Source organism: Lactuca serriola, chromosome 7, assembly GCF_051521515.1.
Source record: "Lactuca serriola cultivar US96UC23 chromosome 7, Lser_US96UC23_V15, whole genome shotgun sequence".
NCBI classification, from domain to species: Eukaryota; Viridiplantae; Streptophyta; class Magnoliopsida; order Asterales; family Asteraceae; genus Lactuca; species Lactuca serriola.
In genome coordinates this window covers 2,335,557-2,396,504 of record NC_136414.1, presented here as the reverse complement: position 1 = coordinate 2,396,504, position 60,948 = coordinate 2,335,557, and the positions used below count along the sequence as shown (strand labels likewise).

Genomic DNA, 60,948 nt, shown 5'->3' with positions numbered 1-60,948 from the left:
TAGAAAACAAGAGTTATACTTTACAAAGTCGTAAGGTTTGAATAGTTGTTTTGCTATAATTAAGGGAGAGAATATTATGCTTCATTTCAAATCTAAAGGCTTAGGTTGTGGAATGTTAATAAATTTAGTCAAGGATACATAGTACGTTCTCAAATTTCAATTATGATTATGGAATCCTTCTTCATAATTATAATTGTGAGAATGTGACACGTAAAATATTATGGCAAAGGATTGATAAAGTATCGAATCTTTATGTAAGGCATTATGCATCGTGTCCCATACGCTTCGGGTATAGGATCGATTGCAAATGCTATAATATTTGATCATTCTAAAATTTTTCCAAATGTCTAGCGCATTTAGAGGGAAAAAGGACTAGAATCGGTTTTAACTAAGATAATTAAACAACTATCAAAGGATAATCCAAAGTTTGCTGAGGATTAGTCGCTTGTGAGTGGTTGGAAGTATGATATTGGATGGACCATATCGACATTATTATGAATAGATAAGATTCGATTGAGAATAAGTTGTCATATGGTAAGTATGGAAAGGTTTTCATATTAGGAGTTGGATATTAAGAATCTATGTCTAGATTAGAAACTTTTATGCAAGAAGGATGTTCAAAGGAATGTACTTTGAGTGAGAGACATCACATCTACGGAATTGACTTGTAACAATTTCTGATAAAGAGCTTTGTAATTCATTGGCAATAGTCATTGTGACCTTAGTGCAGTGACATTACAAAAGAATCATTGCATAAAATGTTAGAATCTAACATATTCTATAAGTGGCAAGAATTTGATATTCTTATACTTATGATAAGGATTGGGAGTTGTGAAATGAGTATGATTGGAAATGTGTTCATTTGATCTATTTCGCAAAGCAAGAACTGTATGTAAACATTGTGTGCATGCTAAGAGAATGGGACAAGTGTGGTAAGTAATTTAAGTAAGAAGTTGATTATACGAAACGATAAATAATGAGTAATCGATATGGTGATAAATAAAAGGTGTTTTATTTATACTCAAAGGTTGAGGCCATATGGGATTAGTATTATTCTTGTGTTTCACTTTGCATGTTTTGACTTCCTGAATAATTTAATTGGTTAAGAACAGTCAAATTATTCGAACGGGCCACAGTCGTTCATATGTTGGAAGTAGATATGAATGAAGATTGTCGTGAATTGGTGTGTGGATTGTCTAAATAGCATTAGACATAAGCAAATGTTTGCTGCAACGCTCATGAGTGCTTATGAATATGATTTGAGCATTGGATCAAACCCACGCTCACTTGGATCACTTCATGAATTGTATCACGAGTGATTGGTGAGACGATAACATCTTATATTCTTGAAACCGAGATGTGTGAGTTGTATCTTGCGAGTCGATTGCATATTGATAATATGTAAACGCACCAGTAACTTGGTGTTATAAAACATATTGTTGTGTGTGATTTGGTAAGTGAGTGCAAGCGAGCATTAAGTCAAAGTTTATCCGTTCCTTTTATCCAAAGTAGGATAAAAGCGATATATGTGGACCCCTCGATGATTTAGTGATGGCACCTAAGCGCTTGGCCAAGCCGGGACTAAATTGATGTGTTCAGTTGTAGTCTGTAATCAGTCATCATAAATCTAAATTCGGGAAACAGCACATAGACAAAGAGAATGATTTAGATCCATGTCTCAGTCTATACAATATCTAGAATGGAGGAATATATGATCCCTTATCTAAAGGACACGCGTATCTGATAAGATCAGAGTTGACAGCGGCTTTAGAAAGCTACGATTGCAGATCAGGATCTGAAGTCGTATGCAAAATAGTTATTAGACTTATCCAAGTGGGAGACTGTTGGATTAGTGTCTAAGTCCATAATTATTTTGATATGTACTTGACCCGATGGTGCATGGTCCTTTTGGGTTGCCTTCACCAAAGCAACTTGATAGGATGAATTATGGAGAGAAAGGATTAAATATGATTTATTAATATATTATGAGAATAATATATTAAAGGAGAAATCATATTGTTTAATTAATGTTAGTCAAGAATTAATAAGAATTAAGTTTGTGACTAAAAGAGATTAATTAAACTTAAGGGACTGGAATTGTAATTATAAGATAATTGCAATTGGGCCATGGATTACCTTATATTATAAGGTTGGACGAATTCTATGGGGAAACCCATTAGAAATCGTCGAAAGCCTTTAAGAAAGGAGTTCATGGGTTGCTTAGGGCCTAAGCATCCAAATTAGGGTTTCCTTGTTAGATAACCCTAATAGCCTCACTATTTAAAGTACCCTTAAGCCCCAAAAACGTAAGGAACTTGTTCTCTAGGGTTTCCACACGTTTTGGGCAGCCTCCTTCTCTTCTCTTCTTCATCCTCTTGCTCTTGGTGTTTGTGAACCATTAGAGGAGTGACATTTGTGACTCTAAGCTTTCTAAAGTCGATACAAGGAGGATTTGAGATTGTTATTTCTACATAACAATCAAGGTATGATCTAAACCCTAATTCATATGTTATATTGATTATCATATATTAGATCTAGGGTTTATAGTCTTGGATGAATTGCATGTACAATAGAGAAACCTAGATCCAAGCATTAGGGTTTGTATGAGCACATAGGATGTTCTTATGGCTAAAACCCATCAACTTTGACCTAACCGGTCTTGGCTTCACAGGAGCATCTCTTGAACTAGACTTCTGGGCCAACATTCCCTTCTTGTTCTTGGGAGTTGGATGTTTGGCCTTGGGAGTTGGATGCTTGTCCTTGGGAGTTGAATTCTTGGCCTTCATGGCATTCCCGTCGGCATTGTCTGAACATGACCTTGAGGGGTTTCTTTTGAAAAATCACCCTCTTGGCGCGTTCTGCCAGCCTTGTGCATAGTAGGGAATGTATGCGCGATTAGGACAATTTCTGGCAATGTGTCCAGGTGTTCCACAGTGAAAACAAGTCTTTTTCTTCACTGTGAAGTTATTTCTTCCTGCCCCAGGTGGCGTATCCATGCCTTGTCTCTTATTGATCCCACATGCACACCTGCAACAAGCACTCTGTTGCACTGGAATTGGAGGCCTGTATTTCTCAACGACAGGTTTGTTAGGAGTAACAGAATTCGAAGCAACAGATTCTGAGTTCAAGGAGTCATTGGTTTGTTCAGTAGTGTTCTCCTTGTTCTCATCTTCTGCTACGTTACCTGCACATGAAGTAGAAACATTAGTATTTTCAACATTAATAACTCCTCCTGACACAAATCTAGCTCATTTGCTATATTGAAGATATGCCTCCCTGGCAATTTCTTCTTGTGTCATAGGAATGGATGCATAGTTACGATTGAAAGGTGGAGGAACACTATCATACCCTAGACCCTTGTTTTGATTATCTTTAAATTTTAATTGGGTTTCAAATAAGGACTCGACTGTCTGAGTTGACGCAGTATAATTTTTGAAACTAACATCTGTTTTTCCACACTTAATTTTCAAAATGTCAAGTTCTTCAGTTAAAGCAGCAAGTTGTCTCTTAATATAGTCATAATTTTCACACTTGTTGCTATACTCTTCCTGAAGCTTCCTAAAGTCTTTGGTTTTTGCTTCTAATTCAGCCTTCAGGGGTTTCTGTCCTTTCCTGAGTTGATATCCTTCATATCTCAGGTCTTCAACTTATCTTTTTAATAAATCAATTTGTTCCCGAAGAAATTTAATCGTAGTATCACAAACTGGAGTACATGTAACTTCAGTGACCGGAATGTTTTCAAAACTCATTGTTTTTCTGCACTTTAAAGCATCAAGTTCTTCAATTACATTAGCAAGACTAAGATGATTGAGATCTTTTGTCTTCTTGATGACAGCTACGTTCATATCCCACTATTTTGGAAGTGAATTCAATAGCTTTTTGTTTATCTCAGATTTGGACAAGAAGATCTCAGCTATATTCATCTCAGTAGTGAGTGTGGTAAATCGCTGCAACTGAGTTTCGAGGGTTTCTCCAGGGATATAATCGAAAATGTTGAAATTTTGTCTTAACATATCATGACGACTCTCTTTCATGTTTTCAACTCCCTCGTAGACCTTAAAATCAATTAAAAAGCACAACTAGAAGCCAAAATCAAACTTAAAAGTCAAACCCTTTGATTATAAACCTCAAAAGTCAACCTTAAAAGTCAAATTTAAAAAGTTAAACTCAAAATTCAAACTTAAAAGTCAAACTGAAAAGCTAAATTTGAAAATTTAAAAGTTAAACGAAAAAGTCAAAGTTTAAAGTTAAAGGTCAAACTTGGAAGTCAAAGTCAAAATTTAAGGTCAAAAGTTAAAATATAAAAGTCAAAAATTAAAATATAATTTTATTTATTAATTTTAATTTAATTAATTTTTTATATATTTATTATTATTATTTTTATTTTTTTATATATTTTTTTTAATTTTGGATGAGAAAAGAATTTAAAATTAAAAGGAATTGAATTTTGGGTTAAAAGTGTCAAATTTTGAAAGTTGAAACCGAAAATAACGGGTTATAGTTTGAATTTCGAAAGATTGTAACAAGTGATCAGGTAGCCGAGTTGGTAAGGCGCTAGTGTTCTTAATCTGGAGGTTGCGGGTTCGAAACCCGACACCTCCAAATGCGCTTCTAATTTTTTTAAGTGCGAAGCGAGGCGAGGAACTACCTGCTGCGAGGACCTAGTGCGAGATATTTAGATAACATTGTGGGGCTCTTCAATACCTTTCCATGCATATAAAGAACGCCAAAATCGGAGTTGAAACGAAGAAGTTATATCAGTTTGAATTTAGTGTTGGATGTGGTAGTACGGTGGGCGTACATGGACTTTCTTAAGTACGCAGGGCGTACGTGGTCAGGGGTCAAACCCTAATTTTTAGGGTTTGGACCCTATTTAAACATCCTTATCTCCCAATACTTCTTTCTTTCATCAACCTCCAGCCCCATTTCGACCCCTTTGCTAACCCTAATCCATCTGAGAGCATTTTGAGCCATTACTATGTGTTTTAGTGATCTTGAATGAGGAAGAAAGAAGAGAAACCATCTTTGAAGAGTGGAGCACTTTGGATCAAGAATCACATCATCATTTGACACTATTTGAAAGTAAAGAGCTCTAAACTTGATGAATTATTGATTAGATCTTGTTTAGCCATGGATTTGTGGTTTTTGGTCCCATAAGCTTGATATAATGAGTATGGGTTACTCTAATTCATATAAGTTGTCTTTCAGACGTTATGGGGTGTTTAGAAGCATAAAAATGTGATCTTAGTCATTAGTTTCTTTCCATGTATGAACTAGGACGTCTTAACGAGTTAAGAAGTTAGGGTTTTTGGTATTGAGCACTTAATAGCCATGCAAGGCCATAATGTTGGAAACTTTATGGTTAAGGACTTCATTTGAGGACTAGATATGGAATTTGGAAAAAAAGAGCTTAAGGATTAAGCTCTTGACAGAAGGAAAAGGTGACGAGTACGTATGTTGGGCGTACCAGGTCAACAACGCGTTTTTTTGGTCAAGGCTTGAGTACGCTAAGAGTACAAGCTGAGTACGTTGGGTGTACTCAGTTGAGTTGACTTGGTGGACTTTTTGACTTTTTTACTTTGACCTGTTTTTGACCAAGTTTGACTTAGGGGTATTTTAGGTATTTTGATTATCAGTTAAGTTGCCCATGTTCCAATGAATAGGTGACCGATAGAGCTGATATTCAGAGCAATGTCTTGTTCAACAATCTTTTCAGAATGAGAGGTGAATTTTCCTCACAGTTCTTACGGTTCGAAGGCACCAATGGTTAGGTCTTGCTTCTTAAAGCCTTTAAGGACTTAGGGTTTTGAGATCTTGACTTATTAGGAGGTCTTGATGAATAAAGTTGGAAACTTTATCAATTAATACATGGGGAAGGACCAGATATGGGCTTTGGAGCCCTTGGATTAGGAAGAAAATAACTTAAGCTCGATTAAGTTGTTTAGACTAGTTCCCACGATGTGGCCTTAGGCTGCCACGACGTGGCGACTGGGGAAGTAGCTGAATGTCTTGGCATTTAGTACCCACGATGTGGCCAAGGGAGGCCACGACATGGAGGCTTGTTGGAGCTATTTTATTGACTTTGAGGGTTGACTGTTGACTTGTTGACTTTTGGTCAAATTTCTAGCTTTGTTAGATAGACTAAGGGTTTATCTTATGTTGTGATCTAGGTGGCGTTTAGCACCTATTTCCTAGCTGTGTGATCTGTTGACTTTTGACTTCATTAGTGAGGTGAGTTTTCTCACTATACTGTGTGGGATGCTAGCTATCTTTGTGACTCTTGCATGTGTATGTTGGGTTGGACCCATTTGTTATATGTTGGGTTGGTCCTATTTGTTATATGTGGGTTGGGCCCATTCGTTATATGTTGGGATATGCTGATTTATATGTATGTTGGGTTGGGCTCATTTGCATGATTGGGGTGGGCCCATTTGAATGTACGTTAGGTTGGGCCCATTTGTATGTGATGTGGTATTTTGGGGAACTCACTAAGCTTTGTTCTTACAGTTTTTTGACTTCCAGTTCTAAAAGGAAGGGCCCGACTTGACTACACATCATACCCTTATGATTTCCACATTGATGATTATTTACTCTAATGATTTTGATACATTTGTACAATGATTGGTTTTGAAACAAACGAATTTGATGCTTTTAAAAATCAAAAATTTTATTAGTATTTTTGGAACGTTACAATAAGAAATCATGTTGTTTGATTGTACATCTGACTGAATGTGCTGACTGATGCAAAATGACAATTTTACCCAACTTCTCTATACAATGATGGATGAAAGGTGCTAAATAATTATAAAAACATACATATTATCATACTAGTATTTGTTATAATTTTTTTTTACCTCATACTCGTTCCAAACCACCATCCTAAAACATAAATATTCAACTAATTTAAATCATCATAAGGTATAAAGTTTTTCTGAAAGAGAAAAAAATTGTTTGAATCATCACAAATGTATAAAGTTATAAAACTTTTTTGAAACTAATTTATAACTTTATCTAAACTTTTATCAAGGTATATGTGAATTCAACAGATGATATCTTGGAAATAAAAGAAGAGAATGACAAGTTTCTATTTTAGTGATACATGGATATCTAGACCAAAACGTCACTTGTTTGAATTGCAATCTTGATGATATCTTGGGAATAAAAGAAGACTTGAGCCATAGCATCCATGATCGATTATCACACCACCATCTCTCACCCCTCATCTTCTTCACCCACCTAAACAACCACATTTACAACCACCCTTCTTCATTCCCACCACCATCTATGCCACTATTACAACATCATATTTTCACCCCACTTTAACCTCCATTATCACCCATATTGAACCTCCACCATAACCCCATCCATCTATAGAACCCCTTACCTCCACCGTTCCACCATTCATCCTCATTAACAACTGATAACCATTTCTCCTAATTCATAAAGCAAAATCAACAACAAAATCAAAATATCAGCAAAAATCAACAACAAAATAGTGTTGAAACAACGAACAATCAACAGCAATTCACTTGAAACAAATTAACATTCAAGAGAAAACTCATATATTATCTAAAAATCAAAACAACAAGGGTACAATTGGAAACCCTTACAGCAAAACCAGTGCCTAAATTGGAGGTTGGCTTGGTATTGCTTTTAAAATTATGATAAAGCAAGAAGAAAATGAAATCTACATTATTCCAATCATGAAATCGAGCCACATAACACCATCACCACTGGACTTTGTTGCTAGTAATAGCAGCAAAGCTGCTGCCCTCTTTTCCTTCCTCTCGTTGTTCTACACTTTTTGCTTGTTTATTATATTTCGTGGATAAACTTTATTCACAACATCCATTTATTTACTCATGTAAACTGATGATTTAAGAACCCTTCAATCAACCCGAGTCGTAGGAGCAAGAGAATATGTAACACCTTGACCCAGGTATTTCCCGTGTATACCCTTACAATGAAATTAAATTGCAAAATTGGTCCCTTGGATCATTAAGCGAGATCGCATGTTTTTGTCAGGTATGTTGGGCATACTCAGCATAAGCAGGGCGTACGTGGCTCGGGGTGAAATAGGGTTTGAACCCTATTTAAACATTATTATCTCTTCAAGACCTCTTCCCTCATCAGCCTCCACCTCCCAAATCGTCCCTTACCTATCCTAATCAATTGTGTGAGCACTTTGAGCTAGAAAATGTGCTTTTGGTGATCTTGAAGGAAGAAGAAAGAAATGGAATCAACTTGGAAGCTCAAGGAATCTTGGATCCAAAAGTATCTTGCCCTCAAGCATCATTTGAAGGTATAAAGCTTGGATCTTGATGTGTTATTTGCTTAGATATTGTTAGTCTAGAGTTTGTGTGTATTTTTGGTCCCATAGTTTGTTTTAGTGGAGTGTGAACTATTCCAGGTCCTTGAAATATAGTTTCTTGTAGTTTTGAGCTCATAGATTCATAACAATGAGAGCTTTGGCATTCTTTTTGAGCCATGCAAGAGTTTTGGTACTTTGGATGACTTTTGGACCAAGGGTTTGAGTTTTTACCCTCTTGTTGTTGGGTTTTGAACATTCTAACACTCCTATGGTGTACATGCAACCCTATAAACCTTGGATCTATGTTTTCTCTATTATACATGAAAATATTAACTATTCCAAGGTTTCATCCTAACTAGCATATTATGAAGCACCTATACTACAAAGTTCTAGTTAGATGACATACCTTTTGATGTAGCTTGATGTCTTCAAGCTTTAAGAGCTTAGCCCCAATAGTGTGGAAGCCTCAAATGGAATCACAAATCACCAAAACACACCTTGGAAGAACTTGAGAGAATATGTATGCACACTAAAATTGCCCACTCTTATTTTCACACACTTGTGCCAATTTTGTGAGCCAAGGACCCCTTTATATATTATGGAGGATTAGGGTTACATCAATGTAAACCCTAATACCCATGACCTTTCATTTACATAGGATCCATGGGTTAAAAGCTCCATGAACTATCCATAAAAGCTTAGCCCAACCTAAATGAACTTGGACCATTCCATATATATAAGAGTCCATATTTAATTAGTTACTTTTGATCACTTAATTAATTCTAAATTAATTCTTGATCAATACTAATTAAATAATATGATTCCATATTAATATTAGAACTTATAATATATTAATATTAATCATAAATATACTATTCTCAAAAGACTATCCATATAAATTGTGTCGGTGAAGTGCAACCCAAATGGACCATGCCGGGTTGGGTCAAGTACATACCACATATAGTTATGGACTTAGACATTAATCCAACACTTGTATGTATGCAAATGGATAAATTAAGAGACTTTATTCATTAAGACGTCCCTTTTTATGTGGATCTGAAGTTTGGTGCTTTGGCTTAACAAAATAAGAGCTTAATAGTGATTTAGATATTCAACTCTGGTACCTTGGGTGTACCTAGAGGTATCATGCGCGTATCAGGGATCGAACCCGTGTTTTGGAAGGGAACCCTCTACGTTGGGCGTACAGGGGAGTACACAGGGCGTACTCAGCCCAGATGGAATCTTTGACCTTTTTACCTTGACTTTGACCAGGATTTTGACCAAGTTTGACTTAGTGGTATTTTGGGTATTTGAACAATAGTTTGAGACTATGTCATTATTTAATGTATAAGTGAACTATAGAGTCAGTAGTATGAGTTGTGATCTGTTCAACTATCCTTTCAGACTGGAAGGCGAGTCTTCTTCACTGTACTTTGTGGGTTGAAGACACCAATGCCGACCCACTAGATTATGTATCCGGGTATATTGGATTGATACTATGCTGAGTATGTGTTAGATGGATAGATTTTTATGGTTACCTGTGTTCACCAAGTATGCGTTAGATTTGTAGATTTGTACTACCTGTGTTGCTGGTTATATTTTATATGTTGACATGTTATGGTTTGTTGGGTTGAGACGATCTTGCTTTGTGTTGAAGGTCAAGATACCCGTGGCGATCCAGATAGACTGAATGCCTGCGAGGCGGTCCAGTAAGGCCAGAAGAGTGGTCCAGATAGGCTATAGGCCTTGCGAGGCGGTCCAGTCAGGTTGAAAGCTTATATATGTATGTTATTATTTGTATTGATCGTGTGTGGTACTTTGGGGGGACTCACTAAGCTTTGACTTGCATTTTAAGTTTTATGTTTCAGGTACTTCAGACGATCGGGGGAAAACAAAGGCGTAATTGTGACATCCCCAATTTCACGGCCAAAAAAGACCGATTTGTTTATGCTTTGTTTTTAAAATCAGAGTAATCGTTTAAAAAAAACTGTTGCGGAAGTTGTTCCCAAAACAAAATATGATAAGAATTTATCAAAGCATTTCTTAAAGTAAAGTATTTTCATTATATAACAAAATCTCGGGATGTCATGTTCCGATACAGACACATAAGCATAAACAAAACTTACATTAATTACACTAAAGATTTTACATCTCCTTTAATCTCTCCGTGAAAAATACCTTCGTATTGATACCTGTGATACAAAGAAAACTAAGTGGGTCAGACTTGGGAGCCTAGTAAGCATATAGAGTTTTCAACCCACAATAATATAATTATTATATTTAATCAGCAAACAATCAACCCAATTACCCATCCCCATTATCTTTTTTATTTCTTAAGGTTTTACCCTAAGAACCAACTATCCTTTATTCATTTATTCCTAAGGATTTACCTAAGGAATTGGCACGAAGTCCATTGCTGCCAAAGTTTATTTATCAGGTACTAAATCCATAGCTATCAGGCGCTAACTCCATAGTCACCAAGGTTCACTTAACAAGCGCTAACTCCATAGTCGCCAAGGTTTACTCAACAAGCGCTAACTTCATAGTCGCCAAGGTTTACTCAACGTGCGCTAACTCCATAGTCGCCAAGGTTCATGAAATAGGCACGAAGTCACATCGTCGCCAAGGTTTATACAATAGGCGCTAACTCCATAGTCACCAACTATCCCATCTACCCATGTTCTACCAAACATTTTTCGTAGATATAAATACTTACACAGTTTAAATCATTTAACACCTGTATAAAACATCAATTCCACGTCCATCTCAAATAGACAAATAACATATAAACACATAGCACGTATTTCATAGCAAATACTTCATATTTATGTGTTAGAAGAAAGTAACTACACACTCACTTGATTAGACGATGCTCGGACAGCACTACGACTTGTAGAAGTAGTATTCTTCGGTAGATCTGGAAGATCTTCACAAAAACCGGGCTCCTCGCGGGCAGGGCTTCGACTTGGGAATAACGCTCCTTGGGATCTTCGACACTTCGGAACTTGCTTCAGGACTCAAGAATGATACCGGGGCTTCGGGATATAATTGGCACGCAAAACGATGCAAAACTTAGAGAGAAAGGAAGAATTAGCAAGGAAAATGGCTGATCTCGGGTTCTATTTATAGGTTGTTGGGTCTGGGATTACGTTGGGTGTACCAAGCCTTAAGCTGGATGTACTAAACGTCATTGCATGCGTCACTTGGTGGCACTCGAGTATTGGTCATGCAACTTGCACCCCTCTGAGTACGCTGGGCGTACTCAAATTACGCTCGGCGTAATTTGACTCGTCAAACTTCTAAATTGCGTAACTTTCTCATACGAGCTCCGTTTTCGATGTTCTTTATATCCACGCGTAGGTAAGACCATGCTCTACAACTTTTATTTAGACTCCATCGGCTAATTTTGACTTTATTTTTATTATTTATTTTTAGTAGGCCGGGACAGGAAAATTCCGTTATACATTCATAACTTCTTCATCTGACGTCCGTTTTCTCCTATCTTTTTATCGTTTTACTACTATTAACGAGATATTCGATTCTTGTTTAGATTGTTTCGGCTAAAAACCGCTTGATCTCAAATCGAGTATTCGGGCTGCTTACCGCTAAGTCGAAACTTAGAAAAATCATAAATTCTTCATACGAAGTCAGATTTGGACGTTCTTTTTATGCACGCTCACGGTTTAACGTATTCTATGACGTTCGTTTAGATTGCTAAGGCTAAATATCGCTCTAACGTAAATTCACTTTTTACGTTCGCGTTGTGTCGTGTCAGTTCTGTCGCGAAACTTCGACAAGTCATAACTTTTTCGTTATAGCTCGGATTTCGGCGTTTTTTATATGTACGGAATCCTTGTAACATATACTACAACTTAGTTAAGATTATTCATTCTAATAATCTTCCATCGGAAACTCATTTTTTTTACGCTTATCGTCTCTAAATTAACTAGCCCTGATCTACGGGCGTTACAATTATCTCCCCCTTAGGATGATTACGTCCGGAATCATCAACGAAACAGTCTTTACGTTAAATTTCCATCCTAATTAATAACCGTGATGCTCAATCTTTCATCTGCTTTTCATACTATGTTGGACTTTCAATCATAACCTTCAAGTTACAAAATAAATCCTTATTGTGGACTCCTTCTTCTTCTTAGGATAAATACATTCCTTTATCTATTGTAAAAGACTGATGAGTCGTGTCCCGATGACCTCTCATCATAGTCGGACTCAATTTGATATGACCACTAGGGTCGGAATAACCATCATCCTACTAGCCATTACCGAAACAAGGGTAATGACAAACTTGAATAAAACGAAATCAATTACTAGCTTCTTGGTAACCTTGTGACTTTCCCTGATCCAAGCGTGAGTCCTATGCTTCCGGTAGCATAGATCTCTACTACCATTCACACCTACTCATACTCGTCCCAAGTATTGTCTCGCAGTCAACCAAGTCACCATACATAAATCATATAATCATTCAACACATCAGATAACAAAACCAGGGTTTATATTATTTCTTGAAATGATTACACAAAGGTTCAAGTTTACCCTATACTATGCCTCTAACAGGCTACACTTCCTGATACAGACTTTATATATAGATACGAAGACTTCATCTTTTAATCCTCCCATCATTTTCTACTTCATTGAGGAGCATGTGGAATGCCCTTGGCTGTGGAGGTCTGTTTTTCTTTGGGCAGTCTTTAGAAATATGCCCTTCTTCGTTACATCTATAACACACCTTCTTGATAGGTGTGCACTTGTTGGCGTAGTGCCCTGTCTTCCCACATTTGTAGAAAGTCATATCCTCGCTACATTTCCTGAAGTGTTTCTTTTTACACTTCTCACACCACTTAGCTTCATCTCTTCCCCCAGATTTCAAGAATTTGCTTTCTTTGTCGATTATTGAAGATCCTTCACGTTTCATTTTCTCTCCAACTTCAGCTCTTTCCATACCCTTTTCTTTTATTTGGGTCTCAACATTCTTGGCTGCCCAGATGGCGGCCTTCAAAGTGGTTGCTTGCTTAACTATCAGACCAAAGTCCGCTAGTAATCCATTGGCAAACTTGTTGACCTTGGAAAGTTTAGTTGGAATTTGGTATGGAATAAGCTTCATCTTCTCCGTAAAGCTCGTAGCGTATTCAGTGACGCTCAATTTTCCTTCTTTAGATTCTGGAGCTCATTGTTGATTTCTAGAAGATCTTGCTTAGAGCAGTATTGCATTTTTAGTTGCACCACAAACTCTTCCCAAGACATCTTGCTAGCTTCCCCCTTGGGCATCGAACCAGCCAATAACTTCCACCAACTCAGTACTCCAAATTTTAACAGAGGAATTGCAAGAGCGGTCGTCTGTCTATTGCAACATTTGCAACTTTCAAACATTGTCTCTATTTTGGAGATCCAGTCCATGACTTGCACCGGTGTCGGGCTCCCAGAAAGACACGGTGGTTTGGATGCCATGAAATCCTTGTACTTGCACCCACGTCCGTCATTTCCTCCATCCTGGTTGTTTTGGCGAACTATTGGTGGGTTGGCTTGACCAATGGTTCCACTGTAGTTCCCCCCTTCCGAATGCCCTCCATTTACTTCGAGCTCTTCCACTTGAATTGACAGTTCTTCATGATTCTGTCGAAGCAACCGCCTGGTCTCCTCCATCTGACGATCCAACATTGTTTGAATCATCATTTGTACACCAGCCATTGTTATTGGCTCAGGTGCTACAGCCACAACAAGTATTTGCTTAATCACTGGTGGTTGATTCCTATTCTCGTTTGCATTTCCAACTCCGCTTCTTGTTCTTTCCATCTTGATCAATACACCGAATAAGGTGAAATTAGATCCTTATTTACGATAGATATTACGATCTTCCATATCCTTCTGAAACGTTTACATGCTAGTTCTAATATCGTAGATGTACGCTTAGAATCCTAAACACATAAGGCTTCCAGACCCGGTCGGCAACAGACCATCGATCCGAACAAATAATATCATATATGACAAACATATAACATTTAGCACTTAAAGGCATTTTAGGCATCTTTCCTAAAATAAACTATTGTCTGTGTCAATTTAGGTGTACTACCTAAAATATAATGGACACACTCAACTCACAATCATCTCTTAGCATTCTAAGTTTAAGTCTAGAAATAAATCCATATTCCTAGTTCGCTTAAACTAATGCTCTGATACCAACTGTGACATCCCCAATTTCACGGTCAGAAAATACCGATTTGTTTATGCTTTGTTTTTAAAATCAGAGTAATCGTATAAAGAAAACTGTTACAAAATTTGTTCCCAAAACAAAATATGATAAGAATTTATCAAAGCATTTCTTAAAGTAAAGTATTTTCATTATATAACAAAATCTCGGGATGTCATGTTCCGATACAGACACATAAGCATAAACAAAACTTACATTAATTACACTAAAGATTTTACATCTCCTTTAATCTCTCCATGAAATATACCTTCATATTGATACCTGTGATACAAAGAAAACTGAGTGGGTCAGGCTTGGGAGCCTGGTGAGCATATAAGGTTTTCAACCCACAATAATATAATTATTATATTTAATCAGCAAACAATCAATCCAATTACCCATCCTCATTATCTTCTTTATTTTTTAAGGTTTTACCCTAAGAACCAACTATCCTTCATTCATTTATTCCTAAGGATTTACCTAAGGAATTGGCACGAAGTCCATTGCTGCCAAAGTTTATTTATCAGGTACTAAATCCATAGCTATCAGGCGCTAACTCCATAGTCACCAAGGTTCACTTAACAAGCGCTAACTCCATAGTCGCCAAGGTTTACTCAACGTGCGCTAACTCCATAGTCGCCAAGGTTCATGAAATAGGCATGAAGTCACATCGTCGCCAAGGTTTATACAATAGGCGCTAACTCCATAGTCACCAACTATCCCATCCACCCATGTTCTACCAAACATTTTTCGTAGATATAAATACTTACACAATTTAAATCATTTAACACCTGTATAAAACATCAATTCCACGCCCATCTCAAATAGACAAATAACATATAAACACATAGCACGTATTTCATAGAAAATACTTCATATTTATATGTTAAAAGAAAGTAACTACACACTCACTTGATTAGACGATGCTCGGACAGCACTACGGCTTGTAGAAGTAGTATTCTTCGGTAGATCTGGAAGATCTTCACAAAAACCGGGCTCCTCGCGGGCAGGGATTCGACTTGGGAATAATGCTCCTCGGGATCTTCGGCACTTCGGAACTTGATTCGGGACTCGGGAATGATACCGGGGCTTCGGGATATAATTGGCACGCAAAACATTGAGAGAAAGGAAGAAAATTAGCAAGGAAAATGGCTGATCTCGGGTTCTATTTATAGGCTGTTGGGTCTTGGATTACGCTGGGCGTAACCTCGAGTACGCTAGGCGTACCAGGCCTTACGTTGGGCGTACTAAACGTCATTGCATGTGTCACTTGGTGGAACTCGAGTATTGGTCAGGCAACTTGCACCCCTCTGAGTACGCTGGGCGTACTCAAATTACGCTCGGCGTAATTTGACTCGTCAAACTTCTAAATTGCGTAACTTTCTCATACGAGCTCCGTTTTCGATGTTCTTTATATCCACGCGTAGGTAAGACCATGCTCTACAACTTTTATTTAGACTCCATCGGCTAATTTTGACTTTATTTTTATTATTTATTTTTAGTAGGCCGAGACAGGAAAATTTCGTTATACATTCATAACTTCTTCATCTGACGTCCGTTTTCGCCTATCTTTTTATCGTTCCACTACTATTAACGTGATCTTCGATTCTTGTTTAGATTGTTCCGGCTAAAAACCGCTTGATCTCAAATCGAGTATTCGGGCTGCTTACCGCTAAGTTGAAACTTAGAAAAATCATAGATTCTTCATACGAAGTCAGATTTGGACGTTCTTTTTATGCACACTCACGGTTTAATGTATTCTATGACTTTCGTTTAGATCTCTAAGGCTAAATATCGCTCTAACGTAAATTCACTTTTTACGTCGCGTTGTGTCGTGCCGGTTCTATCGCGAAACTTCGACAGGTCATAACTTCTTCGTTATAACTCAGATTTTGGCGTTCTTTATATGTACGGAATCCTTGTAACATATACTACAACTTAGTTAAGATGATTCATTCTAAATAATCTTCCATCAGAAACTCTTTTTTTTACGCTTATCGTCTCTAAATTGACTAGCCCTGATCTACGGGCGTTACAGCAATCATACATATCCATCGATGACATGTTTTAGAGATGATTGTGATACATTGATTTTGGAACATTTGTACTTGATCTTGGGTTTTTATGACTTGGATTTGATTGAAAACAACGATTTCTCTTAAATTAAAAATGAAAATTTTTATTATGATTTTGGGATGTTACAAAAGTGAGGCGACTAAAGAACCAAGTTGAGGTCAGAACAAGGCGTGCAGTTTTTTAGGTTCTTCAGGAGAAACCTTTATGAATGAGGGGGAGACAAACTTAAACCCACATATTATAAAAAAAAATCAGAACTTGTGAGAATAGGAGAAAGGAAGAAGCGTACGTGGTGAGAAGAGGAAGGAGGCTTCAAAAAAATCAGAACTGATGAGAAAAGGATCGTTGATGATTGCTGATGAGAAGAGGAAGGAGGAGAAGAAACGATGGAGGCGTTGATTTCTTCCTTCGGTAGGGCAAGGGTAAAAATTGGAAACATATCTCCCTTTCTCAATCATTTATTTTCTCCATTCTATCCGAATAAGATTGTTCTTACCTAGTCAGATGCCTAAAGTTGGATTATCAAACACTTTTTGCTGACCGAGTCAGCAAAAAATGTCTAACCCGACTCAATCAGACACATATCAAACGGAGCCTAAATGTATTAAAGGGCTAAATAGTCGTTAAATTTGATACATGCCAAAATTCACAAATAAACCCTCCTTAAATGATTTTTTTTTACAAAAATAAAACTATTTGAACCCAATTCAAAGAAAACATAAACGACATACTATCGTGTTTTTAGTTTTCCTTTACTTTTTACGGAACTAAAAGCAAAATCACGATTTACGAATTTGTAAGACTAAACTGCAAATTTGGTCCGTATGGTTAGTAGAAAAATATGGATAGAGTCCAAAATCTTTTCAACTTGCACCACTGGTCCAAAATCATAAACCTTTTGTGGTTTTGGTCCCTGAAAAAGTTGAAAATACTGTTTTACCCTTTTAAATTCCTTTTTAAGTTTTTTTATATTTATTTTAATCCTTTTTATTTTGAAAATAAATAAACAATAACAAAGACAACTCACCCAGCCCTCCACCGTACCCTCTCACATGCCTCTCTCTCTCTCTCTCCCCCTCTCTCTCGCTCTCTCTTTCTCATCTCTCTCTCTCTCTCTCTCTTTCTCACACACACACACACACACAGAAGATAAAAAAAAACCCATCGGCTTCTTCCTCTGAGACACCTTCTTCCTCTGACGTCCCTACTGTCTTCATCGCCCATCAAGATTACAACAAACAAACCATAACTAATCGAATTTAGGTTTAAGTTGGTTTGAAAAAACAAGAAGCAAACGGTATAGGTTGCCGGAATCATTAATCCAAATCGCTTGAAGCTCATGGGTTTATGGTATAAATACCCTCTGATATCCCCTTCACATATTAAAAGGGGTGACCACCATCGCTACGGAAAACAGCATCTCCTTTCAAACTTACCACGATTAGGGTTTCGATGCCTCAAACCACCAGAGCATCTGAATGTCGTACTCCTTACTGCTTCCTTCAAACCAAACCACCACCAATTGAATATGGATTTAACATGGACCGATTTTCTTATTTGTGTCTCATCTCTTCCCCTAGAGGAATTGATTTTCGGGTCTGTTATACCATGGAAGAACAAAGGTGTTTTTTTATTTGTTTTATTTTTTATTACAGGTGATGGTGTTAGCTATTGAGATGATAGAGTGTCAAGATGGTGATGTAGGGATCTCAGTAAACGGTGGTGAAAATGGTTGATATGTAGATATGGTAGCTTGGAGAAGAAGATGGTATCTGTGATGCAGGTTTGGTGTGAACTCGATGTGATGTGAGGAAGATGGAACCCAATTACAAAGCTTCAATCTTGATTCTTATCCATTATCCCTTTCTCTAATAATTTTTGTTTATGTGGGTTTGTTGGAATAAAGGGAAATTCAGAAAGGATTTGATAAGTGACCTCATAATTAACATAAAAGGAGTGGGGATGGGATGAAAAATTAAGAACACGATGAGAGAGAGAGAGGTACGGTGGGGGGGTGGGTGAGCAAGCTTTGCTTTTTTTTTTTTTTCAAAATTAAAATAGATTAAAATAAATATAAAAAATGTAAAAAAAAATTAAAAAGGTAAAATAGTATTTTTCAACTTTTTCATGAACAAAACTACAAAAAAAATTATGATTTTGGACCAATGGTGAGTTGAAAAGATTTTGGACTCCATTCATATTTTTCTTACACGGGGACCAAATTTTGCAGTTTAGTCAATTTGTAATAATAGTTTATTTATAAATAGTTGCTAAAAGAAGTTATAAGCTAGTTATTTTTTACGTAAAAAGAATTACATAAATGATTAATAAAATAAGTTACTATTTTATGCAGTTAATTTTACTACATCGAATCACACGAAACATATGTTGTTTTTTTACGTAAAAATTCAAGTATCTGTCGCCGAGAATTTATATAATTATTTACCATATTTCTTTATATATTTGGAAAATAATAATAATAATAATAATAATAATAATAATAATAATAATAATAATAATAGGTCCAAAGTAAGAATGATAGCTCAGAAACTGCCAATTTATATATCTGACCGTTAAATCTCAACCCTTCCTTCCTTATCACCCACTCACCTCCTCCTCCTTCCCCTTTCCCTCTCTCTCTATATCTCTTAATTTCATCTTTCAATCTCTCTAATGGTGCTCCACCTCCTGCCCTCTTTATACACACACTAAAAAACACTCACAAAACCCTAAAACACACAAAACCCTAAAAAAACACAAACACAGAGATATAATACACACCATTGGCTCTGTTTTTACTTCTGACTGATTGGGTACTTGTTAAACTTCTGATTCTTATTGCTCTCTGCAAGCTTTTCTGGTAATTGTTTTTCATATTCATGGCCTTTTTTGTCATTCAACAACTCCTCGACATTTCCTAGCAAAAATCCATCAATTGTTCTTCGTTATTTTTGGCAAAAAATATACTTTTTTTTCCTGCTTGTGTTTAATCCGTTGCCTCTGTTTTTGTTATTTGTCATTTGATACCTATTGGAGTGAAGAATCTTTAGCTATATACATAGCCTTTTTTGTCATTTCAGAATTCCATGACATTTTCTTGCAAAGACCCTTTCATAATTTTATCCAAAATTCGATGTTTTTTTTTTCTTGTATTTAGTTAGTATTAAATTCAAAATCTTCATTGGTTTCCGTTAGCTCTTTGCAAGCTCGATGGTGTTTTTGTCAATTTCATAAATCCACGACATTCTCTTAAAAATCCCCATAAATTGTTGTTCATAATTTTAAGGGTACTTTTTTTTCCTGTACTTCTATTTCGTACTGAGCTCAGTATCTTCATTGGTTTCTGTTAATTCTTTGCAACCTCGATGGTGTTTTCGTCATCCACACGATTCCACGACATTTTCTTGAAATAACCCATAAATTATTCCTCGTAATTATTTTTTGTTTAATCCACAATCTTTCTAGCTCTATGCTTGTTGGTCATGGTCATTTTTGTCATTTTACTATTCCATTACGTTTCATGAAAAACCCCATCACTTATTCTTTATATTTATATAGAGTTTCTCTTTGTTTTTTTATTTAATTAATAATTAATATATTAATATTCATAATCTTTATCGCTCAATCGGTATATCCTATCTTTCTGTAACTCTTTCTACCTTCCAGGGTCATTTTGGTCAGTCCACAATACATCTTTGTTAAAAAAAGAAAAAAAAAACAATTAATTATTTATCTTTAATCTAATTCATATTGAAGTTACATCTTTAATGCTCTTTGGTAAATTTTGGCGACTGCCATGGCCTTTGTAGTTATTTCACAATTCCATGACATATTTTTTGGAAACCCTGTCAATTATTTGTCAATATTATCCAAAATTAAATATTTCATTTTTTGTATTTATTTACTTTATATAAAGAACTATATATTTATTATTTAATACTTTATGTTGTAATTCAGAGTAAGAAAATTACTTGAAGCAAGAGCTTTTGAAAAATGGCGCCCAAGAATGGACGTGGGAAGACCAAGGGAGATAAGAAGAAGAAGGAAGAGAAGGGTATAATTTTATTATTTTTTAATAACAATATTTTCAATTAATAATTATTTTCTAAAATAATTAATGAAGAATGTGTACGTTTGCAGTTCTACCAGTTGTTGTGGATATAACTGTGAATCTTCCTGATGATACCCATGTTATATTGAAGGTTTGTACAATTACTTAAAAATACTATTTTATAGTGTTTACATAATTTGAAAATCTTATCTGGGAATGAATAAATCGATGACAAAAAGTTATAACATTTTTTCAATTTGATTCATCTTTGATAGTTTATAATCACATGTCATGAAGCTCATAGGGCACATGCTATATAAACTAGTTTATTTTGATATATTAATTAACTAACTCGTATTTGGCATTTTCTCTTTCTTTACAAGAAAAAGTCAAAGGGTAATGGCTTGATTTGTCCATTATAATCTATATGATTTACTTTATCTTTTGCTAAAACAAGGACTTACAAACATTTTATTTTATTAATAAATATATATATATATATATATATATATATATATATATACATATATATATATATATATATATATATATATATATATATATATATATATATATATATATATATATTTGAGTTTCTATATATATTTGGATATCATGGGCTAATTTTTATACATAAAACATACAAAAAATAAGAGTATATCATGGAGACAGCTAGAATGTTAGATAAGATTTTGAAGGTTTATGACTTGCTTCTATATCAGGTCAAAAATGTCATTACCAAATTGTTACAAAATTGTCCGAACTATACGTGTCTATGTCAATAGAAACGTGTTACCTATATCGTCTGTCGAAAATTCAAATATATGCATTTTAGCAACGCCACCTACAATTACAAACAAGAGGTGTACAAGAAAACACGTAAATACGGTCATTAGAAGTCGGGTATCTCGTTTTCGGTATACTTTAAAACTCAACTATCTTTTTTTGGAATAATCCTATTCAATGGTACCATGCATTTTATGGATAATATTAAGAAACCGACTTCATATGAAAGCTTGATGTGGGCCCAATCAATGAACTACAAGAGTATTTTCAAAGAATAAATAAATAAATAAAATATATAAGACAATGGTTTATTTGTTATTGCACTGCTTCATTTTCAAACTGAAAAAATGAATATATGATATTTTTCTTGTAATTATATTATCTGATTTGAGCAGGGAATATCGACAGATAGAGTTATAGATATTCGTCGACTATTATCCGTGAACACAGTAACATGCAACATCACAAATTTTTCGCTCTCTCACGAGGTACGACTTTTATAATTGTTTGTATCAATTTCTATCAGCAATAATCATTCACATCTTATAAGAACAATCAAACCCTATAAAATAGAAAATGTTTTTTTTTATTGGTTTTTTATATTTGACCAATGGGCCACCTTATGTTTTCAAATTGGTTCGGTTGGCCCATTAACAAATGACATTTTTCCTCCATCCATTTCATATTCCCGTCTTATGTTAACAGGTAAGAGGCCCACGATTGAAAGATACGTGCGACGTTGCCGCATTGAAGCCTTGCACGCTCAATCTCATTGAGGGTAATCAACCACTTTATTATTGCCACGTGTTACTACCCCGCGATCTTATACCCGAATGACATTTTTGTCCTCACCTTTTTCATTTATTACATAACAGAGGACTACGACGTTGAAACCGCCACAGCACATGTCAGACGATTGTTGGACATCGTTGCCTGCACGACGTCGTTTGGTCCGTCGCCGGTGGTCAAGGAGGATTTCAGCACTAATGTGCCGGAAACCAAGACCGGAAAGAAGACGAGCAAATCGCAACAAAGCAATAAGCGGTCGACGAGTCTGCCGACTTTGACTCCTCCACCGCGACAACCGCAGTCGAAAGATGTCTCCGTGGATGGAGAGGGAGAGCTGAGCAATTCGTGTCCCAAGCTTGGTAGCTTTTACGAATTCTTCTCCCTCTCTCACCTGACTCCTCCTATCCAGTGTAAGTCTATGCGCACACTCGACGACATACTTGGATCTTTCAACAATTCATACACATAAATACACAATCAATTTGCTATAATTTTTGGTCTATTCCTTCATACTGACATTGACATTCTATCGCAAATTCTTTTGCAGATGTAAGGAGAGCAACACGACAGAATGAAGATGACATTTTAATTGATGATCATCTTTTCTCGCTTGAAGTAAGAAAATCCTTCAACAGTTTATTATTTCTTTTGTAAAACATGTGTTATTTTTGTACATTCCTGAGGACTTAAACTTTATGGTAAAGGTGAAGTTGTGCCATGGAAAGCCAATCCATATAGAAGTCTATCGAAAAGGATTTTGCAGCATCGGGAAGCAGCGAATTTTATGTCACAACCTTGTTGATTTGTTGCGGCGACTTAGCAGGGCATTTGAGAATGTAAGTTTCTAAAGATATCATCTTCACGGTTTCCATATAGCCTTAATTTTGGTTGTCCATATACTTGCCTATTTGAACAAGCGGTACCTATCATTTCAGGCTTATGAGGACCTCATTAAAGCATTCACGGAAAGGAACAAGGTACACTTCTGGAGTGGAAATAATGATTGATTAAGGTCAATTAATGGACGTTTGTTTGTTAACAGTTGTTTTAACTACTCCTGCAGTTTGGAAATCTCCCGTATGGGTTCAGAGCCAATACATGGCTCATACCTCCTGTTGCAGCACAAGTGCCTTCGGGTTTCCCACCTCTTCCTACAGAGGATGAGAATTGGGGAGGAAATGGGGGTGGTCTGGGAAGGGATGGAAAAAGTGATTTGCATCCTTGGGCTAGTGAATTCATGTATGTTGCATCTATGTCTTGCAAAACTGCAGAAGATAGGCAGATTCGAGACAGGAAAGCTTTCCTATTGCATAGCTTATTTGTCGATGTTGCCATTTTCAAAGCTATTTTAGCCATTCAACATATAATGGAAAACCCAAACATAAATCATTCTGATTTAAGTAGTGATGACACTATACATACGGAGAGCATCGGGGACTTGAGAATCAGAGTCTATAAGGATACTCCTGATGCTAGCTGCAAAATAGATACAAAGATTGATGGATCTCAAGCAACTGGGGTGGAGAAAGAAAATTTGGTGGAGAGAAACCTACTGAAAGGGATCACTGCGGATGAGAACACTGCTGCTCATGTAAGATGATCCTTCAATTCCAATCATCTTGATTTCATGTTCTTTTTTTTTATTCTATTTTATTAATGTGTGAGTTTTCTGTTTGAAAACCAGGATATAGCTACTCTTGGTGTTGTGAATGTAAGGTATTGTGGTTATACTGCTGTCGTGAAAGTTGAGGAGAGAGAAGATGACAAGAAACAATCTCCATTGCCATACATTGAGCTTCTCGATCAGCCTGATGGAGGAGCATGCGCACTCAATATCAACAGGTTTTTCTTCACATTGGCATATATTACATTTGTGCCACTTACCATGTTAATGCTCACTGTAAGCTTATTTCTTGTAGTTTGAGGTTGCTGCTTCATAAAAAAGCAAGTAGCATTCTTCCTAATTTGAAAAGATCTGAAGGCGAAGAGCTCGGTACTTCTCGAGTCCTTGTGGAGAAACTATTAAAGGAGAGTTTAATGAAGCTTCAGGAAGAGTGTGTTGAATCTGACAAGTTTACAAGATGGGAACTTGGAGCTTGCTGGATACAACATTTACAAGATCAAAAGAAAACAGAAAAAGACAAGAAAGCTTCTACTGAAAAGGTGAAGGTTGAAGGGCTCGGGACAGCTCTTCGATCTTTAAAAAACAAGAAAAAAGATTTGGAGGGGAGCACAAAAGTTGTTGATGTTGTGAATGGGGAAGTCGAGAATTCTGTGTTAGACTTTGTTGTAGAATCTCCCAATTCAGATGAAAATGAGAATGCTTTAAAAAAATTGTTATCTGATGCTGCTTTTACTCGGCTTAAAGAGTCAGAAACTGGGCTCCACTGCAAGGTGGTGTTAAAATTAAAGTATTATATGTGTACATATTTGTATAGTATTGCATATTAACTCGGTGCTTGTTATTTGTAGTCTTTGCTGGAGCTGATTGACCAATCTCAAAAATATTACAACGAAGTTGCTCTTCCGAAATTGGTAACTACATTACATAGCTAAAAGCATCATCTTATTAGGTTTCTAATTAATGTAAGTGTGATAACTGACAGATTATTGCGCTTGATTGTCATATGTAGGTTGCAGATTTTGGTTCTTTGGAACTATCACCAGTTGATGGGCGAACTCTAACTGATTTTATGCACACACGAGGTCTCCGCATGCGTTCTTTAGGACAAGTGGTTAGTTATTTTTCATTTATTATATTCTGTGGTATCTGCAACTTAGAAGGCTTTACAGTGACTAATGCTTGCTGTTTTTGTGTTTGATCAGGTTAAGTTGTCAGAAAAATTATCACATGTGCAATCTCTATGTATACATGAGATGATAGTACGAGCTTTTAAGCACATTATACAGGCAGTGATTGCTGCTGTTTCTAAACCAGAGGAAATGGCTGCTGGAATTGCTGCTGCACTGAATCTGATGCTTGGGGTTCCTAAAAGTAAAAAATCTTGTGTTGATTCTGTAACAAAGACATGGCTAGAAGTTTTCTTGAAGAAGCGATTTGACTGGGATCTTGCCAGCTTTAACTACACAGAGCTTAGAAAAATTGCTATACTACGTGGGTTATGCCATAAGGTAATTGATTCATACAGAACTGAATGTACCCTTCCTCCCTCAAGTATCCTTAACATTGCAAACAAATTTGTATTGTACCGATTTTCCAGGTTGGCATTGAGCTGGTTCCAAGAGATTTTGATATGAACTCTCCACAGCCTTTCAAAAAGGAGGACATCATCAGCTTAGTACCAGTGCATAAGGTGATCAATTAACAATTGATTGCTCATTGTCTTACAACCATTCAAGTCAGTTTATATATATATATATATATATATATATATATATATATATATATATATATATATATATATATATATATATATATATATTGTTTCATGTATCGATTTGTTGTATTATGTTGCAGCAAGCAGCATGCTCATCTGCTGATGGACGCCAACTCCTGGAATCATCAAAAACTGCCCTCGACAAGGGAAAGCTAGAAGATGCAGTTAGTTATGGGACAAAGGTACGAGTGTCACATTTGGCACAAGTTTTTTTTTAAATATATTAGCATGACCTAACATGTTATTACTTATTCCTTCTTACAGGCTCTTGCAAAGCTAGTTGCAGTATGTGGTCCTTATCATCGAATAACTGCAGGAGCTTACAGTCTCCTTGCTGTGGTTTTGTATCACACTGGGGACTTCAACCAGGTTTTGATTTGTTATTATTTATTTATTAATATTAATGGGGAATATAGATATACTATTTTGTTGTTTTGTCTGTCTTTCAAGCTCTTAGATTGATTGGATTGGATTGAATTGCAGGCCACAATCTACCAACAAAAAGCTTTGGACATCAATGAGAGAGAACTGGGATTGGATCATCCAGATACCATGAAAAGCTATGGGGATCTTGCAGTGTTCTACTATCGACTTCAACATACAGAGTTGGCTCTCAAGTATGTTTTTTTTTTGTCCCCTTTAATACAAGTTTGTTTTCTTACCTACTACAATATCAGGTATGTAAAACGAGCATTGTATTTGCTACATCTTACATGTGGCCCATCACATCCAAATACTGCTGCCACGTACATCAATGTAGCTATGATGGAGGAAGGTTTGGGAAATGTCCATGTCGCCCTCAGATATCTTCATAAAGCTCTCAAGTGCAACCAAAAGTTACTTGGGCCAGACCATATCCAGGTTGCTTATTTACCTGTTAAATTCCCACCCCCCACCCCCCCATAAAAACAGGAGTCTACATGGTGACAAGATTAACCATGCTCCTTTTGTTTTGTAGACTGCTGCAAGTTACCATGCAATCGCAATTGCTCTCTCTTTAATGGAAGCTTATCCTCTGAGTGTTCAGCATGAACAAACAACCTTGCAGATACTACGTGCAAAACTTGGGCCAGATGATCTACGCACACAGGATGCTGCTGCTTGGCTCGAGTATTTTGAATCAAAGGCTCTTGAACAACAAGAAGCTGCAAGAAATGGGACTCGGAAACCCGATGCATCCATAGCTAGCAAAGGTCATCTTAGGTATGTTTAAATGATTTCATTCAATTCATTTCAAACCAAACCAAACCAAACCAATAAATGATTTGTGTAAATGATGATGGGCAGTGTATCGGATTTGCTTGACTATATCAATCCAAGTCATGATGGGCAAGGGACTGATGGTATGGGTTTAAAACGTAAAACCTATATCCAGAAGGTATGCTCACTTGCATTACATATATTATGATATTCATAATAAGGAAAACATATCTAAGTATACGACGACATATTTCATTTCCAGTTGAAGGGAAAAAGCTACCAAACCTTGGAGGTGGCAAATGCTGAGGAGGCATCTCCAAAAGATCTTCTGAAACAAGTTACAGATGAAGAGGCGGCCCTTGAACATGAGATTCAAGTGAATCAAGAATCCACCTCTCTATTTGTTGAGTCGATACCACCAATCAAGGAAGAAACACCAGTTCCAGTTGCTTCTGAGCTTCAGCCACCAGAGGAAACTGGTGCACAAAACCCTAACCCTGGTAGTAATGAAGGAGGAGGAGGAGAAGAAGGGTGGCAAGCGGTTCAAAGGCCAAGATCAGCAGGCTCATATGGACGTCGACTAAGACAGAGGAAAGCAACAACGAGTCTCAACAAGGTTTACGGCTATCAAAAGAAAGGTGTTGTTCATGAGTCTGAAAATGGAACTGGAAGGTATCACTTTGTAAAGAAACGAGTGATGTCTCCTTCAACTTATGTTGACTACCACACTGCAACTCCTAATCATAATAAATTTGGGCGTAGAATTGTCAAAGGTTTGACATACAGAGTTAAGTCCTCGGTCCATGTGCCTGTGGAAGAAACTAATTCTAATTCTTCGTCATCTGAACAAACAACAAAAGAAGCATCATCAGTACCACAGACACAGAGAAGATCCATGATTAGCATTGGAAAATCTCCTTCTTACAAAGAAGTAGCCGTGGCCCCACCAGGTTCCATTTCTCTGTTGCAGGTCACGGACAGGGATGATGACATTATTCCTGATGATAAGGAAATCGATAACGGTAAGCACGAGGAATCTGTTGTTAAAGAAGCGGAAGAAGAGATTTTTGAGAAAGTGGATACGAAAGACGAAACAGAAGAAACTCATTTAGGAGCAATTGCAGATGTGGTGGAGGTTGATAAGGTAATAGACAAGAGTGTAATAATCGACATGCCAATTCCAATTGTTCCCTCCAATGCCAGTATAGAGACGGAGACAGAAAATGTAAAACCAAATCAAAGTCAAGAACCCCAAAACAAGAGGTTGTCTGCATCAGCTACTCCATTTAACCCATCGCCACCTGTTGTCCGTGTTGCACCAATGCCCATGAACATTGCTCTACCTCCTCCTGGGCCCACCCCATGGCAAATGAATATGACTCTTCACCCAAGACCACCTTCTTCACCTCACTCACCCTACCCTACACCTCCACCTCCAGGCACCCCCACCCCCAATATGATGCACCCACACCCATTGCCTCTTATGTACTCTCCTCCATATACACAAGCTCCATCGTTATCATTACCCATACCCAACACTAACACTACATATCCTATGACCACCGGTCCCTTTCATCCCAATCATTTCGCATGGCAATGTAATAATGGGTTACAATATGTTTGGTCAAACTGCCATCCAATGGAATTCTCCATCTCCCCACCAGCAGTAAGGCCGATTTCTGATCCAAACATGGAGACCAAACAGGTGTTTGATGGAACTTTTCCTTCTCCTCCTAGTTTATTGGAGGCTAACAATGTGGATGAAACTAAGCAACAAGTGAGTCTTGAGAAATCTAATGACATTGTGGGGGTTCAAAATGGCTCAAATCATGGCCAAAGGGTTGAGAACGAGAAGACGTTTAATATATTGATAAGGGGGAGAAGAAACCGAAAACAGACTTTGAGGATGCCCATTAGTCTGCTCAACAAGCCATATAATTCTCAGTCTTTCAAAGTCATATATAGCAGAGTCATCAGAGGAAGTGAAGCTCCAAAGCCTAGCACCAGCCTTTCTTCTCAACCTACTTCTACTGCTACATAGTGGTCGGATATATCGTGATTACAAAGTGTAGTTCCATAGTTTTGCCATGTAGACACAGATCATGCAGTTTTTAGGTTATCAAGTTACATGGATCTCCAATCATCACTTGAAAAAGTTACAGGTTAGTTTAAGAACTGCATGTTATTGTTATCTTGTTTCTTTCCTTGACTTGAATAAAGAATAAAAATGTAGTCACTCATCATGGTTTTCAGGTTTCAAAACCAGATAGGGTTTGCAGTCAGTCGGTCATACTTGGGATTTCAGAGATGTTGAATAATGGAAAGGACACAACACACATGTTTAAGAAATTTTGGATTGTTGGTGCATATCATTACAAGACTAATTAATTGGGTGGTTATCCCATGGCCATGATGATTAAATTGGATTTGATTGTACATGATACCATTTTTGTTCAAACTGAGTTTGATTTAGACATACAAAATGTTGCTGATACTAATACTTATAATAGAACCAATTCTTAGTCCATGCTATTTACCTTTCTATTCTTCTTCTAAATTTGAAGGATTATGTGCATATGATCTATCGCTCGGTAAGTTATGCTTCTGTTAGGATCTAATCAGACTTTGATTATTCAAGTTTAACAACTAAATAGCATAGCTTCATATAGTTGTTTAAAGTAGACATGCTAATATAAACTATACAACAACACATAGCATATAAAAAGGTAAAATCCCTCCCTGAACATAACATAATGTGTGTAAAGGTTTACATGAATAGAGCTTGTGGCACACCCTCCACTTCAACCTCAACATCCTTAACAACTCCCCCTTTGCATAAACTGCTTGTTTGATGAGTTTTAGTGAGCCTTGAAGATCATCTAGCAGGTTGTGAGGATCTGGGATGGTATTTTCATCAACCTAGAGGACTATTGTCATCTTATCCACATAGCTTTGGAAATTAATCATCAAAATCTATTTAGGTAAAAACAAACAAAAAGAATATTAGCAGCTCAATACCATAACCATGATTTAGCTCAATATGTATCCTTTTCCTTACATGTGGTTGGTCATAGGAACTGGTTGCAAGGAATTCCATGGCATGGCCATAAAACCCGATTTCTTCTACAGGTCCAGCCAAGTTTGAGAAGCATAATGTTGTATGTGTGATGATCTTGTGTGAAATCCAGCTTGCTGCCTATATACATATATAACATGCTTGATTGTTATGAATGAATGGATGAATCACTAGTCAAATAAGGGGTTTTTCTTTTCTTTTTGATCTGGTAGAGAGAGAGAGAGTAAGAGAGAGATAGATGAATGACATGACATGACATGACCTTGATGCGGAAGAATTTAAGAAGCAGGTCTAGTATTGAGAATGTAAAGATGGTCGTCTTCCGATCGATTATTGCCTTGGCTTCTTGTACATATTCAAGCGGATCATCTCTTATATCGATACTCAATGGAAGGAGCATGCAATTGTTCGAATTCCCCCATTTGGCTTCACTGTTGTTCTTTCTCCTCCATCATTCCAAACAATGCCTTTATATATATATATATATATATATATATATATATATATATATATATATATATATATATATATATATATAGGGTTAGGTTATTTTGTTTTCACAATCTATTGTGTGCATGTATGACTGATTCTGGACCAATCATTTTAGTTATTTTAAGAAAGTAATTAATGCATATTACATGTTGAAGATATAATAGGTATTAATTACATCTTCAGCATTTAATAAGCATTAATTATTTTCTTAAAATAACTAAAATGATTGGTCAAGAATCAATCATACAGGCACACAATAGATAGTGAAAACATTTGAACCTAACTATATATATATATATATATATATATATATATATATATATATATATATATATATACTCATCGGTTAATTATTAAGTAAACATAAATCCAAAATAGTCATTTTTAATGATTCAACCGCTCACTTGAATGCCAGATGAAGATGGTCTTGGCATTGTGTTGATAAAAGTTGTAGAACACAATCGTATCTTCTTCTTCGGGAGGTTATTTTTCTTTTGGGTTGCACCTTTTGTTATAGACTAGCAATAACAAACATTGAAGATTCAAGAGATTTCGTATTACTCTTCAATAAACTGATAACATTACAATGAAATAAATAAATGATAGTAGTAGTAGCGATTTGAGATGTTATAGTCTCCCAAGGAATAGAAACTTCTATGACAATGTTCTCCTCAGCTAAGGATATATCCCTCATTTAAATAGACGGGAATGACAACTAATACAACATATTCCCATTTTGCCCCTGCTCTTCCACTACTTCTACAACGATGCTGGCATCGTTAGTGGTCCCTCCATTCACCTTTTTCTGTTTCTTCCTTTTGTATGTAAATTTGAGTGGTGGGTGCACCACATTACTCCTCACCCAAAGGTCCATCTTGTCCTCAAGGTTAAAATCTGGAAAAGACTCTGAGATGGTGGCAAAGTCTTCCCAAGTAGCTTTAAATTCTGGAACTTCCTTCCATTTAGTGAACACTTCCGTTTTCTAGCCTTGTTCCCCTGAGTTAACGCGTACTCCAGAAACAGATTCTGGAGTCCAATACAACTTCAAATCTTCTGTCATATGGGCTAGTAGGGTGGGGTTTGCAATCTGACTCCCAATAGCTTTCTTGAGTTGAGATACATGAAAAACGGGATGAATCTTGGCGGTGTCCGGTAATTGAAGTTTATACGCTACTTTTCCCATTTTTTGTGTGATCAAGAAGGGTCCATAGAACCTGGCTACCAACTTTTGAAAAGGTCTATTAGCAAGGGACCATTGCCTGTTCGATTGCAGCTTGAGATACACCCATTCCTCTTCCATAAAATTGACGTCCTTTTTGTTATTGTCTTCCATTCTTTTCATCTTCTGCCGAGCTTATAGCAAGTGAGCCTTCAAATCATCCTGAATTGCATCCCTCTCCATAAGCTGATCTTCTACAATTGAAACAATTGTGTCACCCTTATTAATCTTGATGATCCCGAGGGGGGGGGGGGGGGGTCACGCCCATACAAGGCTTTGAAAGGCGTGGTTTTTCCTACTATATGAAAAGTTGTGTTGTGACAGAATTCCGCCCAAGGTAGCCACTTGATCCATGTTTTTGGTTTCTCTTGAATGAAACAACGAAGGTAGATTTGAACCGCCTTGTGTGACATCCCCAAAATCACGGCCAGAAAAGACCGGTTTGTTTATGCTTTGTTTAAAAATCAGAGTTACATTTTAAATGAAAGTGTTGCGGAATTTGTCCCAAAACAAAAATATGATAAAGATTTATCAAAATCATTTCCATAGAAATGTATTTCATTAAAAGACTCGGGATGTCATGTTCGTACAGATCAAAAGCATAAACAGTACAATATAAGCCTTACTACATTATTTCATATCTACAGGCCTATATCCGTAATCCCTCGTCCAAAACATCACACCTATGCTCATGCGCCACTACCTGTAATACATAAAACTGAGTGGGTCAGGCTTGGGAGCCTGGTGAGCACATAGGGTTTTCAACCCACAATAAATAAGTTTATTAATTTCATCGATCAACAATAACCCGATTACCCGTTCCCGTTATCCTCACTTTACGTCCCTAAACACCTATCATAAGGGACCTAGCCTAAGGATCATCATTGGGACGGACACTACTGCTAAGGGGATTCCTCAGCAATAAATGCCCTAAAGGCAACCATGTGGGGGATGGAGTACACCGGTGAACATATCGTTCACAAACACCTACAGGTTGCGAGCCTGCTAGTGTTCCACTGGACTGTCTAGAAGAGTCCGTGGTCGTCATCCATACTCCGCTAGATGACAGAATCAACAACATCAACATTGAGGCCTCTCATCATTTTATCACACATCACCTATTGCATCTACCCATGTTTTACCCCAACATTTTCGTAGATATAAAATACATATACAGTTTAAATCATTGAAAACATGTATAACAACGTTCATCTGGCATAGATAGCAAGTATTCAGATAATATGCACACATAGCACGTAATTTATATAAAATACTTCATATCTATGTGTAAGTTGAAAGTAACTATGCACTCACTTGTTAAGGTGATGATTCCAAAATCGGGCAGCGCTTGCTTCTAACGATTCTATTTTCCTTCGACGAAACCTAGCATTATTATTGCTAAATTTTAGTCTAATATTTACCGTGACCAACTATTAGTCTTAGTATTATTATTATTATATAAGCGTTAAACAATATTTTCCAACCACTATGTACAGACGGGGGCCAGACATAAAACACCGGAGGGCAGGACCATTTTGGCATATAGCACTTCTGAAATCCAACAACCCTATGCGGCCCTTTAAACCAGATTCCCCGTACCGCGAGTAGTTAAAAAAAAATATTATAACGACACTTATATAAGTTATAATAATAGCTCAAATATTTATTATAAGTTCATAATAACAATACTAATTTTAGATATAAGCTATATTAAAATAAGGTAAGCATAATTTACTTACAAGGGGGTTTTAGCTAGGACTCGGGCTTTGCAGGGGCAGAACTTCGTCGCTGAATCTTTCTAAGAAAGATTCGTGCAGCGCTTCAGCGTTCATCTTACTATACTAAGCTACAGAAAGAGAAGTCGAATCACGAGGGACCGAAATGCTCGGGGGATAAGGAGAGAAAGACTCTTGAATCAAGAGAATGGTGCAAGAAATATGAGAGCCCAAGGCTCTTATTTATACTAATTGAATTTTCACAAACTACCCTCCATAATTACTTAATGACCTTTTAGTTATATAAACAACTAAACACCCCTCTATAATACTATTATAAATGGATTTAATGATATTTGTACTAAACTAATGTCGAAAGAACTCAACATTAGTCTTATAATGACCGCATCGTCGATACCTTTCTAATGATATATACATATGTATATATATGTGTACGTATACATGATTTATACTTTATTTTAATACGTAAATATGCTATTATAATTTGTAACTCGTTCATACGAACTCCGTTTTTGACATTCTTTATATCCACGCGTAGGTGAAGACGTACTCTACAACTTTCGTTTAGACTCCGTCGGCTAATTTTGACTTTATTTTTAAAGTTATATTTTTTAACAAGCCGGGACAGGATTGGTCTGTTTAAAATCTCATAACTTCTTCATACGAAGTCAGATTTGGGCGTTCTTTTTATCGATGTTCTTAGTTTAACATATTCTACGACTTTCGTTTAGATCACTAAGGCTAAATCTCGCTCTATCGTAAATTCACTATTCACGTTTCCCGGTATCGTGTCGGTTCTGTCGTGAAACTTCGACGGGTCATAACTTCTTCGTTATAACTCGGATTTCGGCGTTCCTTATATGCACGGAAACCTTGAGACATATTCTACAACTTTATGTAGAGATATCGGGATTATCTCACACTTTAATTTTGACGCTCATTTTTATTCTTTATTAATTATACATTTATAATTAAATAATAAACACATATAATTCACATAATACTCAAATATTTCATCTTTATTACTTCAAAAAGAGTTACAAGAGTTGACCTAGACTATTACATTGACAAAAATGTTTAGCTCTGAAACCCGGGCGTTACACCTTGTTAATTATCTCCGTCTGTCCATCCGTTTGCGGGTGGTAGGCGGTGCTTCTAGTAATTGCGTACCCTGCAACTTGAAAAGCTCATTCCATAAAAGACTCATGAAAATCTTGTCCCTATCTGACACAATTGTGGTTGGAAACCCGTGTAACCTTACTACCTCCTTGATGAATGTGGCAGCTAGGGTGAGTGCAGTATAGGGGTGTTTAAGGGCTATAAAATGTGAATACTTAGTGAGTCTATCAACCACCACCAATATTGAATTGTACCCTTCTGATTTGGGCAACCCTTCTATAAAATCCATCGAGACTTCCTCCCACACTTGTTCCGGGATTAGTAACAATTGTAGCAGGCCCGCTGGATGAGTGTTCAAGGATTTTTGTGTTTGGCAAACGTGGCAGCCTTGAACATACTTCTGAATTGTTTTCCTCATACCAACCCAAAACCACTCCCCAGCCAGTCTTTAGTAGGTTCTGAATTCACCCACGTGTCATCCAATAATAAAGTCATGGAACTCCTTGAGTAGCGTATTGATAAAATTCGAATTTTAAGGAATAACTAACCTTCCTTTATACCACAACAACCCATTTCTCCCCCATGCCATGAGAATACAGAAGCATATTGTTGTAACAGTGGTTCCAAATAAGCGGGACCAGATGGAAAGTAGGGATCGATGACTGCAATTCCATGAGGCTATAGTGAACCAAATATCCTCCTCTCATGGACGCGAGGGTTCTAACCATGTTTTTTAACGAAATCTTGGCTCGTTCCAAGGATGGATCGCCTCTCAAAGTTACCCATTGCCCTCCTATCTGGAATCTCATGTGTTGTGTTTTCCAATTGGTTGTTACTGGTCCCAAGGTTTCTAGCCATTATACCCCAAGTATTACATCAGAAGTTCCCAAGGTCAAACAAAAAATTATGTGTTGCTCCAAGATCAATGAGAACCACAACTTCTTCTCCTGCCATTTCCCCTTTTTATTTGAGAGTTTTTGGGTTGGTTGTCCCCAAAACTGAATTCAAACAAATTCCAGATAAAATTGTGTTTTCGGGGGTCTCTAGCGTGGGTTCCAGCTCCAATTTCGGTGGCGATTCTTCCTCCCGAGCCTCATCTTCGTGGATAAACAGCACACTAAGTTCCTTCTTCTTGCAGCGATGTCCCGGATTCCATTTTTCATCACATCGGTAGCAGAGGCCCTTTGCCTTCTTACTTTGAAGTTCTCGATCAGTTAGTCTTCGAATCTTAGTAGGTCGGTTGTTGGGAAGGTAACTAGAGCTACTTCTCGGTCTGGAATTTGAAGGGTAAATGGTGGTTTTAATGGGTGTGATGGGTGGCGATGATTTTTGGGAAGTCGCGAGAGTGGGATTTGATTTTCGAGTGGAGCGAGGTCAGAGTTTCCTTTCCACCTTGATGGCCATAGACATAGCTGATGGGTTTTGTGCATTACAACATTCCTATGGTGCACTTGGAGAGAGGTGAAAATTGACTATCCTTAGGGTTTCTTAAGCATAGGGCTGAAATTCTCATGTAGAGGGGTTCCTTATATAGTTGGGTGGGCTGCTAGGGTTTCTAGAGAAAACCCCGATTCCTGCTTAAGGCTTAAGCAGCCCATGGACCTCCTCTTTAGAGCCCTTGGACGAAATCTTATGGGCTTACCCATAAATTTCGTCCACTCCACTCTATGAAGTCCATCAACCCAGTTTTGCAACTATCAATGATTTGCAAAACAGTCCCTCTATTATTAATCAGTTCCTTTAATCCCAAAATTAATATCAAATTAATTTATGATTAAATACTAATTAATAATATGATTTCCAAATAATATATTAATCTTGTAATATATTAATAAAATCATTTTGAGTACCAATTTACTATTCATATAATAAATCCTACTCTCTCTCTCTCTCTCTCTCTCTCTCTCTCTCTCTCCACTAGTCATCCTATCAAGTTGCATGACTGAAGGCAACCCAAAAAGACTATGCTCATAATCAAATCAAGTACATACCAAATATAGTTATGAGCTTAGACACCTAATCCAACGGTCTCCCACTTGGATAAGTCTAATAATTATTATGGCAAGTATGACTTCAGAATCTGATCAACAATCGTAGCTTTCAAAAGCCGATGTCGAACTCTGATCTTATCAGTAACGCGTCCTTTAGATAAATGATCAAATATTCCTCCGTTCTACAAGATACCGTATGTACATGAGACATGGATTATAATCATTCTCTCTGTCCAAGGTTTGTTTCCAAACTTTTCAATTTATGATGATTGACTCAGACTACAATTGAACACACCAACTTAGTCCAGGCTTGGCCAAGCACTTAGGGTGTCATCACTAAATCATCGAGGGCCAACATATATCGCTTTTATCCCATTTAGGGTAAAAGGAATGGATAAACTTTGACTCATATGCTTGTACTATTTACTCATCAAATCGCACACAACAATATGTTTTATAACATCAAGTTACTGATGTGTTTACGTATTATCAATGCGCAACCGACTTGTAAACAACAACTATATTTCTCCATTTCAAGAATATAAGACATTATCATCTCACAATAACTCGTGATAAAATCCATGAAGTGATTCACATGAGCGTGGGTTTAATCCAATACTCAAATCCTATTTCAGGAGTACTTATGAACACTGTAGCAAACTTGTGCTATGTCTAAGCACTTAGACAATCTACAGACGAATTCATGACAATCTTAATTCACTACTTACTTCCAAAGTATGAACGACTGTGGATGTTTGAATAACCTAGTTATTCTGGAAGTAAAAGATGCGAAGTGAAACACAAGAATAATCTAATCCAATATGGTCTCAAAACTTTTAAATATAAATAAAACACTTATTATTTAATCACCATATTAATAAGACCTTATTCATTGTTTTCTGTTTCGACTAATCAACTCAATACTTGAATTATAACAATAGTCATCCCACACTCCAAGCATGCACACTATGTTTATTTATGGTCCTTTCCTTGTGAACTAGATCAAATGAACACATTTCCAATGATGCTCATTTCACAATTCCCTAATCCTTATAAGTGAAAGAATACAAATTCTTTCCACTAATAGAATGTGTCAGAGTCTAACCTTTCTTGCAATGATCCTTTTGTAATGTCGAGGCTCCAAAGTCATAGAGACTTAACCAACGATATTACAAAGCGTTCCACTGGAGATTGTTACAAGATGTTCGGCCTTGACCTTCCTCCAGGTCAAGCAGCGCTCAACGTACCATGCCACATCCCGCTTCATGCAGGGCCACCAATAATCTAGACGAAGATCCCTATACATCTTCGTCACCCCGGGATGAATAGAGAATCGGGACATGTGCGCCTCCTCCATCAAAATCTGGCGCACGCCTCCGTGATACGGTACCCACACCCTACGGTGTAATGTCAAAAGTCCTCAGCTATCATAATCAAAGGAGGAAACCTGACCCACAACACGCTCACTCTTCCGATGCTCCTCCTTGATAGCCTCCTGTTGGGCCCCTCGAATCTGCTCCAACAGGGGAGTCACCACGATCATCCTCATGCAAACGTCCCTGATCGGCGCCGCCTTGCGGCTAAGCGCATCGGCCACCACATTGGCCTTCCCCGGGTGGTAGAGGATCTCGCAATCATAATCCTTTACCACGTCCAACCACCGACGCTGCCTCATATTCAGATTCGGCTGATCCATGAGGTACCTCAAACTTTTGTGGTCCGTGTAGATGGTACACCGAACCCCGTAGAGGTAATGCCGCCAAATCTTGAGGGCAAAAACCACCGCCCCCAACTCCAAATCATGCGTCGAGTAGTTCACCTCGTGAGGCTTGAGCTGCCTCGAAGCGTAGGCAATGACATGCCCCCTCTGCATCAGTACCGCGCCCAACCCAGAAATGGACACGTCGCAGTATACCACAAAATCCTCCACGCCCTCTGGCAGGGCTAAGATCGGCGCCTCGCACAGTCTCTGTCTCAGCGTCTCAAACGCAGCCTGCTGTTCGGGTCCCCACCGAAAGACCACGACTTTCTTCGTCAGCCGCGTCAGGGGTACGGCTATCTTGGAGAAATCCTGAATAAATCTCCGATAGTAGCCTGCTAATCCCAGGAAACTCCGAATCTCAGATGGAGACTTCGGAACCTCCCATCTCATCACGGCCTCGACCTTGGCCGGATCGACCAGGATTCCGTTCTGGTTGACAAGGTGTCCGAGAAATTGCACCTCGCGCAACCAAAACTCACACTTGGAGAACTTGGCATACAAGCTCTCCCTCCTCAGGGTCTCCAACACCTCTCTCAGATGCTCCTCATGTTCCTCCCGAGTCTTGGAATAAACCAAGATGTCATCGATAAAGACTATCACAGACCGATCCAACATCAGTCTGCATACGCGGTTCATGAGGTCCATGAACGCGGCAGGAGCATTGGTGAGCCCAAACGGCATCACCACAAACTCCTAATGGCCATAACGCGTCTGAAACGCGGTCTTCTGCATATCCTCCTCCCTGACCCTCATCTGATGATAACCCGAACGCAAATCAATCTTGGAGAACCAAGATGCTCCTCGAAGTTGGTCAAAGAGGTCATCAATCCTCGGGAGCGGGTAACGGTTCTTCACCGTTACCTTGTTCAGCTCCCGATAATCTATATACATCCGATGCGACCCGTCCTTTTTCTTCACGAACAAAATCGGGGCTCCCCAGGGTGAACTACTCGGTCGAATGAATCCCTTGTCTAACAGCTCCTGCAGCTGTGTAGACAACTCCTGCATCTCAGGAGGAGCCAACCGATACGGTGCCTTGGCTATCGGGGCCGCACCAGGAACAAGGTCAATCCTGAACTCCACCTGTCGCTCCGGAGGTATCCCAGGAAGCTCCTCCAGGAAAACATCTGCAAAATCTCGAACCACCGAAACCTCGCTCACTGTCGCCTTACCCGCCTCCCGAGTATCCATCACATACGCGACATATCCTGCGCATCCCTACTGAAGGTAACGCCTCGCCCTCGATGCTGAACATATTGCGGGTCCATACTGCGGCCTCTCGCCATGAATTACTAACTCTCCCCCACCTGGGGTCCTGACCCGCACTAGCTGCTGCGCGCAATCTATAACCGCCCCATTAGAGCTCAGCCAATCCATGCCTATAATCACCTTGTTCCCACGCAACGGAATGGGAACCAAATCTACCAAGTAGCGCTCCTCAAACAAACACAGCACGCAATCTCGAAATACCATCGATGCTCGCACCGATCGATCATCAGCAATCTCCACCTCCAAAGGGCAATCTAACTCGCCTGATGACTCATGAAACTTCTTGCTAAGTGCAAGGGAAACGAATGATCGGGACGCACCCGAGTCGAACAACACCTGAACTGGAAGGCCGTTCACATGGAACGATCCTAATGCATACATATACATACGGAGCACATATCAATAACATAACATCATAAAAATAAGATAGAGGGAAAGAATCATACCCGTCACCACATCGGGTGCGGCGCGTGCCTCCTCGGTAGTCAGCTGAAATGCTCGGCTCCTCACCACTAGAGCCTCTGCCTTGCCCTGTCGGCCATCCGTGATCCGCAGGGTCGTTGGAGCTGGCGCCTTCACTGGCGCTGAAACTGTCAACTGGGGCAATTGGCCTTCTTGTGGCCCCTCTGGTTGCAGTGGAAACACAGCAACTCTGATGTCTGAATAACTGCTTCCGGAGCAGTGCAATCCCTGCTGATGTGCCCAGTCTTGCCGCACTTGTATGAATAACTGCACGCCCCCTCGTGCGGCCTGCCGCATTTTCTGCAGCGGCTCGGTCCTGACTGGCCTTTCGGCCTACTATCTGATCCCTTGGGCTTCTTCCCCGAAGCCCCTCCTGTCTGACCCTCCTTTGATTTCCGTTTCCGGATGTGCTCCAAATCTATCTCCCTCTCCCTTGCCATGGGAATCATAGAGTCCAAGGTAGGGCAAGCCGAAAAGCTAACATGCTCCCGGATGTCAGCTCGTAGCATATCATGATAACGAGTCCTCCTCATGTCCTCGTCACCAGCATACTGGGGCACCAACAAAGCCCTCTACCGGAACTTGGTGGTGATCTCCGCCACAGTCTCCGTCGTCTGTCTCATGTCTAGAAACTCCCTGGCCAGCTGCTGAAGCTCGACAGCCGGCGCAAACTCTGCCCTGAACCTGGTCACAAAGTCCGACCAGGTCATAGCCTCGATAACTGAGGCTCCCAACGAGTCACCCACTGACTCCCACCAATCCTGGGCTCGGTCCCGTAAACACCCTGCTGCATACCTCACATTCGACCCCTCGGGGCAGAAGCTAGTCAACTGTGCAGACTCGATGTCTGCAATCCATCGCCTGGCAGCAATGGGGTCCTTCACCCCATGGAAGTCCGGCGCACCACTGCCCCTGAAGTCCTTGAAGGACAGTGTGCGAGATCCCGACTGGCTAGATGCCATATCACTCTGGAATGCCCGAAGGCGATCCTCCATCAACTCCATGATCCCTTCCTTGATCGACCCAAAGAGAATGGGGGTCGACTCAAGGATGCCTCTGGTGATCTCTGACGCGATGAACTCGCGTAGTCCCTCATCAACCGGATTGGAACCTGATCCCGAACCTGACCCCTCTCCTGAACCGCCATCTACCGGCCTCGATCGAAGTACCACCATTCTGCAGTACATAATACAATCATTAGTGATATTGATACTTCCTGAGGGATCACTGCTACTTACAAGTTCCCTGGTCTTATCTTGGCCTTCCTTGGTTCGGGTACGGATCCTCTGCTTTCAGTAGTACGGGCCCATACTACCTTCCACATCTATCCGTACCTTCTTCAAGGAATGCCTCGACTCCACCAGATCCCTTTCACTACTGTTGATCACTACTATACTCATCCTAGGCTTGCCCTAGGAAAATCTCTGATTCTACTCTATCCAGTCCTCAGCTGCTGCAGGCCTCCTTGTAATGCCAATTAGCCATTACCCGAATACCATCACATGTGACGAGGATCAGATAATCTTTCGAGTACCCGACTCGTCCCTACAACGGTTGGACTCAAACAAGAGCTACGCAGTAGGATCAAACCCGACACTCTAAGATTATTCAACCCTGCACACATGTGACGTGATGCATTCGCCTAATGGCTAACTCCCACTAACCAGAGTTCCGTATAGCACGAAGCAAGCAGCATTCAGACAAGGGTAACAATCTCAATCAACTCTTTCTGCTTACAGGAACTGAGCTAGCATAAAGTGCTAAACTCATACTATCAGGCATAACCTAATCAGGCTATCCTACTTACTATCCACTCAATATCTAGCATGCAATTCTTATACAACTGAAACACATAAAGCAGGCACATAAGGCATCACTCCTAGACCCTTAGTCCTATTCTAGCATGCTGTTCTACAAAAGCTGATAAACATAACATAAACTTGTATGGGTACTTTGGGGAATACTTACTTAAGCTCGGCCGGTCGCGCACATCACACACTTCGTTCTTTCTCGAAACTCTTTTCTCAATTTTTAGAAAACATTTTCTTTTAGAAAATCTTTTAATCCCTCGATTTGAGTTCAGACACTCCCGAAGGTGTTTCCGAATCCCTCAAACCAGGGCTCTGATACCAACTTGTAACGACCCAATTTTCACGACCAAAAATTTTGTTTTAAAACATTACTTTAGAAAATATTAATAACTAAAAACATTGTTTGATCAAACCATAACACAACGTGAACCATGTCTAAAAGCCAAATCATACAACCAATCAAAATATCAGAGTACAAATCCCAGTGAAGCTTGTAAATGCGGAAACCAGAGAGTGTATGTGTGACATGCTGCTACCGCGCCGGCTCCTTTCCCCTAGCTGAGGAGGTACCTGAAACCAAAACTGAAAACCGTAAGCACAAATCTTAGTGAGTTCCCCCATCGTACCACATACCATACAAACACATAACATACATACTGCCAGGCCATTCTGGGGTGCCTGACTACCCGGTCAAGCCATTCTGGGGTGCTGACTACCCGTGTCAAGCCATTCTGGGGTGCTGACTACCCGTGTCAAGCCATTCTGGGGTGCTGACTACCCATCGGTCCTAACAACCGATCCTCGGGGACTAGTCCCCTCTTACTACCTTTATCGCATATAACATAACAATCCAGCATGCAAACATATCATCACGTATTGTCATACATATCTGGGGTGTCTGACCTACCCTTCGGTCCTAACAACCAAACTCTACAACTAACACATATACATATCATGCCAGCATATAACATATCAGGTAGTAGCAAACCTAGATGATATCACAAAGACAATCATCTAACATACAACTCCTCCTGGTGGGCCGGCATTGTGGCCGTAGACCCACCGCTACTGGAAGGTAACTCACCTCGAAGTAGCTGCTGATCTGATCGGGAACTAACTGTCTACTGCTGCTGCTGCTGCTGCTCCGGAAATCCTCCGGCTGCAATCCCCACAACATACTCAATCAAACACTACTAACTGTCCTTTGGGTAAAATGACCATTTTACCCCTGATCATGCCCTAAGTCAAAGTCAGAGTCAACTTTCAGTTGACCCGACTCGCCGAGTCCTTACTCAAACGATTGCCCTGAATCCCGTTCCTACTCGTCGAGTTAAGCGATGACTCGACGAGTTCACCTTCTAAACTGATATTCAATCCCTTCATCCTACTCGCCGAGTTGTATGAACAACTCGTCGAGTTCATCTTCATCCGATGAACACTTATGCTAAGACTCGCCGAGTTGTATGAACAACTCGCCGAGTCCATCTTCATCCGAAGAACACTTATGTTGCGACTCGCCGAGTTGTATGAACAACTCGCCGAGTCTGTTCTTGATCTAAGGAGATTGCCTTGAACTCGCCGAGTCAGGGCATTGACTCGCCGAGTACCTCCATAGATGAGTTCAGCTTCCGACTCACTGAGTCACACCCCGTGACTCACTGCTCACTCGACACTACGAAAAGGGGACAAACTCAGAGACTCGCGAGCAGACTCGCCGAGTCACATGAACGACTCGTCGAGTCGTTGCCATGCACCCATTGAATACACGGATTTGCTCGATTCCAGTCCATGCCATTCACAGATCTGGACTTCTAGGACACGAATCACACGTAAAGTTTCCAACTTTACGTGTAGATATTCACCAATAAGGATTTTAGGGCTCAAAATGCCTCAAAAGGGTAGATCTAGGGTGGACAAGCAACATGGGGCCATAAAGCTAACAGATCTGAGCTCCTGGAGCTCAATCTTGCCTAGATCTAGAGGCCAATCGACTTATTACAAACCCTCAAGCATACACAATCTTGGAAATGGCTCAAAAATGACTTTAATGGAGCTATAAGGGACAATAAGCTTAAAAACAGAGGGGAAACGAGCTATACCTTAGGGGAAACGTTGGAATGACACAGAGATGCTTGGCCTCCTTCTCCTCTTCTTGATTCCCTCTTCTTTTCCTTCAAAGAAACTTCAAGAACACCACAAAACACTTCAAACTCACAAGGAAGCAAGGCTAGAGAGAGATACAGGGCTCTGAGGGTGAATGGGGGCGAGGTTGGGGCGGATAAGTCGTTTAAATAGGGTGCAAACCCCTGAAACTTAGGGTTTCATCCAACAGCTGTGACTCGCCAAGTCCAGGATATGGACTCGCCGAGTCGCCAATTTAAACGTGTCCCGGGTCCCGCATCCACTCGGCGAGTTGGACCTATGACTCGCCGAGTCCAAGGCTAAAAGAAGGGAAATGCTCAAATAAGATTTACGTACCAGGAACCGGGTGCTACAGTAAACCTTAGATTGTCCTTGACAGTTGTTTAACAACTTTAGTCATATCCGGTTCTTGTCCCCTTTCCCTCTTAATGCGCTAGGCATTTGAAAAAAAAATAACATGTGAATATTATAGCATATGTAATCGATCCAATACCCAAAGCATATGAGATACGATTCATAATTAAGACATGATACTAGACTAGTATCTTGCTATTATATATATATATATATATATATATATATATAGGAGTAAGATCAAATGAGAACACCAAAAAGGTGGAGAACGCGAGAACAAAGTATATTCATTTGTGATTCCATGTATTCATTTGTGGATAAATGATAAATTTTTAAGCCTTTAATTTCAATTGAAGAGAAAAAGTATATTCATGTTGACTGTGCGTAAAAATTAATCATTTCTCCACAAATGAATACATGGAATTACAAATGAATATATATGTTCTCGCGTTCTCAACCTTTTAGGTGTTCTCGTTTGATCATTTCCCTATATATATATATATATATATATATATATATATATATATATATATATATATATATATAAAATTTCCTATATTGAAACATTTCAACATGACATTCATATATGTTCATGACTAAGTTCTATTAAAATTTCAATCTAAACTTTTAGATTCGAAATGAAGTATAAATGCCTTCTCCATTAAGACTTACTATAGCGAAACAATTTCCAAATTATGCAACTTCGCAAATTTAGAACTTTGTTTCCTATAAATAGCATTGCTAACTTGCAACACTTAACATAATAATTATGCTCCCACTAGCATAACAATTATGTTCTTACCAGCGTAACAATTATGCTTCCACTAGCTTTGACATGTACTCATAAATCAGTTGGACTTCTAGAAATCAATACCCATTGATTTTCTTACCAAAGTTCAGATTTCTGGTACTTGGTGCTTTGATAAGTCTCTATCTAGACTTCTTAAGCTCATACACCTTTCATTAGACAGCCTATGTGTGTGTCTAAACCTTTTCAGAAATCATAACAATTAGTCCCGAATGTTCAAACTATTTGCCATTTCTCACAATTCGAACTATGAAAAGGGATTTCGTAATCATACTCGAATTTAAGAACGAAATTACCATAGCTGCTAACTCTAATCCTTCAAAATCTACTAGTGAAAGCGTTTCCTCACAATCATTTTCATGAACTAGAGAGAAACCTCTTGTCACTTAGATTTTTATGGTGTATGTGTTCCTGTCCATGTGGAATTGTCATTTCCAACCACTATCATAAGACAAGGTTTATGACAAATCCAAACACATATGGACTGAACCTGCTTATTCTTAATTTTTTGCCATCCGACAACATAAGGGCCTACCAGTGCTTCCAGGTTATTGAGAAATTCACCTACACTGATCAATGTACTTTCAACACGATAGGTTGTTAACCTAAGATCGTGTGCTAGTGATAACTAAACGGTTTACTCTTGATTAGTTCTTGAAAATTTCAAAAGATACCTATCTAGTTTTAAATTTATAACCTGACGAACTTAACTAGCCAGAATGCAGCTAGGCAATGTACCTAGTCGAATTATAGAATAGTTTAGGTAAGTCGGGTGTCGATCACAGGGAACGATATTTAATTACTAAAAATAACTAGTAAACGCTAAACTAAGAAAAACAAGTAAATGGGGGGGGGGGGGGGTATCTGATTTTACAAGTTCAGAAAAAATTAAGCACTCAACTAAAAACGATTGTAATCAATATATTAAAAACACTTTCATTTAGTTTCGAATCCACCTTTTCCTATTGTTTGTTCTTATTTATGGATTAATGAAGTTGGTTACCAAGTTATATATAATTAGCAATTCAAATCCAAATTTACTAATATTTTCACCAATTCATGAACTACCTTGTATGGTCATACACAAGCAAAATACAAATTATTTATTCATTATAGATGGACTATGTAAGATTTATCTAAGCAAATACAATTATGGTCACAATTATGTTCTCCAGCATAGCTAATTTGTTACTTTTATTACTTATCTAAGATTTGCTCGATCCTAGCTCTAACAATTTAATGGTCACTAAATCACTAGGTAATCAAGTTAATGTAATTTAATTGTCACTAAGCTACACTACACTTGAAATTAAGGAACAAAGTTACAAAATTTAATATGTTATGTAATGATAAGCAACACATGCATAAACCAAATTCATATAATCCACAAAGTAAGAAAGTAACTTATAGTTTTAGGTTTCATCTAACTAAACGAAAGCAAGGGTTTTTAGCCCATAATCACAGCTGATGAACACATAAACATAAGGTAAACCAAGTTAAACATCATTAAACTAAGCAAACCCAATGTGTAGATGCGAATCATTGCTCCAATCGAATTCCTAGCTTCAAAATCGACCCCAAAGGGTTCTTAGAAGGGTTTTTGTCGCAATACTTCTCCATAAAATCACCTCCAAGTCCCCCAATTCGTCATAATGTTCGGATATATATACTTGCCTAAAATCTGGCCACCACGACGTGGTAAAGACACCGCGTCATGGTGCTCGTGTTTATCCCGTATTCCCCAAGCCACTGTCAAGAATCGCGAAGATTCCATTCACCATGCCGTGGTGGGATCACCACGCCGTGCTTATCAAGAAATCAACATTTTCTCAAAACAGGAAAGTTGTCCAAAATTGTGTCTAGTATTCAAATCATTTTGAATCTCGTCAATCGGAGTTACAAGTCATGAGATATGGTCAAAATACTGACGAGGAGTCAAGCTGTCCAGCAACATTCTTTTTGTGTCTTCTTCTTGCCTAAGCTCTTCATTCCTGCTTCCAGCTTCCATATTACTTCCGAGAATGTCTTTTACGCTTCATAACATATATTAAACATAATAGGGTTACTGTCATAAAAACCCCTAAGTTCATAGTTATAGATTCAATAGAGAAAACATATATCTTTATTAGGGTTTCATGCACACTTAAGAGTTTAAGTTTTGCTTGTTTTGCATAAAACCCACCAAGAAGCGTACATGCAACGTACCCCAAGGTACGCCTAACGTACGCTGCAATTGGCCAAAACTTCAACCCAAGGTCTTGATCAATTAAGATCCAACGTACAATCTTAGATCTAGGCTTGTTAAAGTGCATTAAGCCATAAAGTTGTCAACTTTATGCTTTTGCATGTCTTAATGGGGAAAATAATGGATTAAACCACATTATCTTCATGAAACCACCTTCAATCCTTGCATGATTGAACTTAATCCATCAAGACTCCATTTTTATGCTCAAGGGACGTTAGAAAGAAACACTAGGATCAAACATTATAACATTCTGGAGTAGCTCATACTTTCAAGAACACCTTAAATGACCATTTTATGAAGAAATAAGCCCTAAACTACAAACTAACACATGAAGCCATCAAGGTAGAAGCTAGAAATGATGAGAAACCTCTGGATCTACAAGCTCTTTTTGATCAAATGCTTCTTTATAACTATTCTTCTTCTTCTTCTTCTCTAAGCACCACACACACCAAAAACACACACACAATGTCAAACTTTAGGGAAAATGAATTAGGGTTTTGAGATATGACTTAAAAGGCAATGGAGGTTGATAAGGTGATGGTCTTAAGGCACTTAATGAGTTTGAATTGGGTGCAAACCCTATAAATTAGGGTTTGCCTCTGGCCTGAGTACGCTCTGCGTACGCATGGGTACGCTCATCGTACGTAGGGGTCACCCCGATACACACATGCAAAGGAGTACACCGTGCGTACCTAGTGTACGCCCAACATACTCATGGTACAGTCCTTGATTTTAATTGAAATAATAGCTAAACTTTATACCTGACAACTCGGGAATTACATTAGATATCTTGGTGTTCTAAGAAACAAATGTACTAAAAATTGAAATAAAACAAATGTTACGATGTTATATGAGTAAAAATATCCCAAAATTGCAATTAATTTAATAAATGTATATTAACTGATTTATTATTAATCATTTTAAAATATTAGTTATTTATAGTATTAAACTGACACAAATACAACTTTACCCTTTATGACTTGTAATTAACATTTACATAATTTGATCAAACCCAAATTATTACCTACTCTGCCTATTTTACCATTGGCACTAAAGGGATAGAGGTGCATAGCGGAACTCATTATCTTTTGAACTTAGAGCCTATTAAAATCGAGATCGATAATTAATGGACAATATCAAAGATGAAGATAATGTCCAAGACAAAACAAAGATAATGACAATAACATGTACATTTATAAATATTATATCCTTTTATAGAATAGTAAGCTCAATAGTATTTTTTTATTTGGTATTTTAAAGAGTCACCTGATTTGAGCAGTGGATGTGGCTGAAGTTGAAAGGAATAAAGAGTCGCGAACTTTCAACAAAAGAGGAAGAAATAAGTAGAGGTGAGCGTGGTGTGGTTTTGTGTGTTTTTTTGCTATAACCGCACCAAAAACCGCATAGAATGATTTTTAGTTTGTTAAACCGCACCGTTCGGTTTTTGTTTTTGGTGTAGTTTGCGGTTTTAAGTGTGATTCGATTTCTATATGGTTCGGTTCGGTTTATAAACCGCAACAAATATGGTGCGGTTTTTACATTTGGATGGTTTTAAAAACCATAAAATTGATGGATTATAGTAATATTTCCTTGGGTTTCTAATAAGCCGTACAAATATAAAACGACTTTGTAGTGAGTTAACGACTAACATAGAAAATATCGAAATTATGGCCAATAAATAATATTTTTTTGGCTAAATATACAATTCGTAATTCTTGAAACTAAATCTTGAAAATAAAATCTCATTTTTGGCTTTTTTTTTTTTAGTATATTGCAATTGAAAAGAAAAAAAAAACTTAAAAATAGTAATATATTTTATAGATATTAAATTGATAAATATACATTATTTATTTAAAATATCATAGAGTGATGTGGTATGTAATGCATAACCACACCGCAATGTAAATATTTGTTTTTTACAAATTAAAAAACCACACTATCGGTTATTTATTAATTAAGGTGTTTATATTATAATATGGGGTGTCTTTTAGCATAATATATTTGATAAAAGTAAAATAGTCATTTTACTTGTGTGAATGACGAAAAAAAATAAGGGATTTAACTACTGTCCGATTGGGAAAAAAAAATAGCGTTAGGAATTAAAAAAAAGCATATTTCCCCATTAAAGGGATTATTCATGTAATTTACTCTTTATTTGTTTGTTTGCGGTGGAAACCCACTGAAAAAGGGTCTTCCGTTGACTTAACGGTAACATCATTTTCAGAAAGACCAAGCAAAACCCTCAAATCTTCGATCTTCGCACAGGAAAACGGTAATTTTGCAGCCAAATCAATGTCGTCGTCTATAGTTTACGACGCTTTCCAATCGAAACGAATAAATGTAAGTTTCTCTTATGATGATGTTTATTGAGAAACACACGCTGGGGATTAATCTAAATTGATCGATGCTAGGATTATCTGATAATATACCTTTTTTAGCCTACTTTTTTTTTAAACATTAATCTATTATTTTGATTGATTTTGTGTGTTCTTTTTGTCGGATTTTAAGTGTATTGGATTTAATAATGCTAATCTTTATGGTCATGCGTAGATGAATATTTGATATTTCATTATTGGAGTCGCTTTTTAATGGTGAATTGGTTAATGTATGATTATCATTTGAATGAATGATTTTTATACTCTGAAATTAGGTCATTTGTTACCAGCTCCACTGAATCAGTGTTCATATAATTGTGTGGCTTTTTTGTTAATTAAAAGATGATGTTTCCTTTTTGTAATTGGTGTTCATTCATTACCCGTTTCAATTAGGGTCTTTTTTTTTTTTTTTTCTAGTTATTTACAGGAATATAGCTCATCAGATCGGATGTGTGGTAGTAACTATTATCAAAAGCTGTTGTCGGTTTGGAGGGTTGTTTGAGATTATGCAGCTGTCTTTCTTTTTGAATCTTGTATTGAGAAAAGTATTTGGTGATATAATATAGAAGAAGTCGAGCGTTGTTGTTATCAATATCAATTATCATGGGTTGTTTTTGTTCAACTCCTCCAAAGAGCTACAGAAAGTTACCTTCTTTTGATCCTGTTGCACTTGCTGCCGAAACCCCATGTAAGTTTTGCAAAATATTTTAATTTTTCATTTTTAGTTGCTGTATTGATGGGCATTGCATGAATTGCGTTGTAATAACTCAATGCAAAGTTCAAGTGTTGCAGTTACTGAGAATGAGGTGGAGGCTCTGTACGAGCTATTCTCGAAACTAAGCAGTTCTGTTGATGATGATGGGCTTATAGGGAAGGTATAATATATATATATATATATATATATATATATATATATATATATATATATATATATATATATATATATATATATATATATATACATACATAACTTGGAAGCTAAAGATAATATTCTCAATGCAAATAATTAATTTTGTTTGTATTTGGACAGGATGAATTCCACCTGGCATTATTCAGGGATTATGATAAACGAAACCTGTTTGCAGATCGGGTAAGTAGTACTGTAATTAAGTGTATTTTTATTTCCAACGACAAGACAAACAATATTGTTGATCTTATAGCTAGTATTAGATATCATCAACAAACATCAATCAATGGTCAATATAAAAATTTTTGTGTTGGTTTTGTAGATATTTGATCTTTTTGACGTGAATAGGAGTGGCCATATTGACTTCAGCGAGTTTGTCCGTTCGTTGGGTGTATTTCATCCAAAAGCTCCTCAAGCAGACAAAATTTTGTGTGAGAATTTTTTTTTTTTTTTTGCGTTTTTAATCATTTGTAACAAGTTTTCCTCTGCTTTCTTGGAAGACCCAATAGCTCGAATAAGAATGATTAGAAAGTGATATCAATCTTTTTGCAGATGCATTCAGATTATATGATCTAAGACGCACTGGTTTCATTGAACGAGAGGAGGTAACTTTAACTTGGTATCTGTTTGCTGTGTGTTTTAGTTTTACCGGTTGAAAATGTTTTTTTTTTTTTTTTTTTTGAATGGAAAACAGTTGAAAGAGATGGTTTCGGCTCTTCTTAATGAATCTGATCTTGATTTATCAGATGATATAATCGAATCAATGGTAGATAAGGTAATAAATAATTGGTTGTTTGGAAACCTCAACTCAACAGAGTCAGAAGTCAACAGTCAACACACTTGGGTTGTGAATTGTGATGGCTGTTTGTTTGTTTGTTTGTTTGTTATTCAGACATTTACAGAAGCAGATACCAAAGGTGATGGTCGGATTGACCAAGAGGAATGGAAAGAATATGTAGACAAGAACCCTTCATTGTTGAAGAACATGACTCTTCCTCATTTAATGTAAGCCATACATACATACATACAACTTTGATCTTTGGTCTTCATTTCATCATTTTCTTTTTTAAAATTCAGGGACATAACCTTGAGGTTTCCAAGCTTTGTGATGACCAGCCAGGTAGAGGAGTCCCACACAACAGACTAAGATAAGATGATGAGGTAAAAATTGTAATTGTACTATATATAAGAATGAAAGAGTTATCTTTTTTCAAGATTTGGTTTAGCACATGAGGCCTCCTTTTATTGCTTCCGGTTTACATAAAAAAACAAATGAGATTTATAATGCTGGAAAAAATGATGATTGTGGAACGATGATGGGTAAAAGACTTATTTATATTGCTTTACCCATATATGTAGTGAAGTTTGTTTCTTACCAATGAACCAATGGGTAAAAGACTTATTTATCCAAAGAAACCAAATATATCCAAAATTAATGCACAAAGCAAACCCCAAGAGATATCAAATATTTGGGCTCATAACCCAACACACAATAAACAGTCATTTACAATCGGGGTGATTGTGTATTATTATTATTTTTTTATTGATCAATAATTAAACGGAGGTTACAACATCATTTATAAATGAACAAAATGAAGAACCAGCAATCTAGAAGTTTGGCAGGGCTAAAAATACCCATCATTGTCTTATTCAACACATTCAATGTTGAATAGGGAAGCTCAACAAAACATTTGTAATTCCAAAAGTCCGTCTGCCTTAGACGAGTGCCAAACAGTCGGTGCCGACAACACAACATCAAACATGTAATGGAGGTCGATCGTCTCCAAAGATTACAAGGGTCATGAAATGGTAACATTTCACATCACATATTACAACAATCCACCTTCATAGTAATGCATCTACAACCCCCCCCCCCCCCCCCACCAAAAAAAAACACTCCTAATGGAATAAACGCATTCCCAACACAATAGCATAAATGTTACCTTGAGCTTCGACATTGGGTAACATTTGCACTATGCGCCAAAATCGTCGGACCAAACAAACGAAATACCTTAAGAACCTAAATCAATCTTCAATGAAGCCCAATATATACAACCAACCATCCCTCCCTCGGATATCTTCCACCAAAATGTCTTTCAATCCTTATATATATATATATATATATATATATATATATATATATATACAATGTGCTTCATTAAAACTCGATGATCTTCAAGCTATATTGCAAAATCATCCCAAATTATCTTTCTCAGTAATGTAGCATCCTAACCTTAGACCTCCTTATATATGTCATAAAGATATGTTAATCCTCTAGTAAGTGCACCATGCTAATTGTCATACAGAACTAAATATGAGTGTTTTGTTGAAGACTTTTTCCATGTATGTATTTCACTTCTAGACATTTGGCCCTTCATATGCTATTATTATGTCTTGGATTGATGCTTGCTTGTAGGACCATTAGGCTTGGGTAAAGGTTGATGAAACAATTGGAAAAATGTTATTTTCTAGCCTCTTGTGCGACCCAAGCATCTCTGTGAGGAAACACCAGGCACGACCAGAACAACAAATAGAGTCATTTAGGCTCGGTATGCGTTGTCCAAACAGCCACAAGGGGCTGCTTCGTGCGACCTGTATAGGCCTTTGTTGACTCAAAATGAGAATTGATATCAAGTTGCTAACAATGGCATACTCTTTCTTTTTCTATACACTTTTCATTTTAGAGGTGAAAGGAGGGTTTAATATGTGATTTTAGGTAAATGCACCAAATTTGAGAGTTTCTAATCCCTTGTAGTAACTCTTGATCATCCGATAAACTTCAATCAAATCTTCAGAGCTTCTAATCCCTTGTATCAAGTCATGATCATTTCTTAACTTCAATCAAAGGTAAGTAATCATGTATTCACGATTCTTTAATTTGGGAATGAACTAGGGTTTTGTGGCGTTGTTGGAGAATGTTTAAATTGATGATTGTTGGGCTTATATATGATATACACATATGTTTATATTATTTAATAACAATACTTTAATCACTTACATATACAAGTGAACTCCATCCATGAAAAATCCATATTGTATATTATTGTTATTGGTTGATGGAATTGGTGGTTGTAACAGATGATATTCACTCGAACCTAGTATTGAGCTAGAGGTGTCAAACTAAATCTTGTATTGGATGGGAAAAAAGATTATGTTGGATTTTTTTTTTTTTTTGGAAAATGCAAATATAATATATAAAAATAAGTAAATAACAGAGCATCGAGCCTGGCAAGGAACTAGAGCACGGGCTGAGAAAAATTAAAGAATAAAGGGATTATGTTGGATTTGATTGGTAAAAAGATTTTAACGTTTTGTTCTCCAATCTCCAAGTCGATAGAACGTCTAGTCGGCGACACCGTCATTCAAGAACCAAGAAGAAGCTAACTTCCGAGTCTCGATCCTCTATCATCTCATCACTTCTCGAGCCTCGATCATCTCTCACTAGCATTTAAACTTGTTGATCTTCTTGGAAATTTGAATTATAAAAAAAAATAATAATAATAAAAAAAAAATCAAGTCATTTTTTGGATAAGATTGTGATTGGCTTTAGGTAATGGAAATTTCACTAGGTTAATTTTAAGTTATTAAGATTATAAACTGAAGGGAAATTGTCATTGTAGCTCAACTATCTTTCGTATTTTGGTTTAAATGGTCCATCGTGACTATTTTTTGCATTTAAAGGGCTTGTACTTGTAAATTTATGGTTTAAAAGGTCATATTTTAACATTTGAAGGGGTCACTCGGTGACACCCATCTTACTAGGATCTTTGGCAATGCCACATAATTGCCATGTAGATTAAAGATGTCATGTCATTGCAACGTGTGTGCATGTGTGAGTAAATGAAACCTAATATACGTTTAAACCCCCTCAACCGTCTCTTTCATCCTTTTTCTTCTGCTACCTTTTCATCCATATCCTTTTCTCAAACCGTTCTTGGCACAAATTCGTTTCTTAAACTCCTCCTCGCTTAAATCGGCCAACATAATCGTTCCTATGGTTGTTTACATGAAGATAGATCTCCATTTTGTCGGAGTTTTTACGAGGTACCCAACTATTATTTACTCAGATAGAGTGAAGCAAAGGTTTGATGATGTCGATTTTTCTAGAATGGACAAGAACGAATTTGTGGTGTTCCTTCAAAGATTCGCGAATGAGTTATGCGTGAATGTTTATTTTTACATGTCTGATATTGAGTTCCCTGATGGATTGAGGATAATAGCTAATGATGTAGACTACCAGGAGTTCATCGAATATGGTATGCTTCTAATTGTGTAATCTTGTATACATTGACCATCTTGGTGTTAATGTACATCAATGGACTTGACAAGTAAGCCGAAGTATGCAATTCTTTAGACGAAGTATTGGATGGAAATGAAGTTCATGAATAAGTGCAAGGTGGTATGGATATGGATGATGGAATTCACATGGAGGATTTGCAAGATCATAAATTGAAAGGTGATACAGAGGATTTGCAAGGTGCTAGGGAGGATTTGCAAGGTGAGCAAGATGATGGCATTGACATGGAAGTTGACAATGAACCTGATGAGTGGATTCCTATGAACAAGACAAAAGATGATAAGTTTTTGAGCAAGTTGTACCCACAGGAGCAAGTTACCCCTCACAATCCACCTCGTGAAGAGCCATATGATCATTTACATGAGGATGAGGTAATATCTAATGACCAAGCTATTTACAATGAGAATGTTTATTGGAAAAAGCAGAAGCTTGTATTAGGTATGAGATTTATTTGTTCTAAACAACTGAAACACATGATGTGTAACTATGCAGTTTTAAATGGTTATCAGTTATGCTACAAGAAAATGATAGTAAGAGACTATTAGTGAAATGTTGTTCTAGTCAGTGCAAGTTTAGAATGTGGGCTTCTTGGATAAGTGAGGAAATTTTTTTCCAAATCAAGAGTCTCATAAATGAGCATAACTGTGCAAGAAACTTCAAATTAGGTTCTGTTAACGTATCCCACTAAGAATACATCAAACGTAACGGGGCCCACATCTAATAAACGTGGTAGTCAAGGATCGACGTACGTCTAGCATCGAGACCGCGCCATCGCCCTCGCGATCCCATGATTATTCCTTGGCGCCCAACCACTGAAACTCACTTAAAGACAAAATAGTATCAGTCGTCTCCCAGAGCGAAAGGTGTGATACTTAGAGGCAGGCCTACTGAGAGTTCTACACCACGACAACTAACCACTAGTATAGCACGATCCACCAATGAGACGCATGCACGTCCTGTCGACCCAGCAGGGACCAAAAGGTATTGTTAGGATCTTGTCCCCGCCATGACAGGTATAAATAGAACCCTTCTCCTGAAGGAGAAAGGGGCCTTCTCCTTCAGGATAAGGGGGGCCTCTCACTCACTCTTCTGCTAAACCCATACTCTCTCAACTAGACACTAACTTGACCGTCGGAGCTTTGTTCCAGGAGCCCATCCTGGACGACGATTGACGACCTTTTTATCTATGTTGTAATTCCCAGGCTTAACTCTATTGGGACAACAAGAGGCGACATTAGACTTCGAAAATGGCGGATAAAGGCGTCACGCTAGACTTCGTCAATGGCGTCATTTGGACGTGTACTCAGAGCTACACAACCTGTGAAATGACACTAGACTTCGACAATGGCGGATAAAGGCGTCACGCTACCAAATTGCTGGCAAACCTAGTATGCACAAGTCGAAGCAACCCACTGACGACTCTAGGTTCACCCATGCCAAAAACACAATCTTCTCTTAGCACATAAGTGGCATCGAGCCATACATCTGACTTGTGACCTTGGTCATCTACTACAACGATCTCCTCAACCATAATAGTCAACAGTGTCGCCTGGTCGACCAAACCCAACACCAGCATGGCGAACGTCAAACCACGGAAAAACCATGGCAAAGACCAACAAAAGCGGGAAACCTTAACAATCAAAAGGTCACGGAACGAGCACACACGCCGTCAAAGGAACGCCATAGACGAGCTATCATGGAGCATCGGAAACATCAACTTCTCGTCAGCAGACCCGCATCCCCACAACTGGGACCCCATGGGCTTACTCCTCATTACAGCATGCATACGCCAAAAGTAGTTCCACCACCTCTACATAGACAATGGCAGCAACACCGAAATCTTGTACAAACACTACTTCAGGCAACTACCAACCTCCTGGAAAAGAAGACCTAAAACCACCAAGTGGGGGGCCATTGTTGGGCTTCCCAGGGCACAACCTATGGCCACTAAGCACCATACAACTCCCTTTTACGCTAATTAGCCATGACGGGAGAGAAAGTGTAACACGAGCAATCGAGTTCTATGTAATATGCTACCAGACAGAACAAAACATCATGCTGGGATGACCAACATTGTTACAACTACAAGTCATGTTGTCAAGGCGTCAACCATCCATAGAACAGTCAAATTCAGCACACACATGGGCTCAACCACAATCGTCGCTAGCACGCCATGTCGGCAAATCTGTCACCAAATCCTCACAACCCTAGAGTTGGTTCGAACTACCAAAAAATACAAGGAGGACCATCCAACGGAAAACCACACCATACACCCAGTTCACACGGAGCAAGCAGTACAGGTTGGTGGCGATCTATCAGAAAGGACAAAACTACCCTCACCGTGCAAGGCATGTGGGGTTCAATAACCCAACATACGTTCTGTTCTTCATTCTTGCATGATATGTTAACCAAAATCAAACAGTTCATAAACTCAGAAATTAGATACAAAACGCCAGAGATCAACTCAGGTCTTTTTCCATTAAGAAGTTGAGCACCACGTACAAAATGCATATCATCAAGATAGGACTTTTCACATCATCTATACATAGCACACAAAAAAAGAAAAAAACAAGAACATAAAACCTACAACTATTATATCTATAATATATATGCGTCGTAATCTACCCAAGCTTCATAACGACTTTGAGCGCAACCACCATCATCCCAAGCATGGCCACCATAACGGCGTCCATCACCATAGGAATAACTTTAAACTTCCTGTCATGATCTTCCAACTTGTGTTGGATACTGATGTGATCAACACAGCATACAATGAAATCTTGACCAAATTGATCTTTGAGCCTCTAGATCTCGATCTGGTTGGCAACAATATTGTCTTCACGGTCGCAAACAATGGAATGCAGGTCGTTGAGGTTGAGAAAGTCTCATGAGGAGCCGACATTGCAAGTATTGAGGGTTTTGGTCAAAATCGTGTTTGCCCAAATAAGGTAAAAAAATCTCAAAAATGTGTTGTGTTAAGCCCCACATGGGTTTGTGACGGAGCTTTATACCCCCACCACCGACACTTCCTTGTCCTTTAAGGCTGGTAGGTCACTGGGTTGGTACATTTTAATGCATGTATTAAATCGGCTTAGGTGGAAGACGAGTCGACTCGTCTATGACTCGATGCTAACTCGTCCGCTGACTTGACACTCCACACAGTAGTATTACCTTCAAATGTGGGTTAAAGTACCAAAATGACCTGTAAATGTGGGTTAAAGTACAAACCCTTTAAATGCAAAAAATAGTCACGAGGGACCATTTAAACCAAAATACGAAAGATAGTTAAGCTAAAGTGACAATTTCCCTAAACTGAAATACACGATACATTGGGTAAAACACGAACCCAATAGTTATTTACAAACTTGAGTGGATGAAACTAGATTGATGATATAATTTCATAATTAGGTACAAGATTAGGATCATCAATACCCATCTGTAGTCTCATTGAGTTTTTAACCAAAACAAGGTGGTTGGAAAAAATATTTACCAATTTAGTATAGTTTCAAAAATATTTACCAAACTAGTGGTTTTCTTATTTTTCTTGTATTTTTCAGTTTTTTTACTTTTTTTTATTTGATTTTAAATATCAGTTTTTTTCTCCAACTTTTTATTGTTTTCTTTTATTTTTTCTTAAATATCAGTTTTTTATTTTTTTTTTTCAGTTTTTTTTCTTTTTGTAATATATGTTTAAAATAGTATAAAAAACAAAAAATATATATAGTTACACGCCTTCTCGTCAATTAAAAATAAAATGTTTTAATGAATTGCACTATTATAATTGATTATTGTCAGCCATCACAAAAATAAACACCATAAAAAGTAAAGTTTTCTAGTTCCGCAAAAAATATTTTCTAATAATTATGTAATATTTCATTTTTAATTGACGTCAAATGTTCAACGTATATTAAAAATGTTAAGATAACATTTTAATAAAATATACTAGTGACTGCAATTACTTATGTTATAAACTATTATAAAATGGCTTATTAAAAAATATTGTAATATTATACACTATCGGCAGTGGTAAATATCATTGCAATTGCTCATTTTTTTGTGGTATTATAAGAAAATTTGCCCATAAAGTTATCCATATTTCTATGAACTATCAAATAATTGAAAATTATAAAATAATGTAACAACACATTAACACTTAATATATATATATATATATATATATATATATATATATATATATATATATATATATATATATTTCAAATTAGAAAAATTGAAACTAAAATAATGCATTAATGAATTTATTCAAATAAAATATTGTGGATCTTTAATTTGCACATAAAATTTTATTTAGAAGACGTACATTCGCATATATTTTTAATATATAAAAGCCTAACGGAGGAGGTAACGACCTCTATATAAATTTATTCATAAAATGTATTATCGTTAATAAGATGTTCAGTGGAATCGAAAAACTCTATTTTTTCATGGTATTTCTTTTGTGACGGGTGACAATAATCAATTATAATAGTGTTATTCATTAAATCATCTTATTTTTAATTGACGAAAATGCATGAAATTATGTATTTTGTATACTATGTTAAACATATATTTAAAAAAGGAAAAAAAATTGAAATAAAGAATAAAAATCTAATATTTAAAAAATTAAAAAAAACAATAAAAAACTTAAATAAAGAAAAAAACTGATATTTAAAATAAATAAAAACAACAAGTAAAATTGAAAAATACAAGAGAAAATGAAAAACCACTAGTTTGGTAAATATTTTTTAAAATATACTAGATTGGTAAATATTTTTTCCTATATCTCTATTTTGGTAAAAACTCTAGTCTCATTGCATCACTATCCCTCTAACTTGTCCCATCGATATCCATCTAAATGAACCATATCATTCTGATTGGTCTAGTAGTTTTATCAAAAGATGTTATTCCATTAAAACGTTGATGATTCAAGTCTTATAATAAATAACAATATATTTTAGAAATAGAATCTAAAAAGTGTTTGATAGGTGTTCTAGGAAAAAAATCACAATTTTATATTTATTTATTAGGTCCATGAAGCTTCCAATATTAAATGATCGTAAAGTAGAGGAAGTTTCCGAGGAGCAAAAGTAATATTATAATTTGAGTTGGACTTTCGGTGAGGAATATGCTTTTGCTTCTTGAGACTTCATCATTTTACCGCCTTCTACTTTACATAATATGTTTTCGGTCTTTAGATTATTAAAACGTTTATAAGTAGAATTTCATACCACTTTGCTCTTTTAGAAAATAATTTTTTTTTGTAAAAAGTGACCAAATGACACACTTAAGTGCCAATAAACGATTAAAAAATGAGATTTTGAAAAATACCAACGAGTATGCAGAGGGTCTGTTACGAACTCATACTCACAGTAGAATATCTGGACTTTTCCGTAATTTGCATGAGTCTGCAGTATGGAACCTTAGTTTGTAGTATCTTGTCTACGGACTGATAGTACATTTTGTGAACTTAAATATATAAATTTCAATAATTCATTTTTTTTCTCTAGCATGTAGATTTTTATTTGGAATTTTAGTTTTAATTTTTTATTTATAGATAGGATAAAGAAATTTGCATTTCAATGGCAAATATATATATATATATATATATATATATATATATATATATATATATATATATATATAACTAGAAATATCCAAAATCAAAACCATAAGTAAAAGAAAACATTTTGATTTAGTTTTTTTGTAATGTGGAAATGACTTTCCCGTCTAGATCAATAATTTATTTTCAGTTTTTTCATTCTCTTTCACACTATACAATCCCTTTGACCACTCTCCTCATGATCTCGTCTTCCACATTTTCGATTCCTACTCTTTCTATTTTTTCATTTGAACTTGCTATGACTTTATCTATTCTATCTCCTAACTATTACTTTTTTTCCTTTCCTACTACCAAACTCCTATTTTTTTAACATGCTGAGTGTTTCAATCTCACATAACACAACATATTTCAAGGTATACCCCTAACACGAAACTCGACACGAAAATAAACGAGTTGATATGACATGACACATTAATTAAATGGATCGGGTTATGGTCGAACAACTTA

The 60,948-nt window shown here is 37.3% G+C and overlaps 2 protein-coding genes across 3 annotated transcripts; both read left to right on the top strand.

Annotated features, from left to right (window-relative positions):
- The first annotated feature begins 19,211 nt into the window (after positions 1–19,211).
- LOC145061156 (Tetratricopeptide repeat (TPR)-like superfamily protein) lies at positions 19,212–29,343 on the top strand. 2 transcript variants are annotated; one of them, XM_079008555.1, is made up of 24 exons: positions 19,212–19,405; positions 20,550–20,646; positions 20,733–20,794; positions 21,825–21,917; positions 22,135–22,207; positions 22,305–22,628; positions 22,766–22,833; positions 22,923–23,054; positions 23,154–23,195; positions 23,282–23,809; positions 23,903–24,060; positions 24,138–24,612; positions 24,691–24,753; positions 24,852–24,953; positions 25,045–25,350; positions 25,440–25,532; positions 25,697–25,798; positions 25,881–25,985; positions 26,100–26,233; positions 26,294–26,477; positions 26,575–26,819; positions 26,904–26,994; positions 27,079–28,978; positions 29,070–29,343. In XM_079008555.1, exons 2-23 carry the CDS (start codon positions 20,586–20,588, stop codon positions 28,855–28,857), a joined length of 5,220 nt encoding a protein of 1,739 aa, XP_078864681.1. In that variant the 5' UTR covers positions 19,212–19,405; positions 20,550–20,585; the 3' UTR covers positions 28,858–28,978; positions 29,070–29,343. The 2 variants fall into 2 exon arrangements, with proteins under 2 accessions (XP_078864681.1, XP_078864680.1); XM_079008554.1 differs by having other exon boundaries at positions 19,212–19,452.
- A 20,125-nt stretch (positions 29,344–49,468) lies between these two features.
- LOC145061610 (calcineurin B-like protein 7) lies at positions 49,469–51,895 on the top strand. Its single transcript, XM_079009143.1, has 9 exons — positions 49,469–49,642; positions 50,095–50,365; positions 50,470–50,552; positions 50,708–50,767; positions 50,907–51,015; positions 51,137–51,189; positions 51,279–51,359; positions 51,477–51,589; positions 51,662–51,895. Exons 2-9 carry the CDS (start codon positions 50,281–50,283, stop codon positions 51,729–51,731), a joined length of 654 nt encoding a protein of 217 aa, XP_078865269.1. The 5' UTR covers positions 49,469–49,642; positions 50,095–50,280; the 3' UTR covers positions 51,732–51,895.
- Positions 51,896–60,948: the final 9,053 nt, after the last annotated feature.

Bases quoted from the DNA above. Each gene is read 5' to 3' on its own strand.
- LOC145061156 (XM_079008555.1), top strand. From the start codon at position 20,586: ATGGCGCCCAAGAATGGACGTGGGAAGACCAAGGGAGATAAGAAGAAG. The intron at 22,629-22,765 runs GTAAGTCTATGC...ATTCTTTTGCAG, and splicing joins CCTGACTCCTCCTATCCAGT to ATGTAAGGAGAGCAACACGA. The intron at 26,478-26,574 runs GTTGCTTATTTA...TTTGTTTTGTAG, and splicing joins TTGGGCCAGACCATATCCAG to ACTGCTGCAAGTTACCATGC.
- LOC145061610 (XM_079009143.1), top strand. From the start codon at position 50,281: ATGGGTTGTTTTTGTTCAACTCCTCCAAAGAGCTACAGAAAGTTACCT. The intron at 50,553-50,707 runs GTATAATATATA...GTATTTGGACAG, and splicing joins ATGATGGGCTTATAGGGAAG to GATGAATTCCACCTGGCATT. The intron at 51,016-51,136 runs GTGAGAATTTTT...ATCTTTTTGCAG, and splicing joins TCAAGCAGACAAAATTTTGT to ATGCATTCAGATTATATGAT.